Below are 60,948 nucleotides of genomic sequence, written 5' to 3'. Positions count from 1 at the left end.
AGTGAGATTGAATAAACGTAAATATCTGTTAGTAGGAGAATAGTTAAAAAAAGAAAAATCAAGGCCGGGCGCGGTGGCTTACTCCTGTAATCCCAGCACTTTGGGAGGCCGAGGCGGGTGGATCATGAGGTCAGGAGATCGAGACCATCCTGGCTAACATGGTGAAACCCCGTCTTTACTAAAAATACAAAAAAAATTAGCCAAGCTTTGTGGCAGGCCCCTGTAGTCCCAGCTACTTGGGAGGCTGAGGCAGGAGAATGGCATGAACCCAGGAGGTGGAGCTTGCAGTGAGCCAAGATCACGCCACTGCACTCCAGCCTGGGCAACAGAGTGAGACTCTGTCTCAAAAAAAAAAAAAGAAAAAGAAAAATCAGGCCAGGCACGGTGGCTGAGGTGGGTGGATCACCTGAGCTCAGGAGTTCAAGACCAGCCTGGCCAACATGGTGAAACTCCATCTCTACCAAAAATACAAAAAATTAGCTGGGTGTGGTGGCACGCGCCTGTAATCCTAGCTGCTTGGGAGGCTGAGGCAGGAGAATGCTTGAACCTGGGAAGTGGAGGTTGCAATGAGCTGAGATCACACCACTGCACTCCAGCCTGGGTGACAGAGCAAGACGACTCCACTTCAAAAAAAAAAAAAAAAAAAAAAAGGAAAAGCCAGTACTGAAAACAGACATATGTTGATGGCCTTCTCAGCATTCCTTGATTCTGGGGTGTAGAACATCTCTCTCTCCCCTGCTGAAGGTTTAAGTCTTTAAGTCTGCTGAAATAAATGGGCAATAGATAAATAAGAGAAAAGGCACACAAATGTATTAACAAGAACATGTGCATAGGGGCCACACAAAATATGAGACTAAAAGAAGGCCAAATGGCTGAAGTTTCTATACCATGTGGAAAGGAAGAGAGGCTTGGAGCATATCGGGGGAGGTGGCAATAGGTTATGGGAAGGAGAGGGGAGGAGATGCATGGTGAGCTAAGGTTGTCTTATTATGCAGATGAAGGCTCACAAGCAAGAGCCTGCAGAAAGAGTAGAGATGTCCAGTGTGTTGACAAACTTCAGTCTTTCTTCCTGCAATATGAGTTCAGATGACAGCTTGTGGTAAAATTTCTCTGTCATGGTGGGCGCGGTGGCTCATGCCTGTTGTCCCAGCACTTTGGGAGGCTGAGGTGGGTGGATCACCTGAGGTCAGGAGTTCGAGACCAGCCTGACCAACATGTTGAAACCCCGTCTCTATTAAAAATATAAAAATTAGCTGGGTGTGCTCCTGTAATCCCAGCTACTCAGGAGGCCGAGGCAGGAGAATGGCTTGAACCTGGGAGGCGGAGGTTGCAGTGAGCTGAGATTGTGCCACTGCACTCCAACCTGGGTGACCGAGTGAGACCCTGTCTCAAAAAAAAAAAAAAAAAAAAAGTTTCTCTATCAGACCTTTGAAAGTGTCAGAACTTTTAGTCTCCTTCTCCTGAGAGATCTGGATAAGGCAGATAAAGGGGTCTCAGAGGAAGCCTGTTTGCATCCACAATTTACTTCATTAATGTAGATTTCTACCACAGATTCAAGACTCCCCACAAAAACACAGCTTTCCAGAGCTATCCTGTGTCTGTAGCCCCTCTGAATAGCCATCCCAAAATATGCCAAAGAATATTTTTGGGTGACATATTTTGGTTTCCCACACTTCTTTACTAGAATAACATAATTTTCATTCGGATATTCTGCCTTCTCTCACACAGCCTACTCACTTCAAGGGAAGCTAATCCCAATCCGACTCACAGGTGGCCCCTAGGTGGCCCCCAAATGGCCTCAGCCAGTCAACACATTCCCAGTTCCCCGGGGCCCAGTCATTGGTGGGGATGTGGCCTGAGGCGGTCCAATTAGAGTGAATTATGGGACTCTTGCTCAGAATGCTGGGAAATTCACAGGCTTGTGGACACTCTCTCTGGATGTAGACAAAGTCCCATTTTACCTGTGGGTGCTTTTGGCTCTGTTCCAGGCTCTGCCATCTTACAATCAAAGGGGAGGGAAGCTGATACCATGGAAGGCAAAGGAGGGCAGTGGGAAAGAAAAGAGAATGTCAGATTAAGCTCTCCCCAAAGCCTGTGTTATCTTTAGACTTTACAGTTACATAAACTATTAAGTTCCCCTATTGTCTAAGCCAGATGGAACTAGGTTCCCCGCTCCCTGTAAATGGGTCTAACTAATATCGTAGCCAGGATTCTTTGAGCAGTACCATGGGCACTAAGGTAAGCTCTGTAGAATCTCATTTGATCAATTACAAAACAGGCATATGATGGAACACCATGCAGCTGTTTAAAAATGAGATATTACATGGAAAGATTTCTTTGAGAAGTGGGAAAAAAAGCAGACAACAAATATGTGGTATAAAATCCTGTACCATCGGGTGGGGAAATGTACATTTTAACTGAGTGATGTCTTGATGGTGAATGGGGAAGGTATTGAGAGGAGAGAAGGTGTCTGTTGTTTTCCTGGGTTATCTCAGCTTGAATCCTATTTGATGCCTGAGAGGAGAGAGGAGAGGGCACCCGCTCCCCCAGGGGAAGCCTCCAGGGGTGGGAGGGGCCCCCTAGAAGGCCTGGCTGCAGGCTTGAGTCAGAAGCCAGGGGAAGGACCTAGCCTTTGTTTTTTATTTTCCTTTTGAGATAGAGTCTCAATCTGTTGCCCAGGCTGGAGGGCAGTGGCACAATTTTGGCTCACTGCAACCTCCACCTTCCAAGTTCACGTGATTTTCCTGCCTCAGCCTCCCAAGTAGCTGGGACTATTGGTGCCTGCCACCACGCCCAGCTAACCTTCTTTTTTTCTTTCTTTTTTTTTTGTAGAGACAGGGTTTCACCATGTTGACCAGGCTGATCTCGAGCCACTTGCCTTGGCTTCCCAAAGTGCTGGGATTTTGGGGGTGAGCCACCATGCCCCGCCAGGACCTAGTCTTTGAAATGCCAAGGCTGAGAATTAGGGGAAGTGTGGGTGGTGGGACATAGACAGAAATGCCCCGTGCTTTTCACCGCAGTGGAGATCTGCTCCTCTGAGGAGAGCTGAACCCAGAATCTCTTGGTTCTATGGGGGAAGGGAACAGGCAGGCCCAGGGTCCCTGGAATGGGGGTGGAATTGACTCATTTAGAGGCTTGTCTGGCTCGCTAGATTTGAGCTTCTGGTTCTGTCTTGTGAGTCCCCAGTCACCCAGGGCTACTATGGGCACTCCTAAGCTAGCACTGAATGAAAGGATGGAGCAGGCAAAGCCAAGGTGGGGGTGGGGCACAGACAGGGAAAGTGGGGGCTTCACGCCTGCCCATGCCCGAAGAGGTGAGGCTCCCACCTTCTATTTTCAAGCCTGACTTTACAGCTGGAAGTTCTGCTTCCTGGAAATGCAAATGTTATTTTTAAGGAGTCTCCTGCCCAGGGAAATCTTGGTCTGCTTCACAGCTCCGTGGGAATATGCCACTTTAAAGTGTTTGAAAAGAAGAATCCACTTCTGAGACATATGCATTTTCAGAAAGCTTTCAGTAGACGGCCAGGCCTTGGAGCTTGTGAATGAGGCCTTTCTGTGTTTGTGGCTGCCTGTGAATAGTGCAAGGAGAAGAAGAGAAAGGAGGCACTTTCCATTCCCCCAGCAGCTGCAGGCCGAGGGTGCCTAGAGGCCCAGAGGGTTTGGGATGTTTGTGTTGAGTCACTTCTCCTCTGGAGGTTTCCAGGGGAGCTGCTTTGCATGAGTTAAGTATGCAGCCTGATTCCCAATTCCACTAGCCTCTGTTCCAGGCTTTGCTGCCTCCTCTTGCCTCTAGGATACGGCCTTGTGGGTCAATCCTGCAAGGGAGGCCACTGGCCAGTGCAGGAGGATGGAGCCCGGCTGTTTGATACATGGGGCATTTCTGTCTATGCCTCACCACCTACACCTCCCCTAATTCCCTGCCTTGGCATTTCAAAGACTAGGTCCTGGAGGGGCATGGTGGCTTACACCTGAAATCCCAGCACTTTGGGAGGCCAAGGCAGGTGGCTTGAGATCGGCCTGGTCAACATGGCAAAACCCTGTCTCTACAAAAAAAAAAAAAAAAAAAAAAAAGCCAAAACAAAAGTTAGCCGGGTGTGGTGGCGGGCGCTGATAGTCCCAGCCACTCAGGTGGACCCCTTTTCTTTCCATCCTTCGCACCTCAGTTGGGACTCTGTAGGGTTTGCTGGTGCTCCCTCTCTCCTCAGTTGGGACTCTGTAGGGTTTGCTGGTGCTCCCTCTCTCCTCAGTTGGGACTCTGTAGGGTTTGCTGGTGCTCCGTCTCTCCTCAGTTGGGACTCTGTAGGGTTTGCTGGTGCTCCCTCTCTCCTCAGTTGGGACTCTGTAGGGTTTGCTGGTGCTCCCTCTCTCCTCAGTTGGGACTCTGTAGGGTTTGCTGGTGCTCCCTCTCTCCTCAGTTGGGACTCTGTAGGGTTTGCTGGTGCTCCCTCTCTCCTCAGTTGGGGCTCCCTGTAGGATTTTCTGGTGCTCCCTTCTCATCTTAGTGGGGCTCCCTGTAGGATTTCCTGGTGCTCCCCTCTCTCCCAAGTTAGGACTCTCTGTAGGGTTTGCTGGTGCTCCTTTTGGCCCATCCCTGGATCATCTTTGCTCTGAGGAGGCTGAGAGAGCCTTGAGAAGGAAGGGCACCCTAACACCTGACCCACAAAAGGCTTTGACCCCCATTACAGGAGCCCACTGAAGGTCCTCGGCTCACCCCAGGGAGCTACCTTGAGAGGTCACTGTGAGAAAGATGGAAGTGTTTGGACAACACCTCTCCCCCATTCTCACCCTCTCCAAACACACAGTCCTCCCACTGCTCCCCCGGTGGCCTGTGGTCAGCCTCTTGGGGGTGTCCTTTTGGAAGGATGGAGACCAGCAGAGTACCAGAGGAGCCCGAGGATGCCACCAGGTTGCTGTCCCAATCTTGCACCTGGGATCGCAGAGCTGAGGGGTCCAGATGGGCAGCTTCCGTCCCCCAGGATGCCCCTCAAAGCCAGGAACACACACAGTGTTACTGGAAAAAGGAGACTTACCCCAGACCCCAAGAGCGAGTTCTTGGATTTCATGTGGGAAAGAGGGTGAGTCGTAGTGCATAGCAAAGATAAAACAGTTTATTAGAAACTACTCTATTACAGAATATGGTGTCCTCAGAAAGCAAGAGAACGCATTCCTCTAACTGAAATATAACACTTGCTTACATGGGATGTTAAGGCTAAGGATAGTAGACTTTATAAATAAAGGCTTGTGATCAGCTTGTGACAGGCTATTAGCATTGTTATTTTCCTAGTAACTATTGATTTCAGCAAGAATTTATGAGAGTACAATTACCTTTAAAGTGAAACTTATTCTCAAATGAAGGATGCTTTGTTCTTTAAATATCGGGACATTTTCAGATGTTCTGGGTCTCTAGTTAGCATCATTAACCTCTTCTTTGAACTACAAACATCTTGTGATGAAGGGTGTCTAACCCCCAAGGAATGTAACCCAGCAAGTTTGGCTTTATCTGGCCTTTATTCGAGGTGGAGTCACTCTGGTTAAGATGTCCCTGACAATAGGACACCAGGTGAGTTGATTCTAAGGCCAGACTATAGCCTAGACCAAGAAATGATCCTTCAGTGAGCTGATCATGCCCCTGCACTCCAACCTGGGTGACAGCGAGACTCTCAAAAAAAAAAAAAAAAAAAAAAAGAAATTACCCTCGATTTTATGTCTGATATTAACTAACCAAACAAGTTAATAAAATGGACAGCAAATTAGCCAAAATAAAATGCCAGTAGAATTAAAAACATGCCTTCAAGACCGAGGTGGGCAGATCATCTGAGGTCAGGAGTCCAAGACCAGCCTGACCAACATGGTGAAACCCGTCTCTACTAAAAATACAAAATTAGCCAGGCATGGTGGCACATGCCTGTAATCCCAGCTACTTGGGAGGCTGAGGCAGGCGAATCGCTTGAACCTGGGAGGTGGAGGTTGCAGTGAGCCAGATCGTGCCATTGCACTCCAGCCTGGGCAACAGGAGTGAAACTCCTTCTCAAAAGAAAAAAAAAAAGTCTAAAAACTGGAACCAATCTGAATGTCCATTAACAGGTGAGTAGATAAACACGCTATGGCATATTCACACAATGAAATACTTCTCAGAAATAAAGAGGAATAAACTATTGATATATGTAGAAATATGATTTAGGTTTAAAATATTATGATGAGCGAAAGAAGCCAGGTAAAAAAAGTCCAAACCGATTGAGTACATTTATGGTAGTTTCTAGAAAGGCAAAATTATGTGTCTATGCGTCTGTCATGACAGAAATCGAATCAGTCATTGCCTCGGGTGAAGGGGGATGGATACTCAAGAGGGCCCTGGTAGGTGGGGAGACTCGGTGGTGAGTCTTGCAGGTCTGGTGAAACAGGGAGGAGAAGGGGTAAGTCTGAGGACAGAAGAGAAGCATCTTGGGAATAAAAGGTGATTCGATCCCTGGCAGAATCAAGGCCCACTTGGAGCCCATGGTCATGAATTTCAAGCGAGTCTGGCCTGCACGGCTGAGCTTCCCAAAGTTTAGCTGCACAAGTCCAAGTGCGCAGGAGGCAGAGAACTGGATTTGCCCCAGGGTTGTGGTTTTGCCAAATGAATGGGATGAAGGGAGATGGGCAAGGGAGTTGGAAGTTTCTTTCATTAAATTCATTCCTAATTTCATCAGAACAAAACGATTCCTTTGCTTGTTCCCACAGAGAAAGCAACATCCCCAAATACATATGAAACACCGATCACTAAAGGCGCAAAACAGATACCACATGATTCTCTATTCCACTTCTCTTAGGCAGCTCTGTTCAGCTAGTGGGGCTCACCTAGTTCCCCGCCAGTAGCCCAAGTCTCTTTCAGCAACTACAGCCTTGGGAATCTTCTGTACATAATACCTCCCTGTGGTTGGTTTGTCAGCACATTAAAAGCACCTCCTACCAGACACAGAATGGAGCCCCATTAGAAAAAAACAACTAAACTCCAGTGTCATCCTGCAGCAGACTGCAATCCACACACCAGTGTCCAGGGTGTAATCAGATTCTCCAGAATATGGTATACACAGTCCATGCTTGACTGCTGCCAGTGGCAGGCAGGAGAAGGGCAGAACAGAGGAGGAGAAAGGTTTAAAGGAGAACTCGGTCCCGAGGGGTCAGCTTCTTCTGGAGCTGGTCAGCCCAGACCCTTCATCTTGACCCCCGTGGGAGACAAGTGGGCTTCTCCACTCATCTCCTTGATGCACTCCTCAGATGAGATCAGACACCCGCAGACCTGAACAGAACTCTTCTTTTTAAATTCTCAACCTCGAGGCCCCTCCTGGAGGAGTCTGAGCCTGGATCTCTCGCTCAGCCCTGCTGCTGGGACCAACCTGGCTCTCTGCCTTGGACACTTTCCTTCTTGCCACTGGCGATTAGCACCTCCTTTCCTCCAGACTCCCAACAAACAGGCGCCTCCAGCTCCTCTGTCCTCCTCATTCACTAGCTTGCAGCTCAGTTCCTCCTGGCTTTGGCCAGGAATGCATCTTGGGACATTGGCAAGGGCACTTTTCCAGTTCAAATCTCTGCTTCGACCCCCTGTGACTGGCTGAGGTGTAATAAGTATATGCTGTGCTTGCACACGCAGAGGAGTTGCTGCCTGGGGACAGAGGGGCTTCCTGAGTTTCCCGGCGAAGCCAGAGCCTGTAACAGCAGCCCGAAGTGCTGTCCTTCCTCTGATGGGTCTCATTGGTGGCTGCAGGCCTGATCGACTCCAACATGGCCCTGAGCCTGGGGCCTTGGCAGGACAGGCTGCATGGCAGGTGTCCCCTGAGTCTCATGGCTGCCTTTACCTGGCAGCTTGGTTCCCTGGATCCTGGTTATTTACTTACTCTGTGAATGAGTGACGGCCTGGGTGCCAGGCTTCATGGCCAGCGGGAGGGTGGCTGTCCTCAAGGGTGGGGGTGGGGAGGATGGAGACCAGGTTGTATCTGAAAAGCCAAGGACCTCTCATCTGGTCCTGTGTTCCTGGCACAGTGGACTGGAGAGACCAGACAGGCAGCTGCAGGAGGATGGGGCTTCCTGGACTTTCTTCTGTGCTTGGATGGATCACTATACTGGGACCAACCTATCTCAAGAATAACCAACTGGGCCGGGTGTGGAGGCTCCCAGCACCTTGGGAGGCTGTAATCCCAGCACTTTGGGAGGCTGAGGTGGGCGGATCACTTGAAGTCAGAAGTTCGAGACCAGCCTGGCCAAAACGGCGAAACCCCATCTCTACTAAAAATACAAAAATTAGCCAGATGTGGTGGCGTATACTTGTAATCCCAGCTACTTGGAAGGCTGAGGCAGGAGAATTGCTTGAACCCGGGAGGTGGAGTGAGCCGAGATTGAGCCTGGGCGACAGAGCAAGACTGTCTCAAATAAATAAATAATAATAACCAATTGATTGATGGCTTTTTCTTTTTTTTTTTGAGGCAGGGTCTCCTTTTGTCACCCAGGCTGGATTGCAGTGGCACGATCTCAGCTTACTGCAGACATGACCTCCCAGTCTCAAGTGATCCTCCCACCTCAGCCACCCAAATAGCTGGGACTACAGGTGATAATTTTTTTGTTTTGTTTTGTTTCGTTTTTTTGTAGAAAAATACAAAATACGAGTTTTCGCCATGCTGCCCAGGCTGGTCTCCAATTCCTGGGCTCAAGTCAACTGCCTGCCTTGGCCTCCCAAAATGCTGGGATTACATGTGTGAGCTACTGCACCAGGCCAATTGATGGTCTTGAGACAATGTTCAGAGCCAGGGTCTGAGCTCAGCCTGGTGAAGATGCTAGCCTCTGCTGGAGCTTAGACAATAATACCCCAAGATGAAGGCTTCAGAAGGGAAAGTTTTTCTGTGGTCTTCTCCTGCCCTCTTATCTCTCAGTCCCCTCTCCCCCAAGGCTAGCCATACACTCAATCCTTTCCCAAGGTGCCGTAGAAACCAGAACCCATTCTCCCCAGAGCTAGTCAGAAAACCTAAAAGTATTACTTGAATTTTCCCCCAGCCTTGTGTAAGAACTGGCCATAACAAAATGATCTGACCTACCTTGTTTGCAGTCAGTCATAAGACCCCCATTCCAGAGAAGATCTTGCCCCATGCCCCAGAGGAAGGAATGCTGCTCAGAGAGGCCGAGAAGAATCTAGACAGACAGGCCTTGCTGGGTTCCCCACATAGTCTATCAGCATTAGATCCGACCCTTTTGTCCAGTCCTATTTCTACAAGGCTGTCCACCTTTGTTGAAACTAAGCATGAAGACAATTTCCTCTGTACCTCTGGGTCTTCATTCTGAAGGCTCCCATGTGTACACATTAATGTGTATGCCTTTCTCCTATTAATCAATTTGCCTCATGTGAGTTTTCAGTGAACCTTTAGGGGACAAAGGGCCTTGGCCCCTACAACTTGCAGGCCTGGCCGCAGCCAGACTGTCCCCAAACTCACAGCCACAGTAGTCTTAGTTATTGCGTGGTGATAGTAAATATACCTACTCACTCTTCTTTCCAGCTCTAAACTTCCCTCTCGAAAGCCCCTATCAGGGGCTGTTGCTTGAAATTGACTGTACTTAAAATAGTCCTCTCCAGTGATCACATTTATACTCACTCTGAGTATCACACTCACTCATTATACCACACTCTGAATACAATGGCCTAGGCCAAATCTTAATGTATCCCAAAGTGCTCCCGAGGGTGACAGGTCTACTCATTCATGAGAGTCTGCAATGTGCCGGGAAGGATTTGAGAAGAAAAAACCTGCTCCCTGCCTCCAGGACCTAACCACAGAGTAGTGGATGTGTCAACAGAACTGCACCCGGCAGGATGAAGATGGGGACTCCAGCATGTGGTTGTTTAGCATGTGTGGTTCCCACTCTTCAAGAGGGATCCCTATGGCCCATGACGGGCAACATGAGCCACAATGCAAGGCCAGTGTGGGAGAGCATCCACAGACCCACAGATGAGCCCAGGTGACAGTGACTGTCTGGGAGGATGCTCTTGGGGTTTTGGTGGGATGGTTCTTTATTGTGTGGTCTGTCTTGTGCATTGCATTCTTGGCCTTCACTACTAACAGCCCACAGCATCCCCCCGTCACTGTGACAACCAGCAGTGCCCCACACATTTCCCTGGGGACGGGAGGCTAGTTTTCACCACTGCCTGGGGGATCCAACTGCCAGGATCTGCTGCAAGTCCGCCGCTTGAGGAAGCTGAGAGTTGTCTCTCCTGGCCACTTGAGCATTCATTCTGGTGAGGTGGTGGTGGTAGAGGAAAAAGCGGAGAAGCAGAGGGTGAGCACAGGTCCTGGTTGCAGACCCGCAGCCAACTGGAGGGGGCATGTGCTGTTTTTAGCTGCCCAGCATCCATTCCCATCTCTTTTGGTAACAGGTTATCCACACTGCAGTTGGAGAATCATTTTCTTCCCTGCTCAGTGCTGTTTCTGTGGATTTTATCTTCATGTTCCAGAGGAGGCTGTGCAGCTCCAGCCTGGCCAATCAGCCCCCTGCATTTTCCTGGGCACAGTGATGGATACCAGGAGGGACACAGGACCTAATCAGAGCTGTGATGCCGTTTGCTGTGGGGAGACAGGCCGGCTCACCCTCTCTGCTAGACTCGATCTCTGTAGGCTGGGAGCTGTTGCTGCTGCAGCTGGAATGGAACTAACTCTGCTACAGAGAGAGGGAAATGGCCCATGCCCCTGGAGCAAGCCACATCTGAACCAGAACTGTCTCCTAACTTTTATAGGAGCTAATACATGCTCATTTTGCTGAAGCCTAGTTTGGGTTAGGTTGTCCAACATTTACAACAAACGGGGACCTCAATACACCAGAAAAAGGAAGTGTCTTCAGTCCAGAAGCTGCAGCCATGGAGTCCCCAGTCCCTTCCACCATGTCAATAGGTCTCTTCATCGTGACCTGCAGGACAAGACCACAACACAACCCCACGCAACTCCCACACCTGTTTCAGAAAGGAAATCCTAGGACTGGGAGGTGGGAAATGGGCTCCAGCCTGGCCCATCCTGCCCAATCCCACCAGTGCTGTTGTGGGTAAACCAGCTCCCCACCTTCCCAATGGCCGCCCTGCTGGGTCCCAGTCTAACTAATTCTTAGAGGCATAGCAGGTCACCTGGGCATGGGTCTGTGGATGCCTCACAGGCATTCAGCATTGTCCTCCCTCCACCCCTACACCATATGCCGCTGTCACCGTTCCAGTGCATGCGGGCTGACTCCTAAACCTCGCATCTGCATTTCTTTGCCTGGGGGCTTCCTCTCCAGAGGGGGACAAAAGTGTGGAGGAATTAACCACCTCCCTCCTCACAGCCTTTCTCCAAGACCAACAGGTTACAAATACCTCAGCTCCCTGTCAGGTGGGATGCCTATGCTGTGTGGTGTGTGTTCTCCATTCTCCCATCCCACGACGCCCCAGCAGGATCAGGCTTCAGCTGCCCTCAATGGCCACTGCATTAGGACTCACTAGTACTGGCTGTCCTCCCTTCTTTGGTGGTTCCTTTTTATTTTTTGAGACAGGGTCTTGCTATGTCGTCCAGGCTGGAGTGCAGCGGCGCAATCATAGCTCACAGCAGCCTTGACCTCCTGGGCTTAAGCCATCCTCCCGCCTTGGCCTCCTAAAGTCTTGGGATTGTAGGCATGAGCCACCACGCCCAGCCTCCTTCCCTCATTGACACTCCTCTCCCCTACTGGTGTTTGCTGGGATCACCTTGAACTAAGATTTCGAATCGGCTGTTCAGGAGCTAGAGGTAAAATCGCACCAGGCACTGGCTGAGTGTAGCCACATCACTAGCACTAACCACATGGCTGCATGGCAGGCTGCTCCCCATCACAGGTGACCCTAAAAGAAGCTATTTCTAGAGACAGTGTTCCTGGGCACAGGGCCTCTGTCCTCTGGGGTGCAGGCCTGGAGGCGAACCGGCACATTCCTCCTATTCCCACTAACTGGGATTACCCTGGGACAGAGGTGCAGATGACTAACTACGTTAGCTATTGAGTTAAGCTTTATAATCCCTTCCTTTAGAGTGAGAAAATATAAAGCAAACACTGTGTTCTGTGAGTGTGGGCAGAGAAAGCTGCTCCACCGAGGGTCTGTGGCCCTGAACAGGAATGACAGGCACCAATTCTGCTTGACCTGCGGCTCAAAAGGTCACTGGGGCCCCCACACCTCCCTTCCTAGTCACTTGCCAAGTCCAACTTTTATGTCTCTAAGTAAAATATGCTAAAGAAACAGAATTCTTTTTTTTTTCTTTTTTTAAATTTTGGTGACAAGAGAGGTCCTTTGATGGAAACTGGATCTGTAAGAAAAACAAGGACAGAGCCAATCAGCTTAGACAATACCCCGTGTGACCTGGAATCCTGGTGGCTTTCCAGTTTCACAGCCTCACAGGTGAGGGTTCAGCAGCTGTGATCCTTCCGTGGAGAAATAAATTATTTAGGATTCAAATTTCTTCCATTCCTTGCATCCACTCTTTCTTTCAGCCACACACCTCAGGCTGTAATGCCTTTTGCCAGGCGCCTGGCCAGGCTTGGCTCCTGCTCAGCTCATCGGTGCCAGCGCCTTCCCCGGGAACCCCTGCAGCTATGATGGAGTCTCATTCCCCAAAAGCTACACTGCGGTGGTTTGACCACATTCAACACCCAAAACGGCTGGGAAAGAAGTACTTTGCTTTTAGGGCCTCACCTTCAGCTGAGGAAGATGCCAAGGGAGAGGTTCACCAAACTTTAGGAAAGAAAATTCTAGAAGCATCTTTCCCCAAAAAGGAAAGATGCCACTGTCATCAGATGGTTCTTCACTCTCTGGACAGGGAAGGACATCAAACTGCCTGTTGATTAAGAGCTGAGGCTACAAGCTCAGCACGACCTAATGTACCCCCAGGATGCACCCCCATTGCCCTCCCCTACAGTGACTCTCATACAGGTGCCCAGGCAGCTTTCATTGGCTAAAGTTCTTCCCTGGCCAGTTAAAAAGTAAGCTAATTTTCTTTTCCTTTCTTTTCTATTTTGAGACAGAGTTTCACTCTTGTTGCCCAGGCTGGAGCGCAACGGTGTGATCTCGGCTCTCTACAACCTCCACCTCCCAGGTTCACGCCATTCTCCTTCCTCAGCCTCCCAAGTATCTGGGACTACAGGCGCCCACCACCATGCTTGGCTACTTTTTTTGTATTTTTAGTAGACACGGGTTTTCACCGTGTTAGCCAGGATGGTCTTGATCTCCTGACCTCGTGATCCGCCCGCCTCAGCCTCCCAAAGTGCTGGGATTACAGGCGTGAGCCACCGCACCCAGCCTTTTTTTTTTTTTTTTTCCTTGAGACAGGGTCTCATGAGTTCTGTCACCCAGGCTGGAGTGCAGTGGTGCAATTATGGCTCATTGCAACCTCCAACTGCTGAGCTCATGCAATCCTTCCATCTCAGCCTCCCAAATAGCTGGGATTACAGGCGTGTACCAACATGCCTGGCTGATTTTTTAATCTTTTTTTCTTCTTCCTTTTTTTTTTTTTTTTTGTAGAGACAAGGTCTTGGTATGTTACCCAAGCTGGTCTCAAACTCCCAGGCTCAAGTTATCCTTCTGCCTGGGCCTCCCAAAGGTCTAGGATTACAGGTTTGAGCCACTATTCCCAGCCAAAACGTAAGCAAATTTAAAGAAAAATATTAAGTGATTTTACAGGTATCAAAAGTCAGTAAAATTGAGGGAACACTGATTTAACAAATGGTAATGATTATCATGATGATGATAATGGTGTTGATGACAACTACCTCCAAGGGTGATGGTTGTAAAGATTAATTGAGGGGATGTGCAGAATTGCCAGGTGCAGGGCCTGGTGATAGAGGTGGGTGGTGGTGACGATAGTGGTGGTGGTGATGGTGGTGATGGTGATGGTGGTGGTGGTAGTGGTGATGGTGGTGGTGATGGTGGTGATGGTGATGGTGGTGGTGGTGATTGTGATGGTGATGGTGGTGGTGGTGATGGTGATGGTGATGGTGGTGGTGGTGGTGGTGATGGTGGTGGTGGTGATGGTGGTGGTGATGGTGGTGGTGGTGGTGATGGTGATGGTGGTGGTGGTGGTGGTGATGGTGGTGGTGGTGATGGTGGTGGTGATGGTGATGGTGGTGGTGATGGTGGTGGTGGTGGTGATGGTGATGGTGATGAGGATGGTGATGGTGATGGTGATGAGGATGGTGATGGTGATGAAGATGGTGATGGTGATGAGGATGATGGTGATAATGGTGATGGTGCTGACAATGGTGGTAGTGGTGGTGATGTAGCTCTGTTGAGTGCTTATCCTGTGCCAGGAACTGTGCTAAGTGTTTTACACGCATTTTTTCCACTCAATCCCCCCAACAATCCAATGAGAGCTGTGCTGTTATTATCTCCATTTAATGAAAAGAAAATGAGACATCAGGAGTCAGGGAACTTGCCCCAGGCCTCAGAAATACTGGGTGTTGAAGAGGCCTCTGACCTCAAGCCTGCCTGCCTCCAGAACTCCAGCTCACAACCAATAGGTTCTGCTGCAAGGAATTCTGAAGAGAAAATGCTTTAACTTGGGTGCATTCGTCACGTTGTCAGTGGCCAGCATCCACCCACCCCTGTCACCAGGTCCTGTGCCTGGCACTTCTGCACATCCCCTCAGTTAATCCTTAAAACCATTGCCCATGGAGGTAGTTATTATTCTCCCCACTAGACATGACAGTGTCAGAAAAATTAAGAAATGTGTCTCTAACACCCAGCTATCAGGCAGCAGAGTCAAGAAAGGAGTCGGCAGCTCCAACTCCAAAGCTGGCATCCTTCCCACCACCTCCATGTTGACAACAGCAACGGGACCCCCCCAGCAGTGAGCTCTGTCCTCTAACACCTTATCTCACCTCTCCCAACAGGCTCAAGAGGAAGGTACTGTAATTTTCCCATTTACAGATGAGGAAACTGAGGTTCTTGCCACTCAGGAAACACCTCAGGAAATAGCATAGCAGCTAAGGAACTACTATGTCCTCTGCCACAGACATGGGACATGACATCACAGAGCACATGAGGGGATGGTGAGCTCTCCCTGGAGTTTACCTTCTGGACTTGGCTTTTGAGATATTCTGAACATCTTCTCCCAGCCCCATCACCTATCAACTCCTGGGGCTGGTGGAGGTCTGGAAGTAGGTTGAAATGCTTCTCATTATCCCCATGCTATCATCCCCATTGTCACTTATTAAGCATTTGCTAAGTGTGGACATGGCAAGGGGATCATCGTGGAAGTTCTTGGCACCCCACCCAGACCCTCACACCTCACACCCAATGTCTTCTACAAGCCTCACAATAACCCTACAAGGTAGGTTCTATTATTTCACTCCATTGAGAGAGAGGAACCTTGGGAAATAATATATTACACCCACTGCAAAGGCAAGGAAAACAGATGATTATCCCCTTTTTGGGCTGGTGCATCCACTGCCCAACTCCTGTGAGTTGTGAATGTGCTGCTAACAGCTCAGAGCTGCCCCTCCTCTAGGGAAGTGCCCTCAGCCCAAAGGGAGCTGCTCTTTCCACAAAGACATGCAGTCCCTACCCAACACTCAGAGCCAAGCACTGACAAGGAGGAGCACCAGAGGGCAAGCCCCTCCCCTCTGCTGAGACCAACTCTGTGTCATAATTCTTGTTCCAGGGCTCCCACAGGGTCAAGCTGAGGTCTGGCCTCCTCCCTCTCAGCTCCTTCCCTTGCCTCTTCTTGCCTCCCTCACTCCCTCACTCCCTGAGAGCACCTCCTCAATAAACCCTGTCCATTCAACCCCAGTCTCAGGCTCTGCTTCCAGGGGCGAGGGAAGATGGCTGCGTGAGCCATGCCCCTTGCCCTCAGGGATCTTGCAGGACAGCTGGGAGACAGGCCACAGGCAAACAACAGGATCATCCACAACACAGGAGGCACAGGTGGAGAGGACAGGGGTTGAGAAGATGGAAGACATCATTGAAGTTGGGAAGATGGAGAAAGGTTTCATGGAAGAAGGGGGCTTTATGGGTGATGGACTGGTAGGACTGGGTAGGAGACAAGCTTTCAAGGCAGGGAGAAAGTTCCAAGAAAGGTCCAAGATGGGTAGAAATCTTTGCCCCCATCCCTCCCATTTCCTCTTGTCCAGGGTCCATGACCAGGGACACCATCCTGGGGCAGGGAAGGTGGGGGCTCTGTTCAGATGATTATAATAATGAGTCTAGCATCATCTGAGAGCATCAGGTCTTCCCTAGAGGGCCATGCTGGCTGACCCTGAGGCCAGGAGGGAGTCACTCCACTGTCAAGCTTCCCTTGAGAGGCCGGGGCTTGGTCCACCTGAAAAGACCACCTTCATTCGAAGGGACAGAGCACTCCACATACCTGCCGGACCGTGGGCCTAGGGGCTTGTTCACAAGGATTCAATGATGTAGTAGGCAGCTCCTAGAGCCCCCAGAGCCACAGCCACAGTTCCGAGGGCTTGGAGGACACACGTTACGATGACTGGAGGGTTTTCTTGAAGGTTTTCTGTAGAGCAAAGCAGAAGTGGGGGTGGTGGGAAGCTGGGCTTCGGTGCCTCTCTACGAGCAGGAGAAAGTGGAAATTATGTGGCCCCCTCAGGATTGCAGGAATACCCATCTTCCCCTTCTCCAAACTCTTCTTAGGAGAACATTTAATTCTTCCCATCCTTCCAACAATTCCCTACCAAAAGACCCCTGAGGATCAGAGGGTGAGCTGGCCTGGGATGCCAGCTGCCCTGAACACTCAGAGGGGGAGCAGGTTAGGAAGGTGGTCAAGTCGGCTGTGAGCCAGGCCTTGTGCTGAACACCTCACACCCAGTGTCTTCTTCAAGCCTCACAACAACCCTATGAGGTAGGTTCTATCACTTCACTCCATTGAGAGAAAGGAACCTTGGGAAATAATATATTACACCCACACAAAGGCAAGGAAAACACGATTAAGGCAATAATTGTGAGGAGGGCATTCAAAAAATGCAATACCCAAAAAATGCAATACCTACAAAAATAGGGATTCTTGTTTAATGTGAATGTGGATTGAAAGCCAAGAGCCAACATTACACTCCATTGAGAAAAGCATGTGAGTGCTAAAATTGGAACAGAATTAAAACTACATGTCTTGCCCTGGCCAGACATGGTCCCTGTCCCTCCCCGCTCACTTTCCTGATTCTGAGCCTCAGGCTTGCCTTTTCCTGCACCCAGATTGCTCCCGCTTTTCATCTTAAGTCAGAGAGGACTTCAAGATCCTTTTGGACTCGGCTGACATGCTGTTGACAGGAATCTTTCAGAGGTTCCTGTTGGAGCCTGTTCCTCTTGGAACCTTTCAGAGGTTCCTGCTGGAGCCTCTCTTAGAGGACACATGGCTCTTTGCATCTTGCATCTTGGTTTCTGAATGCATGGGTCTTAGCTCTCCATGCAGACTGCAACAATTTTAGGGGTAAAGTTCCCTGTTCTGGTTTCCCTCACAGTGCCCCATGTCCTCTGCATAGTAAGTTTCCCTCAGTAACACTTGCTGGTTTTAAAACGATATGAACCCATGGCACGATTTGGCTGTGGATGGATGGAAGTACTAAGCGCGTGGGCGGGGTGTGGCTAACGGTGGCAGGCAGACCTTTCCTTGACGGAGCTTACTGGGTGGTGGAGTATTTTTGGCTCCAAGCGTGTTCTCCCCACACGCCCTGGTATCTATTTGCTTATTTCCATGTGTAGGAGAGATGGAGTTTTTCAGCTCCAGAAAGGAGAGGGGATTGGGTAGGGAAGAGGCTGGGAAGAGGAACAGGACGAGGATGGGGGTTGGGGGGTCTCAGCTCCTGGGGTGGGTGTATGAAGTTGCCAAGTGGAAGGGCCTCTTCCATTGAGATCTGTGAGGCCCTCAGGTGGGGCGGATGGCGACCCTTCTCCCAGACCATGCATGTAACCTAGCAGCGCCAAAGATGGGAACATCTCCAGTCTGTTCCCTGCATGGATGGGGTCTTCCTATGAGGGCAGTGGCAGCCATGACACTGCTCCTGGTGGCTTTGTGGGAAGAGGAAGGAAGGACAGACACTATGGGTGATATCATGGGGGCTGCCACCAACAGACCAGCCTGGGGGCACATGTCCCCTGTGGGGACCCCCAGAAAGAGCCCGGCACAGTCTGAAGGGGGCTGAGGTCTTGCTATTGTGTGGAGGAGACATATGAGTTACAAGTAGTTTTTTTATCATTAAATTCTGGGCGACATTCGTAGTCAGATCAGGAACCTAAGGCCCCTGCCTATGACACGGGCCACTGAGGGGCCACGGAGGTGCACGGCCAAACAGTGTTTAAAAACAAAGCTCCTGAGCGACTCGGAATCTATGAAGGGCTGAGAGGGAGAGTGTTCTGAGGAGGGGAGGGCATCTCTGGAGAAAAGAAAAAGGAAGCCCCTGAGGAGGAATCCCAGTGAGGAAGAAAACTTGCACCTCTCTGTACAGGCGGGGTGGGTACCCCAGGGGGTGGGGCCAGTCAGAAAGGGCCCTGCCTGCCAACGTCCAGGAAGTGGCCAAAGCAAAGAGGGAAAGGCTTTCCTTCAGCCTGGGATTCCCAAGAGGAAGTGATACATGATTGCTAATAAGGTCTGGGGACAGAGCTTGGCCCTGGGAACTGTGTGCCCTGAGGCTCCAGCCCCTCACGCTTGGAACCTGTAGAAGGTGAGCAGGTTGGGGAGTCCTCTCCCTGGTGCCATCTGCCAGTCCCGAGGCAGAAGGACATCGAAGATGCGGCTATGGCATAGCCCCAGACGACGCCAGCAAGCAGAGCTGCAGGGGCAAGTGGCACAGGAGCAGGAATGCGGGCCGGCACGAGTCAGAGGCCCTGTGGGGACAGAAGGAGAGAGGTGAGGGAGGCACCTGCCGTGGGAGGCTGGGGTGGGGGAGCCTGGAACACAGTCTGAGAAGGTCCCCAACAATGGCAGCAGCTGCAGGATTACCAGGGCGAACCCTGGATTTTTTCCAAGGCATCATTGAGGATTTGGGACTGAACTACTCAAGGAAGGCAGTTCTCCCACAAAATGTTCTCGAACCAAACAGAGGAGAAGACTGACTGCATGGGAAAATGGCTGTTTTATACTGGTGCTACCTGGGAGTAGCAAAAACAATGACGACAACGACGATGATGATGGAGGTGGTGCTGATGGTGTCACGGCTTACACCTTCAGGATGCTTTGCACTTAGCATGGCCATCTCATTTAATTTCACAGTAATCCTGTAAAGAGGATACTGCTGGTCTTGTTTTACAGATAAGGAAACTGAGGCTCAGCTAATTTAAGGGATGCGCCCTTATGGGGAGTAGATTGCAGAAGTTGGCTTTCTCAACTCAGGCTTTCTCAGGTTTAATTCGGTGAAAATGGAATTTCAGGTGACTGCCCACCTCAGGAGAGGCTGCACTGAGATTCCTGGAATTGGAGCTGCCACGTTCCATTGATCTAGAGCATTCTGATCCATCCAGAAGACAACCACAGCTTTAGTTTCCAGTCCTGATCCTATCTTCTGTTTCTGTCCTCCTCTGGTATGGATCCCAGCAGAATGTAGATGATGCCTTCTGTGGTTGGGCAAGATAATTTCTGGCTGGATTATTCCCTCCTGTTTCCTATCTGTAGCCCTGCGGCTTCTTGACAGAGCTACAGATTCTTCTGATCCTAAGGTGCATGAAACAGGTGGTCAACCTGGCAGACTCAGTACACTTCCTGCTTAGACTTACCCATGACACGTACTTTCCCGGAATGAGGAGAGGGGATTCTAAAGGCAAGACTTGTCTTTTCTCTTTTTTTAGTTACAAAAAAGTTTTTAAATTGAGATATCATTCCCAGGCAATAAAATTCACCCTTTTAGAGTGCTCAGTGGTTTTTAGTACATTCACAAAGTTTGGTGGCCATCACCACTAATTTCAGAACATCTTCATTTCCCAAAAAAGAAACCCCATCTCCATGAGCGGTTACTCCCCATTCTCCCATTTCCCCCAGTCCTTGGCAGTACATTTGCCTATGCTGAACATTTCGTGTAAATGGAATCATTCGATGTGTGGGTTTCTGGGAGACTGGATTCTTTCACTTAGCCAAATGTCTATAAGGTTCATCCATGCTGTACCATGTATCAGGACACTATCTCTTTTTATTGCCAAATAGTATTTCACCATACTCATTGTACTGTGGTATTTCATACCACATTTTGTTTATCTATTCATCAGCTGATGGACATTTGGGTTATTCCCACTTTTTGGCTATTAAAAATGCTGCTGCTTTGAGCATTTGTGTACAAGTTTTGGTGGCTTCTAATATGCTTAATAATATGCTTCGAATTCTCCTGGATGTATACCGAGAAGTGTAATTGCTGGGTCATAAGGTAACATCATGTTCCTCTGAGGAACCACCAGACTGTTTCCACAGCAGCTGCACCATTTTACATTCCTGCCTACAGTGTATGAGGATTCCAGCTTCTCTACATCCTCACCAACACTTGTTATTGTCCATCCTTCTGATTATACCCATCCTAGTGGAAGACTGGCATTTTCTTGAGCTACAATATTTCTGCACACAAAAAGCCTTGGATTTTAGAAAATGGCACACTTTACTTGCAGGCCCTCATCCTTCATCTCCAACGTTCCTTTCTACTGCAGAGAATTCCTTTGGAAGAAGTATAGGGTGTCCGCTGTAACCACTGGCGAGCCACCACCGTTTCTTGCTTTCTTGCTTTGCCTGTTCAATGGGCCAAATTCCTCTCTGAGTGTGAGTCACATGTGTTCATTAAAAGACTTGGGACTGGAAAGTCTTGCTTTCTACCAGTACTGAAGATACCAGTTCTGAAGACCATAACCCAGAAATGTTTCTCTCACTGGCTGATGATCACAATCTTTACAACATATAGTATGGTGCTCAAAATCAATATCATATGTCAAGAAGGGACTGATTCCTGGCCATGGAAGGATCATTGGCATGGCATGCCTTGCATTTAGCACTCTCATCTCCATCACTTATTTATTTTATGCCCACACAATCCTGGGGGGGTAAACTGTGGCCCAGGGAGTGTGGCCTGTTCAAGGCTATGGAGCCATGGGCACTGGCTCATGGCAGATCCAGGAGCTGCTTGGACAAAGACATTCTTCCTCTTGTGGAGACTCCTAGGCCTCTTGGAATGGAAAGGTCAGTGCTGTGGTTTAGAGTTAGGGTTCTGGAGTTAGAATACAGTGGGTTTCCCTTCTCAGGGCTACCAGTGTCTGCTCAGGAGCAACTTGTTTGACTCCCATGAGCCTCAGTTTCCCCATCTATAAAATGGAGATGATATGGAAGAACTTTTATAGGGTTGTCACGTGTGAAAATTAAGACACCTGAGCCGAATGCTAGGTACACAGTAAACGCTTAGTGATAATGTTAGTTTGCTATCACCATTATTGTTAGTAGTATAAACCAGCCCACCTCCTGAACTCCATTTGAATTCCCTCTACACAATCCAATGCTTATTCAGACACTGTTTGGCTCCCAAGAAGATGGGGAACCACTTTTCCTGACAGCCATTCCATTTTCAGACAGAGCTAATTGTCGGGAAGTTTTTAATGTTGGGCCAAATTCTGTCTGTCACTAATGTCTTCCATGGGTAAGGTTGCTAATTTAGCAAATAAAAATATAGGATGCCCATGCAATATTTGGGATGCACATACTAAAAATATTATTTGTTGTTTACTAAAATTAAAATTTAACTGAGAGTCTTGCATTTTGTCTGGCTAGCCTATCCATGGGCCTGTATTTGTCTGTTTTCACACTGCTGATAAAGACGTATCTAAGACTAGGCAATTTACAAAGAAAGAGGTTTGTTGAACTTACAGTTCCACGTGGCTGGGGAGGCCTCACAATCATGGCGGAAGGAGAAAGGCACATCTCACATGGCGGCAGACAAGAGAATAGAGCTTGTGCAGGGAAACTCCCTTTTTTAAAGCCATTAGATCTCATGAAACTTATTCACTATCATGAGAACACCACGGAAAAGACCCACCCCCGTGATTCAATCACTTCCCACTGGGTCCCTCCCACAACACCTGGAAATTCAAGAAGAGATTTGGGTAGGGACACAGCCAAACCATATCAGGCCCTTAGACCTCTGAGGACAATAAGGAACAAGTCTATTCACATCTTCCACCTGACAGACAGACATCCTCCAGTTCCTTCAATTGACTGTCATACACTAAATGGCCTCCCTGATCCCTCTCATCCTCCAACAACCTGGACTATCTTCCTTGGACTAGTTTGTCAGGCGTCTTTTACAGCCCAAAAGGATAGCTTGATGAGGACAGAATAAAGCAGTATCATCACCTCCCTTATTCTAAACCATATACTTCTATTAATGCATCCTTGGTTTTTATTTTTTAGCAGTTGCATGGCACTGCTGATTCCTAGTGAGCAAGTATTACTATGGAACCAAGTTAAATGTTTATACGTATGTGTGGCTGTCTTCAATGAGACTCAGGATGATGAGAAATGACAAAACCCAGGAATCCTGGTCTCTTGGGTAGAAACAAAAACAAAAACCTTCCCACTCTACAGCACAGCTCCAGGATACACGTTAACCATGCATCACTATCCTACAAGAACCAGCCTTTGGGATGACCCAGAACTCCATCAGCAGGAAGGCTGGAACTGCTGAAGCTAGAAGACAGCCCACCTGCTTTCCTGGATTGAGGGGCTGCCTTCACGTTAGCATCTGGAGATAAGAGGCAGCGAGAGGAGCGGCGGATTTCAGGTGCTGGAAGGGCTTGGGATGCTGGCTGCCGGGAGGTGGTTTCAAGGCTGGACTGCTGTGGCGTGGATTCAGGGCTAGGCTGCTGTGGCGTGGATTCAGGACTAGGCTGCTGTGGCGTGGATTCAGGGCTAGGCTGCTGAGAGGTGGAATTGGAGCTAGCATGCGGGGAGGTGGAGTCTTGGTGGCGTCTGGCTTCTGACCTTTTCTTCTTGACCTTCTTCATGGTAGATCCTCCCAACCTAAACGTGGACCTACATGGAGCTGTGTAATCTCCCGGCTTCCTCCTGGAGGAGCCGTTTGCCCTCTGCCCTAGAAGCCTGACTCCGGCCTCCAACTGGACCCAGGCCCCACAGAGAACAGTGACCCACACCTCCTGTGAGGTCATAAAAGCCAGGGTGGATCCTATGGCAGGGCTTCAGGGACAGTCTTCTCTGCAGACACCAGCCTGGTGTCCTCCTTCATCCCAGGCTGCCAGGCTAGGCAGGGGGCAGCGGCTGCCCTGGTCCTCACAGCCCTGGCTGCGGGGCCGGTGACAGCCAGATCCTCATGCTTCTGCAACCACAGCGCTGCCTTCAGACACCTCTCTGCTGGCATGTTCCTGGGTCCATGTGAGCTACCTGTTTTGCTCTAAGATACCCTGGATGTGACGCTCAGCTCTGTCACTGGCTTCCACATACTCCCTACTCCTACACCTCAAAAATCCGTGTTCCCCACGCATTCATCTTCAGGTCAGCTTCCTGAAGATTTGGAGCTTCTTCGAAGGCTTTACCATGGCCCAGAGCCTGCTACAATCTCAGAGTAGCTTACCCCTTCCCCCAAAGCCTGCTCTCCCCCACTGTGGGAGGGGAGTTTGGGGGTTGACCTGACTTTTATAAGAACCTTTGCATTTGGCAAATAATTTTCCCTGAGAACATAACAGCTGTTCAGAAAACTAACATGTGTCTCAAACTCATGACAATGGCAACCACAGACTATCTCCCAAACCCCAACTAGTTGGGTTAAACAGGTGACTGAATCTTTCTCTAGATTAATTTAATGTGCTCATTAAATGTGATTTTTATTTTAGGATGGAAGAAGGAAAAGTATTTTTAAAAGGCAATCTAAAGCTCATACTGTGACTGCAACATAAAATGTGTTCACCTTAGGAGACTGCTTTCACCGCAAGTGGGTCACCGGTGGATGAGTGTGGGACTGGCAAGCGCAGGAGCTCCTGCCCCAGCAGAAGGTTTAGAGCAGACCCACGCAGATAAAAAGGGCTTCGGTCACGCCTGTAATCCCAGCACTTTAGGAGGCCGAGGCAGGCAGATCACGAGTTCGGGAGATCGAGACCATCCTGGCTGACATGGTGAAACCCCGTCTCTACTAAAAATACAAAAAATTAGCTGGGCATGGTGGTGGGCGCCTGTAGTCCCAGCTACTTGGGAGGCTGAGGCAGGAGAATGGCGTGAACCTGGGAGGTGGAGCTTGCAGTGAGCTGAGATCGTGCCACTGCACTCCAGCCTGGGTGACAGAGCGAGACTCCGTCTCAAAAAAAAAAATAAAATAAAGGGCTTTGGGCCACACGAAGCCAGACCCAACGTGAACTCTGAAATGACAGGACATAGTTTAGGGCTTCTAGAGCCTAAAAAGTCCTTAATGATGACCTTTTCTCAGAACACTGAGGTTTAGCGAAGTTAAGTTACTTTCCCAGGGTCACACAGCTGGCTGGGGGCATCGGCAGGACTAAATTCCAGTTTGGGGCTCATTATTTTCATGATCCCAGAAAACAATAGGGAGTCAGATAATTATATAGGCTTTGCAAATAATGAATTAAAAAATCCCCCAGTGGCCAGGCATGGTGGCTCACGCCTATAATCCCAGCACTTTGGGAGGCCTAGGCAGGCAGATCATGAGGTCAAGAGATCGAGACCACCCTGGCCAACATGGTGAAAACCCATCTCTACTAAAAATACAAAAATTAGCTGGGCATGGTGGTGCATGCCTGTAGTCCCAGGTACTCGGGAGGCTGAGGCAGGAGAATCGCTTGAACCTGTGAGGCGGAGGTTGTGGTGAGCCGAGATTGTGCCACTGCACTCCAGCCTGACGACAGAGTGGACTCGTTTCAAAAAAAAAAAAAAGTCCCTGAGTGAGAAGATTGAAGAAAACAAAGGCAGGATGGATCAGAAGTGAAGGCAAGCTCAGCTCAAGAGTGTTGAGTTGTGTTTGGTTGACCTTGGCCTAAGGAGGCTCTGGGAGCAGGTGAATCTATATGAAGGTGGTAATTTCCTGAAGCCAAGAGCAATGGAACCCTTGAGGGGACTCCACTTAGAATCAGAGAGACTGGAAACCCAGGCTAGGAACCCTGTTGGGATCTAGCAGACAGGTCATGAACTCCTAAGGCGTTCATCTCTGCAAAGTTGGATTTTCAGGTACCAATGGGCTTTGGCTGAGGGCCTCAACCTGGTTTAAATCAGTGTTTTTCAGCCTCAGCCCTGTTGACATTTTTGGGCTGAGTAATTCTTTGTTGTGGGGGGGTCATCTTGTGTATTGTAGGAAGTTTACCAGATCCCTGGTCTTTACCCAGTCTTTACTCCCCCCTACCCCAGGACAACCCAAAATGTCTCCAGATATTGCTAAATGTCTCCAGATATTGCTAAATGTCCCCTAGAGATGGGGTAGGGGTGTGTGTGTCAAAATTGCCCCTGGTTGTGCCATCTTGGTGTAAATGAATCAGATAGGAGCAGACACATATAGGTAGAACTTCCTGGTAGCAATGAAAGAAATATTCCATTTTACCAGAAGGAGCCAAACAGGGCACAGAGAATGAGTCTCTGTCTTCCAGGAGAAAGATGGAGGAAGCACAGAGGGCAGGCCGAGGGAGGAGTGGGGAATTTCTCTGTGGCAGCAGCAAAAATATGTGTGAATTCTTTAGTAAGAGTGGTCCCAAGAAGCAGAGAGAGGGCATCTGTGGAAAGAGGTTGTCCCAGAAGAATGAGGAAGAATGGTCCCTCAATAGTTCTTTGCTACAATGTCTTCCTTGCGCCCCCCCCCCCACCTTCTTCTTCTTCTTTTTTGTTTTTTTTTTTGTTTTCAGACAGAGTCTCACTCTGTCTGTAGGAGTGCAGTGGCCCAATTTTGGCTCACTGCAACCTCCACCGCCCGGGTTCAACTGATTCTCCTGCCTCAGCCTCCCGAGTAGCTCACAGGCATGCTCCAGCATCCTGAGTAGATTACAGACATGCGCCACCATACCTGGCTAATTTTTATAGTTTTAGTAGAGACAGGGTTTCACTCTGTTGGCCAGGCTGGTCGCGAACTCCTGACCTCAAGTGATCTGCCTGCCTTGGCCTCCCTAAGTGTTGGGATTACAGGCATGAGCTACTGCGCCTAGCCCCACTGCCTTCTGCTTGAGCACCTGTTCCTAGTCAGGAAGCCTCGCTCTTCCATAATATAGTCACAGCCCACTGCCCAGGGCTGATCAGCCACCACTACCTGTGTCCAGCTCTAGCCAACCGTGAACATCAGAGGTCTCATGAACAGGCTGAACATTCCTGCATTTTCAGAAGCCCTTCTCCTCTATCACCCCTCTCTGCACCTCTACCAAAGCATTTTCTGGTCAAGCCCTATCTCAAGTGGATCCATCTCTTCATAAAGCCTTTCTAAGCTGGGCACAGTGGCTCACGCCTGTAATCCTAGCACTTTGAGAGGCTGAGGCGGGCGGATCACCTGAGGTCAGGAGTTTGAGACCAGCCTGGCCAACATGGCAAAATCCTGTCTCTACTAAAAATACAAAAAAATAAGCCGGGCATGGTGGCACACACCTGTGGTCCCAGCTACTCAGGAGGCTAAGGAAGGAGAATTGCTTGAAACCCGGGAGGTGGAGGTTGCAGTGAGCGGAGATTGCGCCACTGCACTCCCAGCCTGGGCCACAGAGCGAGACTCCATCTCAAAAAAAAAAAAAAAAAAAAAAAAAGCCTTTCTTGAGATCTCCAACTGGAAGCCATCCTTCCCTTGCTGCTGAGCTCCAGGGCACCTCTTTGTATGAGACTGGTCATATTCTGAACTGCATTAGAATTATTTCTGTCTTTGTCTTCCCTCTTATTCCCCAACCCCAGATGGTGGAAACCTCAGAAGGCCACAGTCCATAGTAGGGGCTCAATGCAAGCTGCTGGAACTGAATGAAGGTGAAGGTAGGAGGACGGAGAAAGCAGGAAGCTGCGAGAGCAGGAAGCTGTGATGTGGGCAGGTGGGCATGGGTGGTGGGGGATCAGGCACCTCCAAGGCTTCATCACCAAGGGGGTGCTTTCAAAAATGGACTGGGACTTCTCTGGCCTTGGCTGAGGATCAAAGTTGGACTAGTCCATGGGCAACGGAGTTTCCTAACCAGGGATGCCAGTCATGTGAAAATGCAGTAGACTAGGTAGGGGAAGGGAATTGGAAATTAGATAGTCAGAATAAGGTCTTGATGGGGTGAAAATTTCCTCCCAGGTCTCTGATGGTTCTGGTTTCCTGGGCACCCAGAATATGTGTGTCACCATTTGTCCTGAAGCTGACATCTCTGAGCTGGATGGCACCCTGGACATCAACCGGCCCTTCACCTTCACATCACACAGGAGGGACACTGGTCCATAGACAGGATGCCTGCTCTGGTCACCAGCTGGAGGGTGGCAGACCTTGGGTACCTGAGCTTTGGACTCTGCCACACAGAGCACTTCCTCAGTCCCTCCTGCTGCCCCTGGCAGGGTGGAGCTGGCAGGTAGGTTGCGGGACATGGCGCTCCCTCAAGATCTCACTGCCCAGGGACCTCAGACTAACAAATTAATCCCGTGGGCCACAGGCCTGGTCTCCATAACAGGAAGGGTCTCAAGGGTTGCGAAGGAGAATCCTGAAGTCGGCCAGCTAGTCTAATGGAGTTCCACCTGAGAGGGCTGCCATGAGGATCCAGGTGAAAAGCCCTTAGAACAGCGCCTGACTCACAAGAGGCGTGTTTTAGTGTTATTATTCTTCCCCGGAGAAGACTAAACAACCAAGCAAGGGAGAGGAGGAGGTGGAGAGGAGGGAGTGGGGCCCCGTTTCTACAAAATCCCAAATCGATACCTTACAAAAGCGTGACCCCAAGTCATGGGAATCGATGCCCCAAGTTGCAGGTGGGGCCAGTGAGTGGGGGTCGTAGCCCTCCGAATTAATTCGAACACTTCTGACGCTGAGATTGCCCCAGTGAGCACACCGGGAGGAACTCTAGTTCCTTCCCACCCAAAACAGTACCCAAAACTCCTGGAGGCGCTAGGAGAGAGGCGGTGACTCCGGGGCTTTGTCCTCTACCCCGTGGGGCGGCAGGGTCGAGGTCCAGGGCTGCGTGTTTGAGAGTTCTCCTCCCCCGGGCTCCCCCCTCCCCGCGCCGACCCCTCACCATCGGTCTGCGTCTCCCGATCCACCAGGGAGACCCTGTGCGCTTGGCTGGCGGCGCGCTGGACGTCCAGGGTGCCCTCGGGGCGGCCGTGTGCACCTCCACGGCTGGGCTGTGCGGCGCGAGGACTCGGCTGAGCAGGGCCTCCATGCGGTGGCGCGCCTCGGCCTCCTCCTCCTGCCCCGGCTGCACCACGATCGCCACGAGCGCGGCGGGCGGACGTCGGTCCCGGGCGTGCTGCTGTTGCAGGAGCAGCTGCAGCCGCGGCAGCTGCGTGAGGAGCGCGGACGCGCGGCACAACACCAGGAGCAGCTGCGCGCCCGGCTCGGGCGGGTGCTCGGGCGGGTGCAGCGGCGCCCCGCGTCCATACGCTGTGTCCTCCGCCGCGGAGGTGGGGATCCCAGGAGGAGCCTCAGGCGCCTCGCGCGGGTCCTCGGCCTTGGGCCGGGAGCGCCGCGACTTCTTGGTGAAGCGCTTGGATTTCGTGGCCGGGCAGTCGTCGCAGTTCATTGAGCTGTCGCCCGAGCGCTTGGGCCGCCGCGCGGTGCAGTTGCTGGCGCTGGTGTGGCCGCTCATGGCTCGGGCGGACGAGGGCCCGGAGAGCTGATCGGCTGCGGCGTCTCCCGGAAAGCTCTGCAGGCTCAGGCCGTCCTCATCCTGCTTCCAGAGCTCGCTGATCAGCAGCACCTGGCCGTGGCCCTGGACAGACTGGGCCAGGGCCTGTGGCTGCGCCTCCACCTTCCTCTCCTGGGGTGCCCTGCAGGGCTGGGCCCCAGGCCGCTGCTCCATGTCCGGTTCGACACCCTCGCCCCTCTGGGCTCGGGTCTCCATTGGGAGGGAAAAGCTGCCCTTCTCCGGAGCATGTCACAATACCCCTGAGCCCTACCTTTTCCTGTGGTGGCCAAGCGCCTCCGCCCCGCCATTCCTTGGAAATCTAATATATAGGAAGTTGCTGTTGGATGCTGGTATAACGCCGACTGTGTTCAGTTTCTTCATTTTCTACTTTTGTGGTTTCAAAAGGTGCATCCTTTTATACCATGGATAAATCTTCGTCTCCAAGGCTCTAAGTAAGGCGAATTTTTATGCAATCGGGGCATTTAAAAAGCAGTGGACCAGATCTCATTGCACCCGGAACTCGAGAATCAGCGAAGAGTGGCGGCCTGGGTGGCTGGGCCCCGGCTCGGCCAGTCGGCTCTCTCAGTGATTCAGGCGCTGGAGTCTTGCGCTATTACGATATAAACGGGTGGTGTCGCCTGAGATGATTTTGGGCCCCCTCAGTTCCACGCTTCTGTGAGTACCAGCGGCCTGTCAAAACGCCAGGAAAGGTCCTCAGGAAAACAAGACAAAAAGCATAGAACTCCTTTGCTGCCCAGCACGCGGGGTGAGCATAGAGGCATGAGGAGGCAGTACGGAGGGAACCAGGACGGTTACAGGGACTGGAAACCCAACGGTGGGGAAAGTTGTTCCCTTTGTTATTTTTCTTAAAATGAGCTTTACCAAGTTATGCTAAATTATTTTTTTAAATATAAACATAAAAGACTCTGAAAAGCAGGGTGTCAAACAGAAAACTCTGAGCTAGAATCCCTCTAAAAACTCCAAGATCCTCGGGTGCGGTGGCTCCCGCCTATAAACCCAGCACTTTGGGAGGCAGAGGTGGGAGGATTGCTTGAGGCCAGGAGTTCAAGATCAGTCTAAGCAATATAGTGAGACCCCCATCTCTACTAAAAATACAAAAATTACTCGAGCCTGGTGGTGTGCCTGTAGTCCTAGCTATTCCCGAGGCAGAGGCAGGAGAATCGCTTGAACTGGGGAGGCGGAGGTTGCAGTGAGCCAAGATCACGCCACGGCACTACAGCCTGGGCGACAGAGCGAGCCTAAGTCTCAAAAACAAGACTAAACTAAACAAGTCTGCTGGAGTGCAGTGGTGTGATCTTGGCACACTGTGAGCTCCACCCCCCAGGTTCAAGTGATCCTCCTGCCTCAGCCTCCCGAGTAGCTGGGACTACAGATGCCTGCCACTCCAGCCTGGGCAGACTTGGTCTAAAAAAAAAAAAAAGAAAGATGGATGCTAGACTTTCATCCAAGATAAATCAGACCTGCCAACTTCACCCTACAGGAATTGGCCTTTCCACAGGTTTACCCTAGTGTGGGAGTCTCAAAATTGAGATTACTAGGGGAGATAGGAGGCCCTACCTGGGCTGGGCCTTGCTCTTTGCCTTCTCTAAACCAGCTTTTATCAAAATGTCCTAAACTGGGGAGTACCAGGAAGGAATAGAGGTTCCAGACTCCCAAAACATGGATTTGAGCTACTCTGTCCCTCCTGACTGGGGTAAAAGGAGCCCCAGTGTGCTGTCTTGTTCATTGTCAGTTCACCCTGCAGTTGGACAGTCATTGAAGAACCCTCGTACTAACTGTCTGACATGTTGGACTACCCTTAATCAGCCCCTGGCACACTGAAGCCACAGAACGGGGAGAGGAGCAGACAGAGGTGGCAGGGCTGCCAGCCTCAGTGTGACCTCAGGGAGGGGATGACCAGGCTGGAGTTAAGCCATCCCTAGGGTTCCATGGGTCCAGCCCTTGTAGGGGCTTTTTTTTATGTATGATGGGGTGGGGTCAGGGGAGACACTAAAGGTAAGAAGTGGCACTAAAGGCAGGAGCTCTGTCAGCTGGTGTTCAGAATGAATACCAAGACTCCTGGGCATACACTTGAAACGCCACGATTATATCTAAGTTGGTATAACAAAGAGATCCAGAAATACGTTAGCTTAGGAATATTTATTTCTGCAGATGTCAGTGGTTCTGGGGTGTCAGCGAGGCTCTACCATCCTCAACATGTGGCTTCCTTTCCTTTCTCCAGGGCAGCTGATCCAGGACCGTCCACTTCCCAGCCAGCAGGAGGATGGAAAAGCGGAATGGAGGGGGAGACAACCTCCTTTGCAGGGCGTGACTGGGCAGTTGGACATATCATTTCCAGCCGCTTTCCATGGACCAGAATTAGCCCTGTGACCAACTCTGGCTGCCAGAAAGTCTGGGAAATACAGTCTCTGCTTGGGCGATCAGGCAGGCAGTTATATCTTTGGGAACATCTCTCACCCCCTGGGAACACCTGAGCAGAAACTGAAGGACATTTAACAGATTCCCCTTTGTGTCTAATAAGAATTCCCCCCATCAGTCGGGGCTCTCCTATGTGCTGGGTACATAGGTCATCTTTACACAACCCAGCAATGGAGAGCACACCATTCCCAGGCTGCAGATGCAGAAACTGTGGCTCGGAGAGTTAAGCGTATTGTTCAGATTCAGTCAGCTGGTAGATGGCAGGTCTGGGATTAAGACCCAGGCCTGGCTGGTCCTGCCAGGACACAGTATCACAGCTTTGACTGGGGGCTTCTTTTTGTTTACATATATTTTTTATGCTCAATGTACATTCCTTTTGAAATACACAGAAAAGGGAAAGAAGCCGGAGTCCTGCCTTGTGTAGGAGGGATAAGTTAGAGGTGTGCACCGGGATAAGTCTGCCTGCCGCCCTGGCCCTGGCCCTGGCCCTGATCCTGCTCATGATTTTGGTCCTTGGCCTGGGCGGCGATTCCCGGCGCTGGCTGAGCGTCGCCGGCCACCAGGGGGCGCTGCCGGGCTACCGGTCCGGTCGGCCGGGGATCACAGCTTCAGGGGACAGGAAATGATTAACAGCTTCTCCTCTCGGATCCAGGTGGACTCAAGCAATCTCCGGGGGGCAGGACAGGTGCTGAGCCGGGTGCAAAGGTGGAATTCTATTCCCAAAGCACATCCCTCGCCCCTTTCCTCTGCAAAATCCCGGAACCGCGTGACTCCGGATGAGTCCGCGGGGCTGGAACCGAGGGTTCAGCCCCTTGCACCTCTGTGTGTCCTGGTCCCTTTCCTCCAAGTAGACAGGAGGCATCTCCTCATCGGCTCAGTTCACATTCCTCCCGGGGCTCAAAGGGGACCCAGTCCCTGTCTTGGGACACCAAGTCAGGGCAGACTCCAGGAGAAAGGAAGGAAGATGATTCCTGTGCTCAGGTAGGGAGCCCCTCCAGGAAGAGAGAAATGAGGGGTGTACAACATGAGAGTGGAAATGCTCAGAAATAGTCAATGGCCTGGGCAGCTGAGCTTTCGTCTATGCCCTGGCACAGTGTGTGCTGCACAACAGAGGTGTTCAGTGAACGTTTTTCATTCAATCAACAAACACCCTGAGTGCCTCCGTGTGCAGGTCCTGGGCTAGGCTCTGGGGATGAAGTCCCTGCCCCCTGGACCTTATATTCCGGTAGGAGAGAAAGAGTAAACAAAGTCGGCCACTACTATAACCTCACATGGCGCTGAGCCCTAGAGGAAATTAAAGCAAGATAAGGGCGCCCAATCCAGGGCTTATATTCCCCCAACCCCTACCCCCGGTCCAGCCCGGCAGTGATGCAGGGGAAGGGGGCAGGGGTGTGGGGGGTGGAGAGGGCAGGGAAGCCACCCGCATCCTCTGGGCACAGCCAACAACCCCCAGTTTTATACAGGAGAGGCTTCTTGGTGAAAATGTCATTCCAGGAGCCCTCAAAGTGATGGCATCCACTGACTGGAAAGAGAAAAAGGTCCAAGAAGGAGGAATTCAAGCCCCTGAGGCCCCTTTGGGTAGAACAGGGCAGGGAAGAGCCTCAGGGTCGCACTGCCTGGAAGCGGGAGGGCAAAGAGGAAAAGATGGAGATCCAGACTCCACGGAGAACCCCGGAGGGCCTTGGAGGGGCCGGGGGTGGGGAAGTGGGAGGATAATTTTATGCATCAATTTGGCTGGACCATGGTACCCAGATATTTGATCAGCCATTATTCTAGATGTATCTGGGAAAGTATTTTTTGATAAGAGTAACATCTGAATCAGTGGATGAGTGCTGAGTAAAGCAGATTACCTCACCAGGCGGGCGGGTCCTGCTCCCTCTGTTGAAGACCTGGAGACAAAGATTGACCCTCACCCTTCACCTCCCACCTCTTCCTCACCTTGGAAAATAAAAACATTCCTGAGAGGGGGGATTTGTCAGCAGATGGCTTTGGGACTGGAACTGCAGCATCAGCTCTTCCTGGGTCCCCAGTGCCCAGGCCTACCCTGCAGATGTGGGCTCGCTGGCCTCCACAATCAGTGAGCTGGTTCCTTAAAATCAACCTCTCTCTCTCCCTCTGTCTCTCCCTCTCTCTCTCTCCCTGTCCACATCCCACTGGTTCTGTTTCTCTGGGGAAACCTGACTAATACGGGGACTCTCAAGGCCCTGGCTGAGAATGGCAGGCCTGAAGATTCTCTGAGGCATTCAGCATTGAATGAGCACCAGCTGGGTGTGGAGCTGTGTCAGGCGCTGGGCACAGGACTCAGCCCCGGAACCGAGTATGGGCCCACATGGTGTAGGCCTTTGTCTGTCCCTGTCATGGCTTTGGACACACGCGTGGCCCAGAGGGGAAAATGGATCTGGGTGGCGAAGTGGGAAAGCTCACCCCAGTATTCGTCTTGGTGACAGCAGTCCCTTAAGGGGTCTCCTGAGTCGTGGGACCCACAGGTGTGGACCTCCTGCCCCCTTCCCTCTCCCCCAGTGACTTTATCCAGCGCCTGCCCTGCCCAGCCTTGCACAGGCTACCCTGTGACCCACTCACAGGGAGATAGGGGAGCTTCTTTCTGCCCTCAGGAGCCTTGTTCTCAAGGCAGCTCATCCAAGAGAATAACATACAGTAGACTGCCACACACATGCCTGTGGCTTAGTCCAGGAAAGCCACTTATAAAATCCAGAGGTGAAGGAAGAAAAGATGGAAATCTATGTAACAAATCCATTTCCCTCCTTCCTCCCTCCCTTCATCTCCAAAGTAGACCTGCCCCAGGGCCAGAGGTCCTCTCCCTGCAAGGCTAGGTAACAAGTGGATTTTTGCTTTTGAGCTTCAAGATCCTGGCTTCTGGTGGTTTATAGGTGATCTCTGAGGGTGATTTTTGACAAGAGGCTTGTTAGCTTCTCTACGCTTTTGAAACGCCCACTCTCCCCACAAGAATCTGGGACTTTGCAGAACCGGTCCAAGGTGAGTGTAGGATTAATTGCCAAATGAGTTTTCTCATAAGCCTGGGGTCCAAAGTACATTGGACAGCCAGCAAATGCTTATGAGGGGTTTGAAAAAGTGAAATCAAGGCTCAAGGTCATAGGACTCAATGGAGAGTGAGGCAGCTGGGGTCTGGGATGACCGGCATGGGCCTCAAAGCAGGGGGCTTGGAAATAGCCCCTGAAGAGGGGGTCGCTTGCATGGCTAGGAAGGGGTTGGGGCCCACTAGCATTTCTCAGAATGCCTATTTTCTTCGGCAGTGAGAGCTGGCGGGAGGGATGGGTTTCTCAGCACAGTTCCAGTATGAGTGGCTGTCACCACAGGGCGCCATTGCCAAGTCATAAAGAAACAAAGCTTAACCGCTGCCTCCTGTCCCCCATGGTCTGTGAAAGTCTCATACTGTAGTGCGTCTAATGGTGGCCCCCCAAAAGATACATCTACATTGTAATTCCTGGGACCCAGAAGTGTGACCTTATTTGGAAAAAGGGTCTTTGCAAATGTAAGTTAACTTATTTGGAAAAAGTGTCTTTACAAATGTAATTTACAACATTGAATGAGCACCTGCTGCGTGTGGAGCTCCCTATGTTGCCCAGGCTGGTCTTAAGGATCGTGTGTGTGTGTGTGTGTGTGTGTGTATGTGTGTGATAGGGTCTCACTGTGTCATCCAGGCTGGAAGGCAGTGGCACAATCACGGCTCACTGCAGCCTCAACCTCCCAGGCTCAAGCGATCCTCTGGCCTCAGCCTCCCAAGTAGTTGGGACTAGGGTTGCACACCACCACTCCTGGTTAATTTTTTGTGTGTATTTTTTGTAGAGATGAGGTCTCCCTAAGTTGCCCACGTTGGTCTTGAACTCCTGGGCTCAAGTGACCCACCTGCCTCAGCCTCTCAAAATGCTGAGATTACAGGCGTGAGCCACTGTACCTGGTTCAAGTTAAAGATCTTGAGATGAAATGATTCTTGGGATCATTATCTTGGATGGCTTGTAAATCCCAGGATGAATGTCCTTATATGAGACGTGCAGAGGAGAGACAGAGATGGAAGAGGAGAAGGCCACATGAAGGCAGAGGCAGCCACTTGAGAGTTGCAGCCACAAGCCAGGATGGCCTGGAAGAGGCAGGAGCAGACTCTTCTTAGAGCCTCCAGAGGGAGTGTGGCCCTGCTGACACCTTGATCTTGGACCCCTGGCCCATCAGAGCTGTAAGAGAGTAAGTTTCTGCTGTTTGAGGTCATCTGCTGCAGGAGCCGCCAGGAACAAATACACCTCCCAATCCCATTTTTAATTCCCGAGGGTTTGCACCCCCAGGACACTTCTTCCACACATGCCCCGCTGTGCTCCGTATTGCCCTGTGTCCATCTGGAAGTGGGACTCCATCCTGTTGATACGTTCCACATAAAATATACTTATACAAAAAATGTCTTGTTTTTAGGAGACTGTGGGGGATGGGAGCTGGGGGAAGGGTTCCATTTTCCAGGGCAAGTATAGCTGTCCCTCAGTATCCTAAAGAGTTTGGTTCCAGGACTCCTGCAGGTACCAAAATTCAAGGATGTCCAAGTCTCTGATATAGAATGGCATAGTATTTGTAAATAACCTATGCACATTCTCCTGTATACTTTAAATCATCTCTAGATTATTTGTAATATCTAATGCAATGTAAGTGCTGTGTAAATAGTTATTGTACTGTATTCGTTTTAAAATTTGTGTTATTTATTATTATTATTTTGAGACAGAGTCTCGCTCTGTCACCAGGCTGGAGTGCAGTGGCATGATCTTGGCTCACTGTACCGTCCGCCTCCCAGGTTCAAGCGATTCTCCTGCCTCAGCCTCCCGAGTAGCTGGGACTACAGGTGCATGCCACCACGCCCAGCTAATTTTTGTATTTTTAGTAGAGATGGGGTTTCACCGTGTTGGCCAGGATGGTCTCGATTTCTTGACCTCATGATCCTCCCACCTCAACCTCCCAAAGAGCTGGGATTACAGACGTGAGCCACCGTGCCTGGCCTATTGTTGCTATTATTAAAAAAAAAATTTTAGAGATGAGGTCTCAGTCTGTTGCCCAGGCTGGAGTGCAGTGACATGATTATGGCTCACTGCAGCCTCAAACTCCTGGACTCAAGCTATCCTGCCACCTCAGCCTGCCGAGTAGCTGGGACTACAGTTTCGTGCCACCACACCTGGCTAATTTTTGTTTTTTTTGGTTTTCGTAGAGCTGTGATCTCATTATGTGTTTTCCAGGCTGGTCTCAAACTCCTGGCCTCAAGTGATCATCCCACCACAGTGCTGGGATGGCAGGTGCGAGCCACTGTGTCTGGCCTGTTGTTATTTTTAAATTGCTTTTCTTTTTTCAAATATTCTTGATCCATGGTTGATTGAAATCTTGGATGTGGAACCAGGGGGTAACTGAGGGCCATTTGCACTGGGCTTTCCCTTGACTAAATTTGGGCAACATAAAATGATCTCTAACCTTTATAAAGCTAATCAGACACCTCTAGGGTAGCAAATCCTAAAAGAAAAAGATCAGGCGTATGAGTGCGTGTGTGTGTGCACGTGTACCTGTGTTGCCAAGCTGTTCCCTCCCCCACCCCCACCACTTTGCTTTTGGAGGCAAAGGAAAGGCACCCTCCTGGCTAGCAGGCCAGATGAACCTTGTCACCTGGGGGATAGGATGCGGCCCAGATCTGCTCCTGAGCACAAAGATGAGCAAAATCAAAGGAAATTGCATGAGACTGAAGACATTCTGTGTGGTCTTCCTGGGAGTGGCAGAAGTTTCTGGTGGAGGCGCAAAACAGGCCCCTGCTACACATAACTTCCATAACCACCAATCCACAGACAATCTACCCACCCACACCACATCCCAGGCCTCTCCTTTCCATGCCTGACCTGTGCTCCTGTGGCCTGCATGGGTGTGAGTTGCCTCTTTCTCCACTGCAGGCCTCTTCCAGGATGTCCTGGTGAAGACCACCACTGCCTGTCCAGTTATACTAGTCAGAACCCTGGGAGTGTCTCTTGACACTCCTTCTCATCGTCCCCCAAACCCAGCCCGTCCCCAAAGCCTGTTGATTGTATTTCCTGCTTGGCATACAAATGCCACCAGCTTTGATGGGCACCTTGTTCCTCCCCTTTGTGGTACTTGTCACAGTTGCAGTTTGCCTGTGAGCTCCACAGAAGACAGATGCCACGGCTGCTTATTCCTTGTCGTGTCCCTGGTTCCTAAAACAGTGCCTCATGCATCACTGGTGTTCAATAAATACTTGCCAAATAATTGAATAAATAAGCAAATGAATGAAGGAATGCAGTTTTGAGTGAGGATGGTGTTGAAAAGGAATAAAGCCTTCCCCAGCAGTGCCTGAGGTCCACGTAAGAATGTCCTAGACGATAAGACAGGAGATGCATGGGCATGGTAGGTGGGCTCTCCCCACCCCTCCCCATAAGAGTGCAAAGCTGGGACAAGCCAGAGGCTTCACAGGCCTGGTAACTGGGGGGTAGGGTTTGGTGATTCCTACCCAGGGCTGGGGGCATTGAGAGGCTCTTCCTCTCTACGTGGACAGTGTTTACCAGGTGTGTTTCCCATTCATTATTTTCCAGTGGGTACTGTTCAAAGTTTCTACAAGCAGTGGGGGCTTGGAGGTTCAAGGAAAATGTAGTATAGCTTTCTCTCCCTTTTAGGAAGATTTCTGTTTTTCTTTTCTTTTTGAGACAGAGTCTTGCTCTGTCACCCCAGCTGGAGTGCAGTGGCATGATCGAGGCTCACTCCAACCTCCGCCTCCCAGGTTCAAGTGATTCTTGTGCCTCAGCCTCCTGAGTAGCTGGGATTACAGACATGAGCCTCTGCACCCGTCCTAGGAAGATTTCAAAACGAAGATTGAGTCTATTGTAATTTAGAGGGCCACTTTAAACTCCCCGTGTGGGTGGCAGATGCTTTGGGTCTGGCAGCTAGCTCTATCCCAACCTTCTCTATCTACCCTGCAATTCCCTCCCCTCCCCCTCACATTTTATTTTCAAATTTTCAAACATTCTGAAAAGTTCAAAGAAGAGGTACAATGAACTTACCCTGGATTCTCCAACTGTTAACATTTTGCCGCAATTGCTTTATCTCTCTTGGTCTCTCTTTGTCTTTGTATATTTCCACATACTTTTATTTTGCTGAGCAATTTGAAAGCAAGTTGCTGACATTTTGACACTTCACTTCTAGATATCTCAGCATCTCCTAATAAGGATATTCTCCCACAAAACCACAATACCATGATCACGACCATAATAGCACCCAGTGTACTATCTGTATTCAGATCTCTACAATTGTCCCCAGAAGAGCTTTTAACGCTGGATTTTTTTTTTCCTATCCAGGATCCAATCAAGATCATGTATGATATTTGGTTGTTATGTCTCTTCAGTCTCTTTTCATCTGAAACAGTCTTTCACCTTTTTATTGTTGTTATCGTTCTTTGTTTATGTGAAATTAGTTTTTGATAAAGAGTCCAGGCCAGTTGTCTTGTAGAGTGTCCCATATTGGGTTAATCTGGTTGCTTACACAAGATTAGATGCAGGTTGAATATTTTTGGCCAGAGTTCTGTACTTCATAGGTGCCACTGTAGACTTCTCAGTCAGGTATCACATCTGGAGTAAATAATGTCAATATCACATCTGGAGTAAATAATGTCAGGTATCACATCTGCAGTAAATAATGTCAGGTATCACACCTGGAGTAAGTAATGTCAGGTATCACATCTGGAATAAATAATGTCAGTTATCACATCTGGAGTACATAATGTCAGTATCACATCTGCAGTAAATAACGTCAGTATCACATCTGGAGTAAATAACGTCAGGTATCACATCTGCAGTAAATAATGTCAGGTATCATATCTGGAGTAAATAATGTCAGGCATCACATCTGGAGTAAATAATGTGAGTATCACATCTGGAGTAAATAATGTCAGGCATCACATCTGGAGTAAATAACGTCAGGTATCACATCTGCAGTAAATAATGTCAGGTATAATATCTGGAGTAAATAATGTCAGGCATCACATCTGGAGTAAATAATGTCAGGCATCACATCTGGAGTAAATAATGTCAGGCATCACATCTGGAGTAAATAATGTCAGTATCACATCTGGAGTAAATAATGTCAGTATCACATCTGGAGTAAATGTCAGGTATCACATTTGGAGTAAATAATGTCAGTATCACATCTGGAGTAAATAATGTTGGGTATCACATCTGGAGTAAATAATGTTGAGTATCACATCTGGAGTAAATAATGTCAGGCATCACATCTAGAGTAAATAATGTCAGCCATTCTTGGTCATTCTGAGTTTGATCACTAATCCTCACTCTGCTTCCCCTTTTGTAAGTAATTTGTAGAATCTTCACATGATCACAGGATTAACTGAATATCCAAGTCACCAAACAGTTTTGGCAAGTCTTGGTGATGCTTACCTGAAGGAAGCATTACATTGGAGGTTGCAAAATGGTAGTTTTTCATTCTTTTATTCCTGCTACATTTACTAGTTGGCCTTTTTTTCTGTAAGAATTTCCAAATCCCACTATATTAAAAACATTAATCACTGTGGGTTCATGGAGTTTTAAAAATGCTACAATTGAAACTACAGTTATTCATTTTGATGTTCAAATCATCCCACATTTGAGCAGTGGGAGCCCTCAGGTCAGCTCCTGAATCCTTTTGACATGATCACATTTATCTTCCAAAACTGTTTTGCTTTCTGGTGTGACAAGAGATTCCATGCTCACGTTGTACATTTTCACCCCTGACCTAGAATCTACTATTTCTCTAACGAGCCCTGGTGCCTTTATTGGTGAATGGTATATAGAGAGAAAGAACCTGGTGATACATGTGATCATTGCTACTGGGCTGTCATTCAGTGGACAGGATTAGAAAATTCATTTTTTAAAAAATTACAAGTTCAAACTGATATTTCCAACTCAAATTTAACATTACAGTTTTTCTTTCACTTCTTTACTGACTACTAGTAAGTATTTTTCCCCTTCAGTAAAATATATATTTGCTTATTTGCTTTCCACTATACATGCATAAAAGAGTTTCAGAATTACAAGACCAATATTACTGCTAACAGTAAACCTACTAAATAGAAGTTTTTCTGTAGTTCTTCTGTTCTTAGAACAGATCCTTCTCCACAATCAGAGTGTTTGCTCTGTGTGGTTGTGGTATCAGTTTGAGGCGTTATCAGTTTGATTTCCTTCTTTTGCATTCTATTGTAGGGTATTCTTTATCCCATCTTTTTAACATTTAATTTTATTTTTAAAACACGTGAAACATTTATGTGGTTAAAAAGTAAAAATGGGTTGAGAATAGTGGCTCACACCTGTAATCCCAGCACTTTGGGAGGCCGAGGTGGGAGAATTGCTTGAGCCCAGGAGTTTGAGACCAGCCTGGGCAACGTAGGAAGACCTCATCTCTATAAAAATAAATAAATAAATAAATAAATAGCTGGGTACAGTGGTGTGTGCCACTGGGAGGCTGAAGCAGGAGGATTGCTTGAGCCCAGGAGGTTGAGGCTCCAGTGAGCCACTGCACTCCAACCTTGGTGAGAGAGTGAGACCCCGTCTCTGAAAATATAAAAAAATAAAAAGTGGCAATGATAAAAGATATACAAGAGAAGCCTCACTGCCGTTCCTATCCCTTCTACCCCATTCCTTCCCACCTCCACAGTCAATGCCTTCCATTAGTGTCTGTTTAATACTGTATTTCTTTCCACAAAAATAACACATACACGTACTCATTTTCTCTTCTTTCCATATGAAAGATAGTATAATATAGATCCTCCTTTGCATCTTACCCCGAACCTCATTATCCGTTCACACAGATCTCTCATGCTCACATTCATTCCTTCCAATTTCAGAACATTCTGCTGTCACATGGAACCTGTTCAGAGTTGGTTTTTGTCTAATCTATATTAATGCTAGTTATTTCAGAAGACCATGCAATACCCATGAAAACTTCCTCTTCGCTCTCAGAAAGTTTGCACAAAAATCAACTCACAAAAGGCAGGTTAATTAGATAAAAGGCTATGAATTCATTTTAACATGTCAAGCATGGGGAATTGTAGGAGAGTGATTATTCAATAACCCAGCGGGGTACATATGCTTATATACCCTTCTTCTTAGGGGAAAGGGAGATGGGGAAGTGTGGATGATTTTAGTTTAAGTGATTTTTAGAGAAATTCAATGGGCTTCAAGAACATACAATGGCCTGGCACAAAGTCTACTGTGCCTGCAGAGTATACAATGGTTTGTGACAAAAGTCTGCCTACCTGTGTTGATAGATGTCAGTCTTTCTTCCTGGATATGAGTTCAGTTCATGAAAATTTAGGAAGGGACCAGGAGTAATTGTTTTCTTCTTTAGTGAGTCTGGACTTTAGGCAGATAAGGGAACTTCAGAGAACAACCTCATTCTGTGCTTTGAGAGAGACAGACTGAGACAGAGGCAGGGGTTGGGGGAGGTCAGATAAATCTTGTGGCTTCTTCTTCAGTTCAGCATGTCACAGAGCCATATTTGGGGGTATTGGTTTCTGAGCCCCAGTCTCCATGATACCAGGTCTTTTTGAACTGGCATGACCTCTGGATTCTGAGAGTGTGAGAAGGCAACAGGTTGAAGGTCCAAATGAGGGTGAAGGACACAATGCAGGCTGTCCCCTCCTGTCTGGCCTCTAGTGTTCTTGTGTCTCTTGGGATGTGCGTGGCTTGAGAGATGGGTTTGCGGGGAGGGGCTTTGACACTGGAGGATTATGAAGTGTTGCCAGGAGAGAAGTGGTTTCTGTGCCAAACACTTGCCTCACTCAAAGTGTATACTTTTCAAAAATTAAAGCACAATTTATATAGCATAAAATTTGCCACTTCAACCATTTATTTTTCTTTCTTTCTTTCTTTTTTTTTTTTTTGAGACAGAGTCTCGCTCTGTCAGGCTGGAGTGCAGTGGTGCAATCTCGGCTCACTGTAACCTTGGCCTCCCGAGTTCAAGTGATTCTCCTGCCTCAACCTCCCGAGTAGCTTGGATTACAGGCATACATCACCATGTCCAGCTAATTTTTGTATTGTTGGTAGAAGTGGAGTTTCACCATTTTGGCCAGACTGGTCTTGAACTCCTGACCTCAGATGACCCACCTGCCTTGGCCTCCCAGAGTGCTGGAATTTCAGGCATGAGCCACCGCGCCTGGCCCACTTTAACCATTTTAAAGTGTACATCCAGTGGCTTTAGTACATTCACCGTCTCATTCAACCATAACATTTTTATCACCCCAAAAGGAAACCTCATACACATTAAAAAGCCACGCCCCATTTCCCCTTTCCCCAGGCCCTGGCAACCACCAACCTACTTTCCGTCTCGAATGGATTTGCCTATCCTGGATATTTCATATATATGGAATCATACAATATGTGTCCTTTTGCGTCTGGCTTCTTTCACTTAGGTTCATCCAAGCCACAGCATGCGTTGGTACTGCCTTCTTTTTATGATGAAATATTCCGTTTTATGAATGTACTACAGTCTAGTTTATCCATTTACAGCTTACGGACAGCTGGGCTGCTTTTACGTTTTGGTCACTGTTTTAACCTGTGTTTCTATTCTTCTGGGTACATACTAGAAATGGGACTTCTGGGTCATATGGAAACTCCGTGTTTAATTTTTTTTTTTTTTTTTTTTGAGATGAAGTCTCACTCTGTCGTCCAGGCTGGAGTGCAGTGGCATGATCTCAGCTCACTGCAACCTCTGCCTCCCGGGTTCAAGCGATTCTTCTGCCTCAGCCTCCCGAGTAGCTGGGATTACAGGCATGCGCCACTACGCCAGGCTAATTTTTGTATTTTTAGTAGAGACGGGGTTTCATAATGTTGGCCAGGCTGGTCTCGAACTCCTGACCTCGTGATCTGCCTGCCTTGGCCTCCCAAAATGCTGAGATTACAGGTGTGAGCCACTGCGCCTGTCCCCATGTTTAAATTTTTGATGAACCAACAAACTGATTTCCACATCAGCTGCACAATTTTACATTTTCACAAGCAAAGTAGGAGGGCTCCAGTTTTTCCACATCCTTGCCAGTGGTTATTTTCCATTTAAAAAATTATAGTCATCCTCGTGGGTGTGAAGTGGTCAACTGTTAATACCCTTTTTGACACAAGCTTCAGGTGTCAAAAGATATGCTCTAATGCTGCCCTTTGGCTTCATGAGGCTACTTAAAGCTTCCAATTTCTTGTAAATAATATTAGACTTTGTTATTGTTACATTACCTTGGTGACCCAAGGGATTCATGGCTGTAGGGGGGGGATCCTGTTATATTCTAAGTGCTGTGGTTTGAAAGTGTCCCCCCAAAGTTCATGTGTTGGAAATTTAATCGCCAATGCAACAATGTTGAGAGGTGGCACGTTTAAGTGGTGATTAGGTCATGGGAACACAGCTCTCATGAGCGGATTCAGGCCATTATTGGGGTACTGGATTAGCTATCACAGGATTGACTTAGATATAAAATCAGGGAATTCTGCCCCCCTTTCCTTCCTCTCACATGTGTTGTCTCTCACGATGTGATGCCTTCTGCCATGGGACGGCCCTTACTAGATGCCAGCACCACGCTCTTGGACTTCCCAGCTCCAGAACCACGAGCCAAATAAACTTCTGTGCTTTGTAAATTACCCACTCTGTGGTACTTTGGTATAGCAGCAGAAGATGAACTAAGACACTATGTATAATGTTACCCTGAACATTTGCATAAAAACAGCTTTTTACATCACATAGCCACACTCAAAATGTGTTATAGGAATACAGAAAAACAGAGGTTGGGGAGATGACATTAGCTGTGGTGAGGGGGTGAAATAATCCTTGGGACCAGTGACCTTTAGGGGTCTTTTAAAGTGATTTGTGTGCTCAAAATAACTGGCCCGGGCCTGTGGAATCTGGACATCTTGACAAAACCACATGAATGAGGAGAACAGCACTTTTCATGACCAGCCCCACCAGGGGAATTTTTCAGGCACACATCTTACTCTGTTGCTCAGGTCAGCTGGCTACCACTAGTGAGCCCAGGCCCAGAGGCTGGGGCACCCCAGTGAGTCAGAGCCCAGATCAGGCAGGGTGAGAATTACCACTTCCTGTCTATGAAAAACACTTAGATAAATGTTGGTTCTCACCATGGCTAAGAATCAAATAATATTCTTTCTTTGGGCCTCAACCTCAAGTGCCTGACAAACTCTTGAAAAACCCAAGGCACTACCCAAAGTAGTTTACACGGGGAGGTCCAAGGTGGTTTCCCTATGGCTGGTTGATGATGTTAATTACGGTATTTTTCAGGATTGGCAGTCAAGCAGATGTTATTAACATTAACCAATTAATCCAGGTCTTATCTCATGTCATCCTCACGCCAAGTAAAAGCACCAGAGAAGTTTGGAAGTGGAGAAATGCCACAGGGTGGATCAGCAAAGACAGGACAGAGGAGGGGCCATTTGTGTAAGACCTACCTGAAAGGATGGGTGGAAGAGGACAACGGAAGGGGAGGATGGAGGCAGGGAGGTAAAGGTGCCACCCCCACACAAGCATCGAGCAATGCCAAGTGTCCCAACATAGAATGGACTTCTGTATACATCCACTTTATCCCAAAATTATTGTGACAATGTGAATATTGTGGCCAAAATATTAAAGTTTGACATTCCAGAACAGGAATAACTGTATCTTGGCACTGTTCATGGTGACATTTCTTCCATAGCTAGTGTACTGAATATTTGCCAGGCTAAGAAGACACTTTCAACTGAGGTAAGTGGAGAAGTGACTATTTCGGGGAACCTCCTAGTCTACCTAGGACAGTCTCTTTAACCCCTGGGATCCAGGTGTAGTTATTAAAAGCATCCACTTTCATTGCCCAAAGTGTCCCAGTTTAGACAATAAATTATACGGTCACTCTATTTATCGTGGATTTTAAATTATTTTTAAAAATTGTGGTAAAATAGACATAACCTAAAATTTACCATTGTAACGACTTTAAGTGTTGAGTTCAGTGGAATTAAGTTATGTTCACCTGGTACAACCACCACCAACTCCCCATCCTCCCCTTCCCCCAGCTCCTGGCAACCAACCACAATTCTAATTTCTATGTCTATGCATTTGACTACCCTAGGTACCTCTTTAAGTGGAATCATACCGTCTTTTTCTTTTTGTGATTGGCTTATTTGACTTAGTATAATGTCTCCAAGTTTCATCCATATGACAGTGTGGGTCAGAATCTCCTTCCTTTGTAATGTTGAGTAATACTCCATTGCGTGTGTATTCGTCTGTTCTTGCATTGCTATAAAGAAATACCTGATACTGGGCCAGTCACGATGGTGCATGCCTGTAATTTCAGCACTTTGGGAGCCCAAGGTGAGAGGATCACTTAAGTCCTGGAGCTCAAGACCAGCCTGTGCAACATGGTGAAACCCCATCTCTACAAAAAATACAAAAATTAGCTGGGCATAGGCCGGGTGCGGTGGCTCATGCCTGTAGTCCCAGCACTTTGGGAGGCCAAGGCAGGTGGGTCGCGAGGTCAGGGGATTGAGACCATCCTGGCTAACATGGTGAAACCCCGTCTCTACTAAAAATACAGAAAATTAGCTGGGCATGGTGGTGGGCGCCTGTAGTCCCCATTACTCGGAAGGCTGAGGCAGGAGAATGCTGTGAACCCAGGATGCGGAGCTTGCAGCAAGCCAACATTGCGCCACTGCACTCCAGCCTGGGTGACAGAGCGGACTCCGTCTCAAAAAAAAAAAAAATTAGCTGGGCATAGCTGCCCATACCTGTAGTCCCAACTACTCAGGTGGCTGAGGTGGGTGGATCGATTGAGCCTGAGAGGTCGAGGCTGCAGTGAGCTGTGTCATGCCACTGTTCTGTAGCCTGGACAAGAGAGCAAGACCCTGTCTCAAAAAAAGGAAAAAAGAATAAAAAAAGAAATACCTGAGACTGGGTAATTTATAAAGAAAAGAGGTTTCATTGGCTTTCGATTCCACACACAGGCTGTACAGGAAACATGATGCTGGCCTTCTGCTTGGCTTCCGGGAGGCCTCAGGAGACTTACAATCATTGCAGAAGACAAAGTGGAAGCCAGCACTTATCACGTGGCCGGAGTAGGAGCACGAGAGAGAGGGGGGAGGTGCTGCACACTTTTTAAACAACCAGATCTTGTGAGAACTCACTCATTACACAGTACCAAGGAGGGATGGTGCTAAACCATTTATGAGAACTATGCCTTTGTGATTCAATCACCTCCCACCAGGTCCCACCTCCAACACTGGGGATTATAACTAGACAGGAGATTTGAGTGGGACACAGATCCAAAACTATATCAGCAGTTTATCAATGGATAAACACAATGTGTTATCCATTCATCCATTGATGGAAGCAGCACTTGGGCTGCCCCTACCTTTTGGCTATTGTGAATAATGCTGCTATGAACATCGGTGTACAGAAAGCTGTGTGTGGCTTTGCTTTCAGTTCTTTTGGGTGTACACCCAGAAGTGGAATTCCTAGATCATATGGTAATTCTTATTTAATTTAATTTAATTTATTATTATTATTTTTGAGATGGAGTCTCACTCTGTTGCCCAGGCTGGAGCACAGTGGTGCGATCTTGGCTCACTGCAACCTCTGTCTCCCAGGTTCAAGCGATTCTCCTGCCTCAGCCTTCTGAGTAGCTGGGATTATAGGTGCCTGCCACTGTGGCCAGCTAATTTTTGTATTTTTAGTAGAGACAGGGTTTCACCATCTTGGCCAGGCTGGTCTTGAACAGCTGACCTCGTGATCTACGTGCCTTGGCCTCTCAAAGTGCTAGGATTACAGGTGTGAGCCACTGCGCCCGGCCTCTATTTTGAATTTTTTGAGAAAATGCCATTCTGTTTCCAGTAGTGGCAGCACCACTTTACATTCCTATCAGTACAAGGATTCCAATTCTCCAACATCCTCTCCTTCTTTCTTATAATAGCCATTCTAGTGAGTATGAAGTGGCATCCCATTGTGGTTTTGATCTGAATTTCTCTAATTAGTGATGTGCTGAAGTGCATGGCGCCATCATAGCTCACTGCAGCCTCAAAATCTTGGCCTCAAGTGATCCTCCTGCCTGGTCTCCTGAGTAGCTGGAAGTATAGGTATGTGCCACCACACTGGGCTAATTTTTTTAATTTTCAAATTGTTTATAGAGATGGGGTTTCACCACATTGTTCAGGCTGGTCTTGAACTCCTGGCTGCAAGTGATCCTCCCAACTTGGCCTCTCAAAGTGCTAGGATTACAGGCGTGAGCCACCATGCCTGGCCAGTCATTCTTCTCTAGAGACCTGTCTATTCGAGTCCTTTGTTCATTTTTGTATTGTGTTGTTTGTTTTTGTTGTTGTTTTTAAGTTTTAGGAGTTCTCTATATGTTCTGGATATTAATTCCTTATCAGATATAATCATGGATTTTTTTTTACATGATTTTGAAACTTTTCTTCCTTGTAAAAGTTTGAGATATAAAGAATTCCCAGGTTGGGCATGGTGTCCCATGACTGTAATCCCAACATTTTGGGAAGCTGAGATGGGAGGATTGCTTGAGCCCAGGAGTTCAAGACCAGCCTGGGCAACATAGTGAGATCTCATCTCTACAAAAAATTTTAAAATTAGCCAGTCATGGTGGTGTGCACCTGTAGTCCCAGCTACTCAGGAGGCTGAGATGGGAGGATCGCTTGAGCCCAGGAAGTTAAAGCTGCAGTGAGCCATGATCATGCCATTGCATTGCAGCCTAGGTGACAGAGCAACACCCTGTCTCAAACAACAACAACAGCAACAACAACAACAACGACAAAAGAATTCCCAAACTGGGCTCTTACTGGAATGACTTATGGTCCAAATGTATAACTGAATTGTGTAACTAAGAATTAAGTAGCCATCCTAAAGTTTGTTTAGCTTAATATTAGAAATGCAAGTACACCAAATAATTTTTATAAGGATTAGATGTCATAAAGTCTAATGTCTCTCATCATACTTAACAGTCTCATTTAAATCTTTATATTGTGTTGCACCATAGATGATACATTGCTCTTTTTTTTTTTTTTTTTTCGTGAGACAGGGTCTTTCTCTGTCATCCAGGCTGGAGTGCAGTGGCGCAACCTTGGCTCACTGCAGCCTTGACTTCCTGGGCTCAAGCAAACCTCCTACCTCAGTCTCCTGAGTAGCTGGTGCTAGAGGTGCTATTGTTCTTCTTAAAGTTATCTAGTTAACGCATTATCTTAACCATCAATCTACTTCCCTATTTATCTGTTGAGAAGCTCTTAATAACTGTTTTGGTACATAAAATAAATACCTTTCACAATCATCACTAATTATTGGCGCATTTTGTTCCAGCAATAATAATGGTGCATTTATATTTCAATGGACTGATAGAACTTCAAAGCCTAAAGCACATAATATTTTCTCACTCCTCGTTACAACTCACGTGCTCAACTATAATTCAAAGTGAATATGCAGCCTTACCACCGAATGGGAACGGCCTGCCTTGCTGGAGTAACTCCAGATGATATGCAGTCTCCATATCATGATCATTTATGTGGCCACCTGGTCCCTGATGGACTTCAAGGCAGTGAAGCTGTTACCAGTGGAGGGTGTCCAGGTTCTTGGCATTTTGAACAAAGAGTTGGACAAAACGCACAAACAAAGCTAGGAAAGAATGAAGCAACAAAAGCAGAGATTTATTGAAAATGAAAGCACACTCCATAGGGTGGGAGCGCCCCGAGCGTAGGGACTCAAGAGCCCAGTTGCAGAATCTTCTGGGGTCCGAATACCCCCTAGAGGTTTCCCATTGGCCACATGGTGTTCACCCCATGCAAATAAAGTAGTGGCCTGAAATCAATCTGATCGGTTGCAGAAAGCAACTCATCAGAGACTGAAGTGAAGTTACAAAGTTACACTTCTATGCAAATATCTGATTGGTTGCAGAAAGCAACCAATCAGAGGTACTTTCAGTTTTCCAGCAGAAACAGGTGGGCGGTTTTTAAAGGGAGTCGCCTCTGGTCCTTTTGCTACTTAGGTACGGAAAGTTGGGGTTTTCCTTTCAATTTGGTTCTAGGAAGTCAGTGTGAATCAGCCTTAGGTTTCCTGCCTCCAGACCCTAGTCTCCTGCCTCAAAGTGGCCAGTCGGCTCTCGGGCCTTCCCAAGGCAGAAGGTGGAGCTGAAAAGCAGACTTCCCTGAATGCTGAGGCTAGGTTGAAAATTGGTGTAGGCTCGGTGCAGCCCACCTGAAGAACAGAGGAAGGGAGCACCAGAAAGCTGCTTGGGAGCTGGATCTCAGGATGCCGGGCAGAGGCGTTTGAGCTTTACCCCTTGGGTGGTAGAGCATGGACCACTGCAGGCTCTCCAGGTCGGGAGTGGGCGTGGGTGGGCCCGCGGGCCTATTTGACTTAGTTTCTCTCACCCACACCATGGGAGCCATCTTCTCCCTCTTGTGACTTCCTGTCTTATAAACCAGGGAAGATGACTAGTGCTTATGAAAAGCACTCTTGTGCTGACAGGTGCCTTAAGGCCACCATCATCATCCGTGAGGATTTCTCTTTTTGTCAGAGCGCTGCAGCAGCTGCAGCCTCATTCAGGGTCTGGCCTCTGTCCCCAGGTTGCAGAGGAGAAAAGAGCCAACATAACATAGGCCGGGCACAGTGGCTCACGCCCGTAACCCCAGCACTTTGGGAGGCTGAGGCAGGCAGATCGCTTGAGTCAAGGAGTTTGAGACCAGCCTGGGCAACATAGTGAGACCCCGTCTCTAAAAAAAAAAAAAAAAAAAAAAAAAAAGCCAGGATGGGTGGCGTGTGCCTGTAGTCTCAGCTACTTGGGAGGCCGAGGTGGGAGCATTGCTTGAGCCTGGGAGGTCGAGGCTACAGTGAGCCATGATTGCACCACGGCACTCCAGCCTGGGAGACTGCCGAAACACCCCAAAAACAAACAAAAGAACTACCACAGACCCAACAGTACAAAATCCAACAGACCTGAAAAAGGTATACCCTTCAAAATAGGTATCTTTCCCATTCTGTCCTCAGGGTTCCTGTTTTCTTTTTCCCTGAAGGCAACCGGGCTTCCAGCTTCTTACAGTGTCCTTGCAAAGAATTTTTTTTTAGAGATTGTCTGTACAGTACCTCTACAAGCAAATAAGGATAAATAAGGCCTTGGTTTCTTTCTTTCTTTCCATAAACTATAGTGTACCATACACATTTCTCTGTGCTTTCTTTCCACAATATATTTTGGAGCTTGTCCTACATTTGGCCATAAAGCATTTCCTTTTTCTTCCTTTGCAGCTGCATGGCTGTCCCATCATTTTTTAACCAATCTCTTAATGATGGACAATTGATTGGTTTCTGCTCTTTTTGTAATCAACAATGTTGCAGTAAATAACTGTGGATTTGTCATTCCACACGTGAGTATATCTCCAGGATACATTCTTCCTGTAGAACTGTAGGGTCAAAGGGCCTGCACAGCTATAATCTTGATTAATATTACCAAAATTTCCCCCACTAGGATTGTACCCATTTACATTTCCACCGATGATGCTTGAGAGTGCCATTTCCCACTTTACTCACATCATGTGCTATCAAGCTTTTGAATGGGTGCCAATCTGATAAGATGAAACTGGTACCTCAGTGTACTTTTAATCCTGCATGTTTCTTATTAAGAGTGACACTGAGGCCGGGCATGGTGGCTCACGCCTGTAATCGTAACACTTTGGAAGGCCGCGGCAGGCAGATTGCTTGAGCTCAGGAGTTTGAGATCAGCCTGGGCAACATGGTGAAATCCTGTCTCTACAAAACACACAAAAATTAGCCGGGCACGGGGGCACTCACTTTTGGTCCCAGCAACTCAGGAGGCTGAGGCGGGAGGATCACCTGAGCCTCTCAAGAGGTAGAGGCTGAGGTGAGCTGTGATGGCACCACAGCACTTCAGCTTGGGCAACAGATCAAGACCCTGCCGAAAGAAAGAAAGAGAAAGAAAGAAAGAGAAAGAAAGAAAGAAAGGGAAAGAGTGACATTGGTTGAGCAATTTTCTATTGTTTAAAAATCACTGTATTTCCTCTTTTGTGAACCGTCTGTCTGTTCATCTCCTCCTTTCCCCCTTTTCTATTGGGTTGTTAGCATTTTCTCACTGATTTGCTTGTATATAAGTGGTGAGAAGTTTGTTTGTTTTTTTTTCCTTTCAGTTTGGCATTTATCTTTTGACTGCTTATGGTGGCTTTACAGAAAGACTTTATTTTTGGCCAGGCGCAGTGGCTCGTGCCTGTAATCCCAGCACTTTGGGAGGCCGAGGCGGGCAGATCACCTGAGGTCAGGAGTTTGAGACTAGCCTGGCCAACATGGTGAAACCCTGTCTCTACTAAAAATACAAAAATTAGCTGGGCGTGGTGGCTCATGCCTGTAAACTCAGCTACTTAGGGGGCTGAGGCAGGAGAATGGCTTGAACCCAGGGGGCAGAGGTTGCAGTGAGCTGAGACACACCATTGCACTCCAGCCTGGGTGACAAGAGGGAGATTCCATCTCAAAAAAAAGAAGAAAAAAAGAAAAAAAAAAGCTCATAGAATAAGGATACAAAGAAAATATTTTGTGCAGCTCTATATGTTGGTGTTTTATGCTAAGTATTATTATAAAAAAGTCCAAATGTTTTTAAAAATTGAAAAGTTTTTAAAATAAAAAAAGTACAGTAAGCTAAGGTTACATTATTCTTGAGGAAAGAACAAAGTTTTCATAAATGTGGTGTAGCCTAAATGTACAGCGTTTATAAAGTCTACAGCAGTGGTCGGTAACATCCCGGGCCTTCCCATTCACTCACCATCCACTCACTGACTCACCCACAGCAACCTCCAGTCCTGCAAGCTCCATTCATGGTAAGCGCCTTATACAGGTGTACCATATTTTTATTTTTCCTACCATATTTTGAAAGGTATTTTTCTATGTTTAGATACATCATTGTGTTGCGATTGCCTACAGTATTCACTACAGAAACATGCTGCACAGGCTTGTGGCCTAGGAGCAACAGGCTAACCCGTATAGCCCAGGTGTGCAGTAGGCTATGCCATGTAGGCTAAGACGTATAGCCCAGGTGTGCAGTAGGCTATGCCGTCGTAGGAACCCTACAATGTTCACACAATGAAACTGCCTGACAATGCAGTGTATTAGCTGGGAATTCCAGTATGATATAGAAAGGACTGGTGAGAGAGAACATTCTTGACTTGTTCATGATTTTACGGTAAAACATCTAGTTTTACACCATTAAGTCTAATGTTAAATGTAGGGGTTTTTTGTAGCTGTTCCTCATTAGGTTGAGGGAGTTCTTCTCTGTTCCTAGTTTGTTGAGGATTTTAGGTTGCATTTTTATCATGAATGGGTATTGAATTTTGTCAGATGCTTTTTCTCCATTTATTGATGTAATCATATGATTTTTCTTTTTGAGCCTGTTGATGTGATGAATTATGTAAATTGATTTAAGAATGTGAGTCAGATTTGCATACTTGAAATAAATCTCAGTGTTGGACAAATCTGACATTATTGAAAGATTTGTTAACATTTCATTGAGGATTTTTGCATCTTCAATTCTTTTCAACATGTTTATGTTCCATATATGGCACAGAATGTGGTCTATCATGGTAAATATTTCTGGTAAGCATGAGAAGAATGTGTATTCTACTGTTGTTGGATGAATTCGTTTATAAATGTCTATTATGTCCTGTTGATTGATGCTGCTGTTCAGTTCAGCTACATCCTTATTGGATCTGTCAGCTACTGATCTCTTATGTTGAGGTATCCAACTATAAGAATGGATATTTTAATTCGCCTTGCAATTCTACTAGTTTTTGCCTTACATATTTTGACATTGTTAGGTACGTGTATGTTAAGAATTATTCTATTTTCTTGGGGAATTGATCCCTTTATCACTATGTAGTGTTCCTCTTTCTCCCTTATAATTTTCCTTGTTCTGAAGTCTGCTTTATCTTCAATTAATATAGTTGCCCCACCTTTCTTTGATTACAGTTTGTATGGTACGATGCATCCCATTACTTCTTTTTATTTATTTACTTTTTAAAAGTTAGACATTCTTATTGTGGTGAAATACAAATAATGTAAAAATTACCATCTTAACTATTTTTAAGTGTATAGTTCAGTGACAGTCATATTTTGTGCATCCATCACCACCACCCATGATGAGTTCATTTGGGAGACCGATCCATACTAGAGCGCCTCAGAACTCTTTCACCTGGTAAAACTTAAATTCTATACCCATGAAACAAAAACTGATTATACTTTTAATCTCTGTGAATTTGACTACTCTAGGACATTGGAGAAGTGAAATCATACAGTATGTCTTTGTGTGACTGGCGTGATAACAAAACTATCACAAAAGGCTCTGTAAAAACCAAAACCTTGCACAAAAGCCATTGTAACCTTACACAAAAAAATACTTCCACAAGGAAATCTGCCCAGCAAAGCTGCGTGTTCAACCTTGGACAGGCATCACCTTTGTTACTGACCCTTGTAGCCAAGGATAATCATTTCAAAATAATCATATTGAGAGGTGACAGCATGCTGGCAGCCCTCGCTCCCTCTGGGCGTCTCCTCGGCCTCTGTGCCCACTCTGGCCGTGCTTGAGGAGCCCTTCAGCCTGCCGCTGCACTGTGTGGGCGCCCCTCTCTGGGCTGGCCGAGGCCAGAGCCGGCTCCCTCTGCTTGCCGGGAGGTGTGCAGGAAGAGGCGCCGGCGGGAACCCGAGCTGCGGTGGCGCTCGCGAGAGTTCCGGGTGGGCCTGGGCTTGGCGGGCCCGCACTTGGAGCCGCCCGCCGGCACCGCTGGCCCTGGGCAGTGAAGGGCTTAGCACCCGGGCCAGTAGCTGCAGAGAGTGCACTGGGTCCCCCAGCAGTGCCGGCCTGCCCACGCTGTGCTCGAATTTTCGCTTGTCCTCAGCTGCCTCCCCACGGCGCAGGGCTCGGGACCTGCAGCCTGCCATGCCCGAGCCTCCCCTGCTCCCTGGGCTCCTGCGCCACCCGAGCCTCCGCTGCTTGGTCCCATCGACCGCCCAAGGGCTGAGGAGTGCGGGTGCACTGCAGAACTGGCAGGCAACTGCTTGCGGCCTTGATGCAGGATCCACTAAGTGAAGCCAGCTGGGCTCCTGGGTTTAGTGGGGACTTGGAGAACCTTTATGTCTAGCTAAGGGATTGTAAATACACCAATCAGCACTCTGTGTCTAGCTCAAGGTTTATAAACACACCAATCAGCACCCTGTGTCGAGCTCAAGGTTTGTAAATGCACCAGTCAGTGCTCTGTGTCTAGCTAATCTAGTGGGGACTTGGAGAACTTTGTGTCTAGCTCAGGGATTGTAAATGCACCAATCAGCACACTGTCAAAACAGACCAATCAGCTCTCTGTAAAACAGACCAATCAGCTCTCTGTAAAATGGACCGATCAGCAGGATGTGGGTGGGGCCAGATAATGGAACAAAAACAGCCTGCCTGAGCCAGCAGTGGTAACTCCGTGAGGTCCGTTTCTCTAGTGTGGTAACTTTGTTCTTTCGGTCTTTGCAATAAATCTTGCTACTGCTCAGTGTTTGGGTCTGCACTGCCTTTATGAGCTGTAACACTACTGTGAGGGTCTGCAGTTTCACTCTTGAGGCCAGTGAGACCATTAACCCACCAGAAGGAAGAAACTCCAAACACGTCTGAACATCAGAAGGAAGGAACAAACTCCGGACATGCCTCACGGCGAGGGTCTGCAGCTTCATTCTTGAAGTCAGTGAGACCAAGAACCCACCAATTCTGGACACAATATAATCCTCATTCTTCCTTCTTGAATATGCAGTTAACTGTGGCACACACATCCCCATTGCAATGCTCTATTCCTGAATAAATATCTTTTTCTTTGAGAGAGCCTCTCTCTGTTATTTAGGTTGACAGTTTTTGACTGCCTTTTAGTATGCCTTGCAAATTTTGGTTGAAAGCTGGACAAGATGTATATGATAGTAGGACCTGAAGTAAATCAGCTTTATAGTGTGAGGTTTTATGTTAATCTGACTAGTAGCTGGGCCATGCTTAATGTTTCCTATAGCTGTAGGTGCTAGAAACTTTAGTTTCCTCTAGTTTCAGGTGGTTTTTTTCTCTTCTGTTTTGGCTTTCCCGGAGAACTCTTATTTATTATTATTATTTTTTTGAGATGGAGTTTTGCTCTTATTGCACAGGCTGGAGGGCGGTGGCGCCATCTTGGCTCACTGCAACTTCCGCCTCCCAGGGTCAAGCAGTTCTCCTGCTTCTCCTGAGTAGCTGGGATTACAGGCGCCCAGCAACACATCCAGCTAACTATTATATTTTTAGTAGAGACAGAGTTTCACCATGTTGGACAGGCTGGTCTTGAATGCCTGACCTCAAATGATCACCCGCCTCAGCCTCCTAAAATGCTTGGATTATAGGCGTGAGCCATTGTGCCCAGCCACGAACTCTTGAATAACTTAAATATCTTAAATAACTCTTTCAGTTATAGTCTACTTTTATTATACTGGAGCCTGTTGATGTAGGGTGGGTGTCCCCCTTAAATTCCTGTTCACCTGGAAACTCAGAATATGAGTTTATTTGGAAATAGGGTCTTTGCAGATGGAAGTAGTTAAATTAAGATGAGGTCTTGCTGGATTAGAGAGGTCCTTAAATCCAATGACATGGTCTTATAAAAAGAGGGGAGGATACATGGAGACGAAGACACAGAGGTGAAGGAATTCAGAACATTTCACCCCAAAATGTGTCACTCTGATGCAAGGATTATTTTGCACTAAAGGCACTTAACTAGCAGGTTTAAGAAGTTACTCTGGCCCCCCCTATTTTTTTTCCTAAAAGCAGGAGATAAAACCCTCTTGGAAGGCAAAACCTTCCTGGTAGGTAAAATCCTCCTGGAAGGAAGCTAAAACCTTCAATATGGAAGATGTCTTCCCTATACCAGGAGGAAAGTAACATTGTTATCATCAAGAACAAAAAGTTGAAGCTGAGACAAATCTACACAAACAAACTTTGTTAACCTGACCCTTATCTTCCTAGTCACTTTTCTACCCAATTAACCACCCTAGTACAAGCCCCTTTGCCTTATCATATTTTCACAGTTTTACTATTCCGTGCCCAACTCAGTATATAAATGTTTAACTCTGATTACTTTTTTTGAAAGGTCTTCATGTCTGTTGTCCCCAGAAATCATATATTGGAAACATAATTCCCAGTGCAACAGTGTTGGGAGGTGTTTAGGTCATGAGAACTCCACTCTCGTGAATGAATTAATGATGCTGTAAAAAGCATCACCCACTCTGCTTTTCTACCGCATGAGGACCCAGCGTTCATCCCCTCGGGAAGATGCACCACTCAAAGCGCCCTCTTGAACTCAGAGTCTGGACCCTTACCAGACAACGAACTTGCCGGTGCCATGATCTTGAACTTCTCAGGCTCCAGAACTGTGAGAAATAAATTTCTATTCTTTATAAATTACCTGGTCTGTGGTATTCTGTTATAACAGCACAAAATGGACTAAGACAATTTTCTTATGAAGGCTCCCATGACACATAAAGCTTATATTAAATACATTTGTATACTTTTCCTGTTCATCTGTCTACATCTGTTTAATTCTCAGGCCCCATTGAAAGCCCTAATAAGGTAGAGGTCAAATTTTGTCTCTCCTCCAGAGAGAAGGTCATGTGATGGTAGAGGCAGAGGTTGGAAGGAAGCAGCTCCAAGCCAAAGAATGTGGAGAATTGCCAGCAACCACAAGAAACTAGGAGGCAAGGAGGGCTCCTTCCCAGCACCTTCAGAGGGGACATAGCCCTGACAACTTCCAGGCTCCAGAACTGTGAGACAATACATCTTTGTTGGTTCAGCCACCCAGTGTGTGGTACTTCATGGCAGCCCTAGCAAACTAATACCATAAGGTACTGGGGAGGAGAGGCATTGTGTAATCTTACAATTCAATCTCAGTGAGCCAAGTCCCTGCTGTGGCCTTTCTCTTTTTCTCCCCCGATGGAGACTGGAAGGCTAGAGGGGGGCTGAAGTTGTCTCATTGCCCTTCCCCTAGGGCAGATAAGGCCCTGGTAAGACAGTGTCCTTTGATGAGAACACTTAAGGAGAACAGAATGCTCCCGGCTTTCAAAATGGTTACTTTTCCGCTGGGCATGGTTTTAAATGGTTACTTTTCCTCTCCTCTTGCCTGAAGCCTGGGGATTTTTCTCCTGTCTTCACAGTGAGAAACTGGTGACCTTCCTGGAGGTAACCCCAGGAAAATGTGGGGCTTCCCTACTACAGGGACCCCAGGAGTTTATGACACTTAAGCTAGCCCAAACACTCAGCCTCCAGCAATTCATCAGGTACCATGTAAGTGCTCCTACAAGTTGCCGGCTCCTGAGTGGCTTCTGCTTCTGGAAGGTAAGTTGTGGTTCTCTGTATTCCTCTGTCTTTTCTATTTTTAGGGTGGGTGCTTTGCCTGTGACTACCATTCTCTGCAGAATCTAAGAAAAGTTATTGCTTTTCAGTTTGTTCAGCTTTTTTCCTTGTAAAAATGGAAGTAATGACGTCCAGGCTCTTTACTGTCAGAGCTGTCTTACGGTGATTTTTTTTGTTGTCATTCAGAAGTATTCGTGGTTTTATACTGGGATTCTATCTCCCTACTAATTCTTTTTCTCCTTCCCAAGGTATTTTTTTTTCTTTGCTAAAGACTATAGGGAAACATTTGAGTAACAAGAGTAAGACACAGGAAAGTTACAGAGGCCCAGAATCATAAAAACTCAGAGTAATGGCTTTCAGGTCTACAATTCTGACTTCCCTTTTAGAAATTACTGGAAGCCTCAGTAACTTCTGTATCTTACCTTCCTGGCTGATGGTCAATCCTCTTATACTGGTACTGCACATTTCTTATCTTGTCAGTCTCAAAAGTTGTTTCCTGTATGTTTTTGTCTTGAACTTACTTTGTAAGCAACTTGAGGTCCAAGGCTCAGGCTTTCCTGACCTTGACAGCTTCCTGGAATCTTGTACAAAGCCAGTTTGTGATTAAGGCTCTGGGACAATGGGCCATTGGTTGAATTATATTCTTTCCTCCAGTTGATTTGGTGTAGAATAAGTCAAATATATTGCTAAATTGCCTCTTGCCAGCACCTAAGCCCAGGCATGTACTGGTGGGTCTACTCTATGATCCAGGCTGTGATAGGGACGGGCAACCCCCAGGGAGAGCTTTTCTGAGTCTGACATCTATGTCAAATATATGTCCAAACCCATATTTCTCTTTAAAAACACTTCATATATCTGTCTCACAAAACCAATGCATGTGCATTGTAAATAACTTGGGAAATACAGGTAAGTGTATAAAGACAAAAATGAAAATGATCTATAAAACCATAGTCACTATTTTGATGCCATTCTTCTGGCCTTTTGCATTGCTAATACTCAGAGAGAAGGATGAAGGGTTGTTTAGCAATCAACAAAAATCAAGGATTACTATTGCTGTGATTGTTTTCTGTGCATGCAAAAAAAAGTAATGCAGTGCTGTAGGAATGTGGCTGGGCAGGAACATGACTTTCGAAATCAAATGCATCTGAGTTCAAACCTCAAATCTGTCACTCACTGGATGTCCTTGGGCAAGCTGCTTCTCTGTGCTTCAATTTCCTTATCTGAAAAATGGGCCTGCTATCACCTACCTCGTAGGGTTGCTGGGAATAACTAAATGATTTTATGTATGTAAAGCAACTTTTTCTTTTTTTTTGAGACAGGGTTTCACTCTGTTGCCCAGGCTGGAGTGCAGTGGCGCAATCACAGCTCACTGCAGCCTTGACCTCCCTGGGCTCAGGTGATCCTCCTGTCTCAGCCTCCTGAGTAGCTGGGACTATAGGCGTGCACCACCACGCCCAGCTAATTTTTTAAATTTTCTTCTAGAGATGGGGTTTCACTGTGTTGCCCAGGCTGGTCTCCAACTCCTGGGCTTAAGTGATCGGCCCACCTTGGCCTCCCAAAGTGCTGGGAGTACAGGCATGAGCCAGGTGCCTGGCCTGTTTGAAGCCCTTAAACCACAACACTGGCAACAAAGTATTCGATACATGGAGCAGTTGGAGGAGAAACAGCATGAGGAGGAGGAAGAAAAGTGGGAACCAAAGCTATGGTGATTTCCATTTTTGGAACTGCTGTGACCTCGCATAGCACACTGTGCTTCTCATTGGATTTCCAGTGGGAGAGTTCCTGCTGCTTGAAATGTGATTTATGACAGTTATAAACCAAGATTTCAGCTTGTCTTCATGGAAGAATGCCGGCTAATAAAGATAGAAGGAATGATAGAATTAGATCATCACTATTTTGTAAAGACCCTCGTTATAACTGATTCAGTCAATATGGTCAACGTGTGCTAAGGCCGTAGGGTGAGAGGTCCTTGGGTATGGGATATTTACACATTACCAAACTACCATGTTGCAGATTATGTGTTAATTACAGTGGAGAAACCTTTTGGACATCATCTTAACTAAATGATCAAAATTAGGTTTATAAAATAAAAGACAAACATTGCATGTTCTCACTTACTTGTAGGATCTAAAAATGGAAACAATTGAACTCATGGAGGTAGACAGTTAGGATGGTTACCAGAGTGTGGGAAGGGGAGTGGTGGTGGTTGCAGGAGTGGGGGCGCTGTCAGAGGGAGGTAGGAATGGTTAATGCGTACAAAAAATAGAAAGTGAATAAGACCTACTATTTGACAGCACAACAGCGTGACTATAGTCAATAATAACTTAAATGAACATTTAACAATAACTAAAAGAGTATAATTGGAATGTTTGTAACACAGAGGATAAATGCTTTGAGGGGGATGGATAACCCATTCTCCATGATTTTACAATTGCATGTCTGTATCAAAACATCTCACATATCCCATAAATATATACACCTACATTGTACCCATAAATATTTAAAAAAATTTTTTTAAAGTTAGGTTTACAAATAATGAGACTAACATTATATGCCTGCTGATGTGATAACAGTAGTACTCTCTTATGTGTGGTTTCACTATCCTGAGTTTTAGCCACAGCCTGAAAATGTTAAATTTAAAACTCCACAAATAAACAATTCAAAAGTTTTATTTATTTCTCTATTTATTTATTACAACTTAAACGAACTTTATTTACTTGATTGAGAGCTTATTGTACATAAAATGTTTTATGTGGTTGAGCTTAGCTTTGTTCACACTGACTTCAGGGAGTCTGATTTTCTGTGCTCAAGATTGTTCAATTGCTGCTGTTGCCCTTGGTTTCTTTTCTTTCAGGATCAAGGTGGGTACTTTCGTGTAACATCTTATTTTTAATTCCTTCTCTGGCAATTCTTTCCTGGTTTCTTTGCTTTGCATAATTATACCTACAATGAAACCAGCATCCCAAAGTCACCAAGATAAATCCTCCTACTCCAACATCACATGATTTTCAAATTCTACTAGTTAACAAAAAAAAATGTCCAAAGCCAGCCACAACAGATCCTAATGAACCATACAATATTGAATCCCGGGCACAGGGAATATTTTCAACAACTGAAATGCCTAGGAGCTTAAAGAGCTTCCCCTTCGCGGGCTCGCAGGGCTCCGGAGCGGGGGCCATGGGGACGACTCCGCGCCTCCACCCGCCCAGCACGGCTGGCGCCGCGGGAGAAGGAAGACCGGCCAGCCGCGCCCCTCCCCGTCCTGCTAAAATTCACAAGTTTTAAATCACGCGCTGTTCTGAGCAGCGCAATGAAATCTG

At 47.7% G+C, this 60,948-nt stretch overlaps 3 protein-coding genes and 1 long non-coding RNA gene across 44 annotated transcripts in view; 1 reads left to right on the top strand and 3 right to left on the bottom strand.

The window, feature by feature from the left end:
* Positions 1-794: 794 nt before the first annotated feature.
* Positions 795-23,573, bottom strand: SPATA3 (spermatogenesis associated 3). 8 transcript variants are annotated; one of them, XM_063713118.1, is made up of 6 exons: positions 22,662-23,573; positions 18,654-18,825; positions 16,361-16,504; positions 11,356-12,310; positions 9,065-10,919; positions 6,229-8,261 (listed from the first exon to the last, which is right to left on the bottom strand). In XM_063713118.1, the coding sequence occupies exons 1-3, from the start codon at positions 23,122-23,124 to the stop codon at positions 16,399-16,401; spliced, it is 741 nt and encodes a 246-aa protein (XP_063569188.1). In that variant the 5' UTR covers positions 23,125-23,573; the 3' UTR covers positions 6,229-8,261; positions 9,065-10,919; positions 11,356-12,310; positions 16,361-16,398. The 8 variants fall into 8 exon arrangements, with proteins under 8 accessions (XP_063569186.1, XP_063569188.1, XP_063569187.1 ...); XM_063713117.1 differs by having other exon boundaries at positions 6,229-8,258; positions 22,662-23,119; XM_063713116.1 differs by lacking the exons at positions 6,229-8,261; positions 9,065-10,919; positions 11,356-12,310 and adding exons at positions 795-1,383; positions 1,962-2,021 and having other exon boundaries at positions 22,662-23,106.
* LOC100937227 (uncharacterized) lies at positions 23,140-31,581 on the top strand. 34 transcript variants are annotated; one of them, XR_008523090.1, is made up of 7 exons: positions 23,140-23,347; positions 23,806-24,084; positions 26,834-26,908; positions 27,207-27,474; positions 27,556-27,663; positions 29,146-29,506; positions 30,983-31,581. XR_008523090.1 is itself a non-coding variant. In XM_054549970.1 (5 exons), exons 2-5 carry the CDS (start codon positions 26,897-26,899, stop codon positions 31,233-31,235), a joined length of 636 nt encoding a protein of 211 aa, XP_054405945.1. In that variant the 5' UTR covers positions 23,140-23,347; positions 26,834-26,896; the 3' UTR covers positions 31,236-31,581. The 34 variants fall into 34 exon arrangements, 3 of the variants coding, with proteins under 3 accessions (XP_054405945.1, XP_054405946.1, XP_054405947.1); XR_008523077.1 differs by lacking the exon at positions 27,556-27,663 and having other exon boundaries at positions 29,186-29,415; XR_008523070.2 differs by lacking the exon at positions 27,556-27,663 and having other exon boundaries at positions 29,186-29,506.
* A 28,700-nt stretch (positions 31,582-60,281) lies between these two features.
* On the bottom strand, positions 60,282-60,807 carry LOC100460220 (cytochrome c oxidase assembly protein COX20, mitochondrial-like). The gene is given in 2 exon segments (XM_054549963.2): positions 60,282-60,656; positions 60,658-60,807. Coding segments are annotated over 2 exon segments (192 nt in total). The 3' UTR covers positions 60,282-60,614.
* Positions 60,282-60,948, bottom strand: part of LOC129058160 (uncharacterized) — a 6,700-nt gene continuing 6,033 nt past the window's right edge. Inside the window, exon 4 of the long non-coding RNA XR_008523062.2 lies at positions 60,282-60,571. This is a non-coding gene — a long non-coding RNA (uncharacterized LOC129058160). The remainder of the gene's footprint in view (positions 60,572-60,948) is intronic.

The sequence above is a fragment of the Pongo abelii genome, chromosome 11 (assembly GCF_028885655.2).
Source record: "Pongo abelii isolate AG06213 chromosome 11, NHGRI_mPonAbe1-v2.0_pri, whole genome shotgun sequence".
Classification (NCBI taxonomy): domain Eukaryota; kingdom Metazoa; phylum Chordata; class Mammalia; order Primates; family Hominidae; genus Pongo; species Pongo abelii.
This window is presented reverse-complemented; position numbering and strand designations above follow the sequence as displayed.

Excerpts from the sequence above, each read along its gene's own strand:
- LOC100937227 (XM_054549970.1), top strand. The coding sequence starts at position 26,897 with ATGAAGGTGAAGGTAGGAGGACGGAGAAAGCAGGAAGCTGCGAGAGCA. Across the intron at positions 26,965-27,206 it reads GGAAGCTGTGATGTGGGCAG|GTCTCTGATGGTTCTGGTTT; the intron begins GTGGGCATGGGT and ends ATTTCCTCCCAG. Across the intron at positions 29,193-30,982 it reads CTTCGTCTCCAAGGCTCTAA|GGCAGCTGATCCAGGACCGT; the intron begins GTAAGGCGAATT and ends TCCTTTCTCCAG.
- SPATA3 (XM_063713118.1), bottom strand. The coding sequence starts at position 23,124 with ATGACCTCACAGGAGGTGTGGGTCACTGTTCTCTGTGGGGCCTGGGTC. Across the intron at positions 18,826-22,661 it reads CCCTCAATCCAGGAAAGCAG|GGCCTCTGACTCGTGCCGGC; the intron begins GTGGGCTGTCTT and ends CTGTCCCCACAG. Across the intron at positions 16,505-18,653 it reads AACCTGCTCACCTTCTACAG|AAAACCTTCAAGAAAACCCT; the intron begins GTTCCAAGCGTG and ends TTTGCTCTACAG.